General features: G+C 48.4%; 2 protein-coding genes across 11 annotated transcripts; one reads left to right on the forward strand and one right to left on the reverse strand.

Annotated features, from left to right (window-relative positions):
• The first annotated feature begins 8,024 nt into the window (after positions 1-8,024).
• LOC128833995 (interferon-induced very large GTPase 1-like) lies at positions 8,025-44,471 on the forward strand. Of its 10 annotated transcripts, none has more exons than XM_054022381.1 (4): positions 8,025-8,108; positions 9,601-10,545; positions 28,359-28,427; positions 34,940-44,471. In XM_054022381.1, exon 4 carries the CDS (start codon positions 34,942-34,944, stop codon positions 42,322-42,324), a length of 7,383 nt encoding a protein of 2,460 aa, XP_053878356.1. In that variant the 5' UTR covers positions 8,025-8,108; positions 9,601-10,545; positions 28,359-28,427; positions 34,940-34,941; the 3' UTR covers positions 42,325-44,471. The 10 variants fall into 10 exon arrangements, 9 of the variants coding, with proteins under 9 accessions (XP_053878356.1, XP_053878355.1, XP_053878352.1 ...); XM_054022380.1 differs by adding an exon at positions 18,950-19,035 and having other exon boundaries at positions 8,031-10,545; positions 28,359-28,477; XM_054022377.1 differs by adding an exon at positions 18,950-19,035 and having other exon boundaries at positions 8,031-10,545.
• A 15,839-nt stretch (positions 44,472-60,310) lies between these two features.
• On the reverse strand, positions 60,311-69,726 carry LOC128833998 (interferon-induced very large GTPase 1-like). Its single transcript, XM_054022387.1, has one exon. The coding sequence runs from the start codon at positions 69,680-69,682 to the stop codon at positions 62,423-62,425; it is 7,260 nt and encodes a 2,419-aa protein (XP_053878362.1). The 5' UTR covers positions 69,683-69,726; the 3' UTR covers positions 60,311-62,422.
• Positions 69,727-71,171: the final 1,445 nt, after the last annotated feature.

Raw genomic sequence — 71,171 nt, forward strand, 5'->3', positions numbered from 1 at the left:
TGTACCTTGTTGCGGGAGCCACGGACGTCCTCAAGGAAGTCCCGTAGCTCCTCTCTCAGCGTATGGGTGGGGTGGGGTTATTGATCTATGGCTATCCCCCAGCGGGGCCCCTGTCACAGCCCCGTGGCCCACCGAGACGGGCAAGCAGGGGGCAGACCCTCGACGTGGCGTCCGATGGGCTGGCGCCACGTGGCCCGCCTCAGACCCTGGCTCAATGCGGGGCGGCGGAGGGAAAATAGCAGCCCCTGGTGGGTCGGGACAGGGAAAAACAAAGGCCGCTCCTTGGGGGTCATCCTCTGGGATATGGAAGGAGACAACCCCAGGGGCGGCAATAGCATCATGGGAAGTGGAGGGGACAGGGTCGGTGACAGGGGCAGGGTCGGCGTCAGGAATAGGGACAGGGGAAGGAGTGATAGTGGGATCGGGGGCCTCAGCAGCCAGGCCACTGGGTGGGGGGGGTGGCACCCCACAAAGGGGCTCAGGGATTTGCAGGGAGGGAGGTGGGCCCTCGGCGATGCCGGACTCGTGCTCCAAGGCAGATGGTAAGGCCACGGCATCAGTTGGTGGAGAAGCAACGATGGGGTCCCCACCCGGAAAGGAGGTCGGCTGTCCCTCAGCCATGAGGGAGTCCCCTGGCGACTCGGGTGCCGGTCGCATGGCACTGGCCGTCGCCTCAAGAGGTTCGGCGGCCGCTAGCGGGGTGCCATCTGCAGCCAGGTTGGTGGAAGAGTCCAGGGGCTCCTCGGAGGCGGGAGCGGAAGCAGTGGGTAAGGGGACGGAAGATGGGGAAAGGGGGGCCAAGGGGAGGTCGCTCAGATCGAGGCCCGCTGGCAGAGGGTCGTCCTCCCGCTGGGTAACCGGGGTCAGACCCAGGGCCTCGATCTTCTCATAAATGGAAGGGAGATCACCTTCCACCACCCCAGGGCTCTCCCCTCCTGCACCCGAAGCGACGCTCGCCTTGGTGCGTGCAGGGGCTTCAGATTGTAAGGGGGTGAGAGGGGCTCAATCAGGGGTTTCCATAGGAAGGGACACCGGAGGAGGGGTAGTGATTTCCTCCGATGCTGCCACGTCTTCCCTAGCCGGTAATGGTGGACAAAACCCACCTGGGGGCAAAGCGGAAGGCTCAGCATCGGTTCCCCCCTTCCTGGTCTTCCGGGGGGGCTACCGCATCAGATGGAAGGAGCGGAGCTCGAGCCTTCCGCTTGCCCCGCTTCCCCTGCACTAAGGACCAGCCCTCCATGGCATCATCCGGGGGCTGGCTAACAGGGGTCGGGTCAGGGAGCAAGGACGAAGGCTCAGGGACTCGGGGAGGCAATGGTGGGGCAGCATGTAGGAGGGAGGATTCTCCCTGGGGCATGCCCTCTTCTATGCCCGGCGATATCCCTACCTCACCCTCCTCCACAGGCCCCGCCAGATCGCAGGCGGCAGAGGCAGGGCCCTCTCGCTCGTCTAGGTGCACTGGGGGAGATACCCCTTGGGCCCGAGCGGGAGCATTGGTGGGCCGGAAAGGAGGAGGGGCGGCTTCGGGCGCCAGGCAGCTAGGGGCGCCGGCGATGACGGGGCCGGCGCCCTGCCGGGGCTCGGGGGTCCCAGATGTCCCTCCGTGCCGGGCCAAAGGGCAGTCCCTCTGGACGTGTCCCATCACCCGGCAGAGGTAGCACCGGGCCTCCCCCGTTGAATAACGTACCCGGTAGCGGGCCCCCTGGTAGGGGACCAAGAAGGACCCCTCCAGCGCCTCACCGTCACGTGCCGCCGGCGGCAGTTGTAACTGTACCTGCCGGCGGAACGAGAGGACATGACGGAGGGCGGGGTCTTTGCAGCCCAATGGGAGAGGGCTGACCACAGAGATTGGCCTCCCCAGGGTAGAGAGGGCGGGTAACAGGGCGGCATTTGGAAAGAAGGGAGGGACAGAAGTCAGGACCAGTCGGGCGCCCAGGTCTTCTAGCGGCTCCAGGGGGACATACACGTCCCCCACCGCCAGGGGCTTCTCCACTGCCTCCTGGGCGGCGGCCTCCGATGCTAGGAAGAAGACGACCTTTCCGTACATCTTGGAGGCCGCCACAATGGCTGTGGGCCCCACCACCCTCGCCAACGCCCGCACATAGGTCTCCACGTGGGGCGAGGTGGGTACCAGGAGGCAACGGACACCATGCTTCCTGGTCAAGGTGGGGAAGGGGCCCTGGCCGCTATAGATGGTAGCAGAGGCGGTGGATGGGGGAGATGACGTAGCGGCAGGCGGGGGGGCCGCCGCCACCTGGGCGTATGCCCTGGGAGCTGGGGGTTGGACACCCATAGAGCTGGTGGAGGGAACAGCAGGGAGGGACGCCGCGGCCTGTTGCGGGGCTGTGGCAGTGGGGGCACCCCCTGCCATGGAGGGCCTGGCTTTTTTAGCGGGGCCTTTACCCTTCTTCGTGCCCTGGCCCTTCCTGCCGGCTGGGGGGACTCCCCCAGAGTCAGAGGGGGCGAGGGACGTGGCAGCAGCGGAGGTCACCTCGTTACCCACCGCTGCCGGCGCTCCAGCAGGGATGGTAGTAGGTGGCTCGGCAGCGGCGGTTGAGGTAGAGGCTAGGGGGGATGATGGTGGGGCGGGTGGAGGAGGGGCAGCAGGGTCTGCCCGAGGGGTCTCACTCTCCTCGTCCCCTGCCATAATGAGGACAGGGGGAGAGCAAACACTGGAGGGGGGGTAGGGAAAGGGGAAGCAGGTCGACCACTCCTCCCCGCTAGGCTGTAGGCAGGGGAGGAGGCGCCAAAAAAGGGGTGGTGGTGGATGGGGGGCTATCAAGGGCTAGGGGGTCAGTCACTGACTCAGGGAAGGTTTCCAGCTCCTCTTGTTGCACCAAGGAAGGGAGGAAATAACAGCATTGGGGGGGGGGGGGGGTGCAGTGAGATAGAATTAAACTAAAACGGGGAGTGGCACAAGCGCATAGGAGGGGACATGGGTGCACGAGGGGAGGGGCTAATCAGGGCAAGGGGACCGCAGGGGGAAGGGAGTAACCAGGCAGGAAATGGGGCAGAGGAACCACGGGGGTAGCTTCGGAGGCTGGGGCGGGTCAAACAAAGGCTGCAGAGGGAAAGGGCGGGGCAAGCAAACAAACTGGAGCTAGTGAGGGGCTGGGGCAAGGGGGAGGGGCAAAAGGCTGCAAGGGGCAAATGGGTAGGCAGCAGGGGCAAAGCTGGGGGCTTGCTGCAGGGGGGAGGGGGTCAGTCAAAAGGGGGGGGCACGTGCACCCACGTGCGCTTGCAACAAAAAGAAAGTCCTTGGAAGCTGGCTGCTGTATCAGGCCCAATGGTGGCAACAGGGCTTAGCAAGCCTAGGTGAGCAGCTGAAATCCCAGAGGCAGGAGCTTGAGGTAGATGGTAAGTAGCCAGTGCGGGTGGTGGAGGGGGCAACGATGATGGTGGTGGTGGTGGGGGTCGGGGGGGGGACACAGACGGACCAGGGGGCAGGCTCCACGCCACACCCCGTGTCTCACAAACACAGTCTAGACCCCCACCACTGGAGCACAGTTCAAAAGTTACTCAGTCCGGGAGAATCTCCTCCACGGTGGTCTGTTCTTACGCGCTCCCCTACTGGCAAATGGTCCTCTTCTCCTTCTCCTCCTCCTCGGGGCTCCAGCAGCTCCCAGCAGCAAACACAGCAGCTTTAGGCAGCAGTCTGGTGGCCAGCAGGAAGGATCCCTCTCAGGTGGTGGTCGATGGTGGTGGTGTCCTCAGCAGCAGGAGCAATGGCTGGCTCCCTCCCTCCCCTCCTCCGGGGAGTGGGCCAGCAGGCCCCCCCAAGGGGCTGTAACTGGAACAGCAGCAATCAAGGGGGGAAGGGAGGGTCTAGCCGCCAGCCAGCCAGCAGGTAGCAGAGATGCAGGGGAGGGGGAGTTAGTCCAGCCAGGGGAGTAGCTGGAGCAGCAGCAACAGACAGCAGTTGTAGGGAGAACCCAGGGCCTAGAAGTAGGAGGAGGAGCAGCTCTCAACCTCCCTCCCTCCAGGCCAGTGAGGTACAGGAGTCTGTTCAAAGGCAAACACACTGGTCACTGGCTGAACAGGTTTCTGTTCACCAATACCGACGAGAGCAGGGGCTGCACTAGAGTAATCAGGAACCTGCTAGAACCAGTTAAGGCAGGCAGGATAATTAAGACACCTGGAGCCAATTAAGAAACTGCTAGAATCAATTAGGACAGGCCAGCTAATCAGGGCACCTGAGTTTAAAAAGGAGCTCACTTCAGTTTGTGGCATGCATGTGAGGAGCTGGGAGCAAGAGGTGCAAGGAGCTGAGAGTGAGAGGGTGTGCTGCTGGAGGACTGAGGAGCACAAGCGTTATCAGACACCAGGAGGAAGGTCCTGTGGTGAGAATAAGGAAGGTGTTGGGAGGAGGCCATGGGGAAGTAGCCCAGGGAGTTGTCGCTGTCATGTAGCTGTTACAGGATTCACTCTAGACAGCTGCAGTCCACAGGGCCCTGGGCTGGAACCCGGAGTAGAGGGTGGGCCCGGGTTCCCCCCAAACCTCCCAATTGACCTGGACTGTGGGTTCTTCCAGAGGGGAAGGTCTCTGGGCTGTTTCCTGACCCACATGGTGAATCTGTGAGGTGAGCAAATCCACTAACAAGTGCAGGACCCACCAAGGTAGAGGAGGAACTTTGTCACATAAAATAAAACTGAAAAATAAGAATGAATGTGGCTGTGGGTATGCACACCTGCCCACACAACTTTGGAGTGTGTCGGTGTATGTACTGTGTGCATACAGGTCAGTGTACAAAGACTTTGCATGTATGTCTGGTGGGAGAGCAGGAGTGTTAGTTATTTCAGAGAGAGGATAAATAATACATATTAGAACACCACATACGTGTAGCAGTACCCATGGGTCCCTGAGGGTGATTTGTGCCCCACTGTATATATATGTTTCTACCTGTGTACACTCATGCTAGATAAATGTACTAGGTGTTCACATGTGCCCCGTGTCAGAGTTCACAGTTAACTGTGCCTCTGACCCTCTCCATGGTCTGCTCCAAGGCACCCTTTGAAGTCTCAGGACTCTAGCCTCACCTCTCCATGGCTAGGGACCTGCTTCCCTCTCCAAACAGTCCCCTTGCAATTCACTGCTTATCCCAGCAGGGCTGACATCAGTTCAGCACCTGCAGTTTCACTGTCCCTCTCAGGGGGCTGTAACAGCCTATGGCCCTTCATAGAACAAAGTACATTCTTTAAGCTACAGGAAAAACCTCATAAAACAATAAAAGGTCTAACCCTGGTGTCAGCCATTCACCACCTGGGGAATCTGGTAGTCCTTCAAACCCTTCCTGCAGGGTCTTTCTTAAAGTCTCATGACAGTCTGAAGGACCAAACCAGGGTTTCTGTCAGTTTAAACTCCGCTTTTATACCAAAAGCCCTTACTTTGTCTCCTGGGCCTCCTGAACCTCGTTTGAACCAGTCTGTGTGATCTCACCTAAAGGTGGGGTTCTTCTCTGGGGTTGTTTACAGGTCCTGGGATTTACGGTAATTGCTTCCCATGGATTTTAGTTCCTGGAGGAGACTTGGTAATCGTTCTGCAGGGAGCTAGAATACCTTCCCTGATTCACAAAGACAGATAATAGTTATAAAGTTGGTATAACTCTCTCAGAGACATTGCACATGTCTGTAATATCTGTCACAACCAGTGTGTATTGTTTTTCACAGTTCTGAAATATTATTTGGGAAGCCTTGGAAAAGTAGCAAGTCTTTGTTATGGAAAATGTGTCCATACAGTATCGGTGCAGTTCTCTCCACCACTATTCGGCACTAACCCGATCAGACTTCTGTATGTAGAACACCATCCAGAGCTAAGTAACTCAAATGTTATATTTTCTGTCTCTGTTACTAATACTTCATGGCTTTTGTACACTTAATTAGAATTGTACTAACTGTATAAAAATATCTTCCTCTGCTATATTGGGAAAATGTATGAAATATATATGTATATGAAACACTCCATATTGGTTCCTGTGTCATTGAACCTTTTTGCATTTCTTTAATGTATTTAGAATTGTACAATCAATTTTGTACTAATATTTAACAAAATTTATTTAAATTTGCGCTGTGTAAATTAGGAAAATACGTGTGTGTGTATGTATGTGTGTATATATATATATATATATAAAAACTCCCCAATTTATCTTTTATTTACAATTGTACTAGCAGTTTTGCACAATTGTTTAACTGAATTTACTGGCCAAGCGAAGGGCAGTCCTACACATAACTCAAAGGCATTTCTTTCTCTCTCTGTCAGTAACTTTTGAACAGCACATCTGCTCAATTCCAACCTTTCAAGGACTGTTCTGGCCATCAATGGAGAGACCCCTACTGGTTTTGATAAATATTGGAAAACAGCAGGTGTGAGAGGAAAATCAGGCCCCCAGAGTGCCCATTTGGTGCTGCAGGCAGAAGAATCTTTCTGGCGCCCCCTGCTGCTGCCTGCACAAATCACAGGCACTCGGGCTCAGAGTCAGGAGGAGAAAGGAGGCAGTGAGGAGTGAGGGCAAACAGGAACTGTTTATAGTGAAACCATGTTTTTTATCAGCTCAACCTCCACAAATACTGACCATAGAAGGAGAAGGGCCCGGGAGGGAGGGCACAAGAGGAGCGATTCCCAGCCAGGGATGTGGAGGCGGCAAGTGAAGGAAGGTTTGGGAATGAGAGGTGTGAACTCCTGGGGTCAGGTGGGAAGGGATGGGGAGGTTAAGAACTAATGGGAGGGTAAAGGACAAAGCAGCTCTGAGTGCTGGGGTTCAGGGGGTGTCTGTAACTCCCCTAGTGATCCCTGTTTCTGCACACACACCCCTTCTGGTCCCCACTCCCTACACATGCCCAACATGCCACCAAATTGCTGCAGACAGAAATCGCTCTGACTCTCCTGCTGCTGTGAACACAATACACGGGCAGCAGCTTAATACGCCGTTCTCTCACTAGGGGTACAGCTGGGCCTAAGAATCAACAAATTGTGCAACTCGCTAGATTAGATTTGTACTGAATGCACAACAGACCTTTCGCCTCTAAAATATGAAATTCTCCTCAGGAGAAATTAAATAGATTAAAACAAATCTCATAAAAATGGCTGACAGTGCCATAAAGGCACATGTGTCCAAAAATGATACCTAGGAACCCTGGAAAGGGTGGAAATTGGGGCAATATTGTACAGCGAGGACCCTGTGAAGGGTACAGAATTATTTGTACAGCACCTAGCACAATGAGTTCTGGTCCTGGGCTCCTAGGTGTAAAGACAGTACAAATAATAAATGATCACTGCTCATTATTAGGTCTACAGGTTTTTTTGTAGTTTGGTTTAAAACCTAATGCTAAATGCAATTCTTGATTTTTATTAGCAGCTTGTGGTGGAAACATCATTTGAGCTTTGCTAGAATAGTTTTTAAAAAGTCCATGTGACTACCTTTTTTTTTTTTTACTGTCTGATATTTCCGTTGGACTTCTTTGCCACAGAAGCTGCAGCGCTTTGAGGGGTGAATTGAGAGGTTTTAACCCTTCTCCTGTTAGATGGATTGTTATAGGAAATATAAATGTCTATTCTCTGACTAGGATCAGCGGGTTGCTCAGCGTTTAGGGAACTGCATGAAAAGAAGCAACAAGCAATAGAAGATTTCCCCTGCCAATCAATCAGCTCTCTCTGTTAGGACACATTATTAAAAATGTCTCCTTTAGCTGGCAAGGCCCAGATCCTCAATGGCGTTTAGGCTCCTAAATCAATGAAAATGAAGAGTCTAAATACCTTTGCAGATCTGGGCCTAAATTACTAACTTTTCCCCTTTGATTTTAACCAGGAAAATCCCACTAAGAGTCTATCCCATACTGTGCTGTGTCCCACCCAGCCTGAGTTTTGTCTTACTTCTGTAGGGTGTTACGGTACCTGACAGCTCGGTCAGAACTTTGCCCAGCCAGTGATGATATTGATTACCCTTTCTGCTCATATTGTGATTTACAGGAAATCAGGGACAAGTTATTGGTTAACTACCAAAGTTGAGCCTTTGCTGTGTAAATAGCCTTGGAGAGTCACTGCTCTGTGAGTGAGGAAAGAGCAGAGCAAGTACAGAGCAAAGCAGAGAGCTGGAAAACTTTGGAGATGTAAGGTATGGTTTTGGAGTTTGGGAACATCAGATCAGGCAGGGCAAAGGGGGGAAACTTAGGTCCAGCAGCAGGTTGTAGGTCAGGATGCTAATGGTGAGAAGACTCTGGTGTTAGAACAGGCTGGCGGATTCCAAGGGGAAGGGGAGACCATACTCAAGAGCCTGCTGATAGGACTAAGGAGATTAGAACACAATACACTCTAGTCTTACAGATAGCACAGGTAGGATGCCCTTAGCTAAGGTGCCTAAGATTTCCATTGAAAGAGCCCTGTTGTCGGTTGCTTTTCACTTTGCTAAACTTTAACAGTTTGGGCTGAAACTTTCCACACAGGGTGTCAGCGCTGGGCTCAGTTTTGGAAAGTTTCAGCTAAAGCACTTCACTCTTTGCCAAGAAAAGGTTTGGGGAAAATCCTTTGTATTGCCCTTCTTAAAACACTGTCCAGCCTTTTCTTTGAGAAGCTCTAGTGGCTCCAAGCTTGGGAACGGGGACTTGACATTTGGCCGGGGGGTTCAGACTGGCAGCAAGGTTCTGCCTCTTGTCATCGCTGTGAAATGTCTCCCAAAATTGGTCAAGTCAGAAGCCTCTGAAAAATCTTAGTTCTCAGTAGAGACTGGCTGGAGCTTTGCAGTGACATTATCCCAAGAAGCCATCTGTGCTAAGCATGATCCAGGCCGGAGCTGCAGGGGACAAGCAGGAGCTTTCCTGAAATTGCTGCTCCTGAATTCTCTGAGCTGGGCCAGGGCTGGGCCCAGAAACTGAGGGCACAGAGTCTCTTTCTCCTGGGCTCTCAAGGTTCCCCAGCTGGTGCAAAGGCAGGCTGGAGGAGGAAGTGGCCTGAATCAAGTGTAGACAAGATAAAAACTGGAACAGAGATGTGGGGGGAGTAGGTTGAGAAAATGAACTTCAGTGTTGGGGTCTGGGACTGGAGGCTGCAGAGAACCTGGGACTGGGAGTTGGGTGGGAGGGAGAGACTGGGACTGGCTCGCCAAGGAGAATGAAACTCGTGTTGTGGAGTAGTCTGGGACTGAATGGGCAGGGAGACTGGGACTGAGAGCTGGGGGAGCAGGAGGGCCTGGGACCGGCTGGACAAGAGGAGGGGGATTGGGAACCAGAGGAGGAATGGTGATAGATCCAAAGAGGAGCCAGGACATGGACAGGGAACTAGCAATAGCTGGGCAATGAGGTTGGGACATGAGCTGGGAAGGTAGGAGACTGGAACAAGGATCCACAGGGAAGGGGGCAGAATGAGACTTGGTGAGGAGACTGGGCCTGGCTAGGCGAGGAGAATGGCACAAGGAGACAGGACTGGGACACTTCCAGGCTGGAGGGGACAGGTCAAGCTTGTGGGGGATGGAAGAAGAATCTGTGCCCAGTAGAGCACACACCCCTCCAGAGCCTGGACTGGATGCCAAGATTCCTGAGACTCACCCTTCCTCTGCTGTCTGCAAATAACCTGGGGAACCCACTGGTGAAATGTGTTTTGTTTCCTTCTAGGGCTGGCCCACAGAGTGCGTGAGGACCTGCTGTTGCTCTCAGTTTTCAGTTAGCTCACTGGCAGGGGTCTGTTCGATGGATCTAAAGGTTCCAACCCTGCTGATGAACCATGTAGATGCCACAATGATTCCACATGATAGAATTGCTGTTGTTCAATTTGCTAGGAAATTACACACAGAAAGCCTCTGCTAAAAGAACAGTATTAAGGTTGCAAAGTCACCCACTCAAAAGTTAGGAAATTCCAAAATTAAGGTTGCAGCCTAAATTCAGCCCCTTTTGCTTTATGACAGTCTGTCTTTACGTGATCACATATTGTTTTCCAGCAGGACTCCTGCCTCATTCAGTGCTCACGACAGATCTGCTGCTCTCAGGATAATTCAGGGTTGTGCGCCGAAGGGGGCTGTTGTCTGTAGGACCCTGTCCCAGGATGACTGGCCCCTTTAAAAGGGAATGGGTTTAGGTCACCTGACTAGCTAGTTGTCTCCTGATGGGACATGACAGAAGACACCTGGCAGCAGTTGAGGGCGGATCAGGAAGCCGCAGCAGGGCACTGGTGGGAGCTCCCTGCGGAGAGCTGTCTGAGCCCCAAGAGAGCCATAGTTGGGAGCTGCTGGGTGGAGGAGCTGGTGCAGAGCAGGAGGTGAAGGGAGTTGGGGACAGAACTGCCAGAGCTGGGAACCCTGCTGAGTAGAAGGTTCCTCCTGGGGTCCCTAGATAAAGGGGAAGACCCAGTTCAGCCAGGGGCAGGCTGAAGCCCAGAACAAGAATGTGATTTGGGGGAGCTAAGGAAGGACATGACTCACAAATAAAATCAGAGACACTTCATCTGAACAGTGTCCCACTTCTTTTCAATCTTAACAGTAAGAGGTCATGTTCCGGTCCCATATGTCACAGTACTGACCACTGAAGTGTTATATATCCTGAGCTTTGTCTCTCCTTATCAAGGTAAGCTTTATAGTCCTTCCAAAATTTGTTATGAATTATGATAACTCTGGATATTTTTCTATGAACTTGTCCAGTTGATTTTTGAAGCTTGTTTAATTCTTGGCCTCAATGATTTCCCGGGGTAGCAAGTTCCACATTTGAATTAACATAGTGTGAAAAAATATTTCCTTTTCAGTTGTAAATTTTAAGTTCATTGATTGTCCCCTTGTTCCCGTGTTATAAGGCAGGGAGAACAGACGTTCCTGATTTCTTGATTCTCTCAAAAGGAGAATCCCTACTTTAAAAAAAATTTAAAGTAAGTTTCTAGAGCTTTACTCTGCAAACAGCCTTGAAAATCCAAAGCTTCATAAACCAATTAACTGCCCGACTCTTTGCTAACACAGAGCTCAGGTTGTCTAGTGCTGCCTTGTGCCCGATCAGTATGTGAAGAGTGGCTAAAATTAAACCTCTGAACCCCAGGAAATACAAAATGAAGGTGAATGCTACCCCTGTAATGCTGTCACCTTAACCCTAAGAGGTGTCTTAACATGCCAATAACACACACACACATTAGCATTCGGCCCTGACAGATGCTACAGAACACTGTGGAACCAGAGCACATGAGTCCTATAGGATAAAACACCTTGTGCCTACTACAGCCGAACTCAGATTTCGGTCAGGCATGGCAGAGGAGCTACCCAGAAGCATAGGGAAGAAGGGGAGTGCTGGGTTCCTTCCCCAGTTGGGATGCAGTGGAGGGAACACAAGATCTTTATCATGCATTCTTAAAACTACAGCACCCACCTGGGGAAGTGAGGAAACAGATTGACAGAGCCAGATGGGTACCCAGAAGTCACCTACTACAGGACAGGACCAACAAGGAAAATAACAGAACACCACTGGTCATCACATACAGCCCCCAGCTAAAACCTCTCCAGCGCATCATCAACGATCTACAACCTATGCTGGAAAACGATCCCTCACTCTCACAGACCTTGGGAGGCAGGCCAGTCCTCGCTTACAGACAACCCCCCAACCTGAAGCAAATACTCACCAGCAACTACACACCGCACCACAGAAACACTAACCCAGGAACCAATCCCTGTAACAAACCCCGTTGCCAGCTCTGTCCCCATATCTACTCTAGTGACACCATCATAGGATCCAACCACATCAGCCACACCATCAGGGGCTCATTCACCTGCACATCTACCAATGTGTTATATGCCATCATGTGCCAGCAATGCCCCTCTGCCATGTACATTGGCCAAACCGGACATTCTCTACATAAAAGAATAAATGGACACAAATCAGACATCGGGAACGGTAACATACAAAAACCAGTAGAACACTTCAAAATCTCCCTGGACACTCTGTAACAGAATTAAAAGTAGCCATCTATCAAGGCTGATTCCCCACTCTGGCACTTCAAGTGGAGGTGGGGGCCTGCAAAAGACATTAAAAATACCTTGCCACTCCAAGCTTGTATTAAATCCCCAAGGTTACAGATCCCTCTGGCCTTGGTAGTAGTGCTGCCACCACCCAAGTGAAAGAACCCACCTCTTGAGAATCCAGGAAAACTCACTTGGGAAATTTCCCTGAGGCCCCCTGGCTTTTCTGCCCCTCCCTTGGGGAAGCCAAGAAAGAAAACAAACAAAAGAAAACCCAGCTGTTGTACCAGCTGATCTTGGAACCCTTGTTCCACTTGCAGCTGAAGAAGTGAGGTTTTTACCCACGAAAGCTTATGCCCAAATAAATCTGTTAGTCTTTAAGGTGCTACCAGACTCCTTGTTGTTTTTGTTCCACTTAACTATTTAAGTAGCGTGTGCACACGTTTTAAAATACAAGAATCAAATCGTGTCCTTAAAAGGATGACATTATTAAAAAAGAAAGAAAACCCATCTGGAAAATCAGGCTGTTGCTAGATATTAAAAGAGTAACTGCAGGGATTAAACATCAAGAATGGCTTTCTTGGGGTCCAGCTTAAAGGTTACAAAGAAAACAAAAGCACCTGTGTTTAGAAAGAGGAATCTACAAGCCCAAAATAAAGAGATAAACCTGATTGTGTCTAACTAAACATTTCCTGTTTTACTTACATATCTGTAGTTCCAAATGAGTAATTTCTAGGTATAAATGCTGATGATTTTTCATACCTGGCACAAGCTTTACATCATACCTGCTGCTCTCTGTCTCTCCAGCTGAGAGAGAACCTACAACCCCCCCCCCTCCAAAAAGGGGAAGTTTTTTCTCAATTTTGAAAGTTTCCAGTCTTCCCATTGGCTCTTTTGGCCAGGTGCCAACTCACTTCCTCTTACCTAAGCATTTCAGTGAGGCTTTAATAAATTTAATGGAGATATCCTATTGCCTAGAACTGGAAGGGACCTTGAAAAGTCATTGAGTCTAGCCCCCTGCCTTCACTAGCAGGACCAAGTACTGATTTTGCCCCAGATCCCTAAGTGGCCCCCCTCAAGGGATTGAACTTACAACCCTTGCTTTAACAGGCCAATGGTCAAACCACTGAGCTATCCCCCCACCCCTTTACAGCTAAGGCAAGTAAAGAACAGCTACTAAGAAGGATTTTTATAGCGAAGTGACTGGATGGGTGTTCGTAAAAGGGTGCTACCCCCGCCCTCATTTACCACACCATCCTTCAACAAAAAAAACTTCAAAAACAGACTTCAAAGAGAAACTGCAGAGCTACAATTCATTTGCAAACTTAATACCATTAATTTGGGCTTGAATAGGGACTGGGCTCACTACAAAAGCAAATTTCCCTCTTGGTATTGACATCTCCTCATCAACTATTGGGAGTGGATCACATCCACCCTGACTGAATTGGCCTTGTTAACAGTGGTTCTCCACTTGTAAGGTAACTCCATTCTCTTCATGTGTCAGTATATTTATGCCTGTATCTGTAATTTTTACTCCATGCATCTGAAGAAGTGGGGTTTTTGCCCACAAAAGCTTATGCCCAAATAAATCTGTTAGTCTTTAAGGTGCCACCAGACTCCTCATTGTTTTCGTGAATACAGACTAACACGGCTACCCCGCTGATACTTAGCAACATGTGAGAAATTTTGCCGATGTGTTCAGAGAGTGGGAGAAAACCCTAATTGTCTGAGCATCAACATGGTCAGAACTTCATTTACTAAACGTCTCTTCCCAGCAAGCAAGTCCCATTCTCACAGGTGTCACATTGATGCTTACGGAGGACTGGATACCTTAGGGTATTGCTGTAGAGCCTTTTGACTGTAGGTGACCAGTTTGAATCCAGCGCAGCTCAGCAGGAATTAAAAAGGGCTTCCACTTACTGGATGTTTGATAGCCCCTCTACATAATGAGTTTGGCCAGTCCCAGGTCCAGCTGCCATGTCACAAACCCATCGCTATTCTTTGCACTGGACTGTAGCTCTTCAGGGTAGGGACACTCTCTTGCTATGTGTTTGTACAGTGCCTACCACAACGGGGCCCCGATCTCTGCTAGCAACACCTTCTTCAGCATGGGACAAAGTTGCTTTACATTTACAACAGTTGGCAGGATGAATTGTCGCACACTCTTTGGGAGTGGACAGAGGAAGTTCAAAAGTCAGAAGACAGACAAAAAAAAACAAACAAACAAACAAAAAGCAAACCCCACTAGCTGATCTTTTTAAAAAATCATGATTATTGGACCCATTACATGAGTTTTTGGGTGCTCACTTTTGCACTCTTGTGCCTGGCAGGACAGGACTGAGCACGTTCCCAAATCCCTTTACCCCATGAAAGCAGTTGGGCAGTGCAGGAGATCAGCATCTCTTGACACAGCAGCTCCCTTCACAAAGAACAAGAGCCTTGTGAAAGTGACTAGCTGGTCCCACACCTCTCAACGTATTATTTCTTTTGGTGACATGGCCATGCCTGAGGGCCGGCTGAGAACAGGGACCTGGTGTGCCAGCCACTGAACAAAAGGGAGTAGGAGACAGTCCCTGCCCCAAAGAGCTAACAACCTAAATAGACCAGCCCTGTGGGAATGGGGCAGAAACTACAAGCACAGTGAAGGTCTGCAAATGCCCTTAGTGCCATATATTTTTATTTTTATTTTTATTTTTTAATTCTTTGGGTGGGGTTTAGTAAAAGTTGGGATTCTCTCTGAGACCTTTTCCACTCAGCTTATCCAGAACACCTCGTCCAGTTCTGGGAGACACTTCATCCAGCTCTCTGAGATCCAAACACTGGGTTCGAATGTGGACTTGTCACTGAGCTTTCTTTATTGGCATTTCATCAAGCTACACCTGAGGTGGGGTCTTTGCCATTGGTTTCCATGGAACTAGGATTTTTCCCAGTACAATGTAGAGTCTTTTTACTACTATCCTCTCGGTGGCTGGAGCGAGGTTCACCCAGGGATACAGGAGGGTTCTTTGAATGGATCTCACATCTATTGTCAGCGTTTGTCTTGGATTCTGAGAGCCCAAGGCATCGCTAAGATCCTAGTAGCCCGTTGGTGTCAGTGGAGTGACACCAGGAGTGGATTTGGATGCCTTGTGCACATGCACTGGATGCAGATCAATGCAAGTTGCACTAATTCCATACCATTTACACCTGGTTTCTGACCAGCAGCCACCCAAGCTGTAACCTCCCCCACCATTTATATCCTTGCTGGGTCTGGCCCAGACACATCCATTTACCCCAAGCTGCATTTGGCCCAACAGCGACATAGGAAACAAAATTAGTGGACTTTAGCAAATGGCAAAGTGCCTGTGTCCCCAGCTGGTTTCATAGGATAACGTGTCCCTGATAATCCGCGGCTGCCAGTGAACTTGTAAAGCTCCCAGTCTGTTTGCAGGTAATTCCCTGCTAGGAAAAAGGCTGCGTCTGCGAGGGCGATGGGTCCTGCCCAGTGAGATTCTCCCCTGGCAGTGGGGCAGGCTCGGGCCCTCGGCACCACTTACCCCCCACCTCCGGTTTCCATCCTCCTGGGCTGCATCAGCATCTCCCGCAGCTCTAGAAATGCCGCCAGGTAACCCAGGGCTGAAGGAAAAGCCCCACGGTTCTGGGCTGGGGAGAGCCGTGCCTGAGGCAGGCATCTCTATAAACTATTTTCCAGCTGGCATCCAGGCCAGGCTCAGTCAGTGTCTCTCACAGGGCCCCTCTGCACAGGCTCCTTGCCCACCCGTTGCTGCTACCTAGGGTGACCAGGTGTCTGGTTTTGGACCGGCACATCCGGTCAAAATGGGATCCTGGAGGCTCCGGTCAGCACTGCTGACCGGACCATTGACTGTCCAGTTGGCGGTGCCACGCAGCAGGACTAGCAGACTCCCTGCTGGCCTCTCTGCCACGCGGCTCCCAAGAAGCAGCTGGCATGTGCCGGCAAGTATCTTCTAGATGTTTGCAAACAGAGAGTCCTGTGGCACCTTTAAGACTAACAGATGTATTGGAGCATAAGCTTTCATGGGCATGTGCATCCGACGAAGTGGGCATTCACCCACGAAAGCTTATGCTCCCAATACTTCTGTTAGTCTTAAAGGTGCCACAGGACCCTCTGTTGCTTTTTACAGATCCAGACTAATACGGCTACCCCTCTGATATCTAGAAAATAATAAGGTGATAAGTGATAGTCAGCATGGATTTGTCAAACCAACCTTATCGCTTTCTTTGGCAAGGTAACAACCTTGTGGATAGGGGGGATGCTGTAGATGTGAGATATCTAGACTTTAGTAAGGCTTTTGATACAGTCTCGCATGACCTTCTCATAAACAAACTAGTGAAATGCAACCTCCATGGTGCTACTATAAGGTGAACATAAGAACGGCTGTACTGGGTTAGACCAAAGGTCCATCTAGCCCAGTATCCTGTCTTCCAAGAGTGGCCAATGCCAGGTGCCCCAGAGGGAATGAACAGAACAGGGAATCATCAAGTGTGCCATCCCCTGTCGCTCATTCCCAGCCTCTGGCATACTAGGGACACCATCACTGCCCATCCTGGCTAATTGCCATTGATGGACTCCGCGTGCTGCCCCCACCCCATGCCCATAGGTGCAGCTCCCATTTGCCCGCTGGGTCAGGGCAAGGGACGAACTAGCACCACTTGTGAGCACTGAGCAGGTGGCTGTTGAGGGGTCGTGGCCCACGCTTCTCCCACTGCTGTCTGGCCCTCTTCTCCAGTGGCTGGGCTCGAGCTGCGGCACATGCCTGTAGCCTTTTATTTTATTTAAAGTAAATTTTGTAATGTGGTGTTACATCACTGTAGGTTCATCTCTGGTGGCTACAGTTTCAAGCAGAGTGAAAGTCACTTCCATTACTTGCTTCAAATGTAGAGTTTCTAGGAACACACAAAGACCAAAGGTAGTGACCACATCAACATTCACCAATACAAGGCCTAGTCTATTTTATAAGTTTTATTAAAGTTACAATTAAAGTTATGATTACCCAAGCATATAGAAACTCTATACAGACCTATGCACAAGTAACAAATATAGTTATACTCATGTCCTTGACGACAGTGTTAGGATCTGATAGGTCTCTCATGGCTTGATCATCAGTAGAGGGATGGTTCCTGCTGGAGTCTCCCAGAGGGAGCTCAGTTTTCCCATTCTGGGCATCCCCTTTTTATACTATGATTCTGTCTATATCTACATTCTGCACGTGTCCCTAAAAGTGTCCACCCTCTTTTCTCTTATTGGAATGTGTCCCCTAGAAACTTAAGGGACCCCAGTTTTCTTTCGGTCTCTATTCTCATTAGTATTGACGCACAACCTGTATCCCATGATTAAGACACATGCCTGAGACAGATGTGCCTTTATGGTATTTTTATGATCTAATATTAATCTTTGGGGTAATTCTGCACAGTATTATCACTTGGTACCTCTTCTCCCATAATCTTAGGGCATCGGGTTATTTTCCGGTCACTCATGTAATCATTTCTTGTCTCCAAAGCCTAAAACAGCTAAGCTAAACTCTTGCAGGCTTTAACCTGCAGGTTCTTGTGTTTCAGCTTGTCTTACTCATGTCTAGTACATAGTTCAGAATTTAAAGGAACTATCTTATACTTTTATAATTCTACAAATTAACTCTAATTACCATACAATGAATATATATGATATAACATAATCATAACATCACACAATAAGTGAATAATAACTAAAATCATTGGCTACATGCTCCTGCAGCAACCCCGCGGTCTGTTGCCCCATCGCCAGCACCCAGGACGTCGAGGTATGTATCTCGGCGCTGAATGCTGGGAATGGGGCTACTGGAGGGGAGGGGAGAAGAATGAGAGCAGGGCTGGCCCTGTGGATGGGAGAGGGACCCGAGCCAGGGGGCAGTTGGACAACCAGCCGAGCCCAGTGACTTCTCAGAAGCAGGGGTACCCCCCTGCTCCACTCACCACTGCTCCTGTCCCCCCCCCCTCGTTCAGACTGGGAGCATCTTCCTGTCTGCTGTGCGGGGGGTGGGGGGAGGCTGACGTCAGGGTGTCCCCCTCCCCCTGCCTGTGTACCCGAGTTCCACTGAGCTGGGATGATGGGACAGGAGGAAGCTGTGTGTGCTGCTGCCTCTCTGGGTAAGGAGTTGCTGGCACTGCAGCAGCTTGTGTCTGAACAAGCCATCAGGTGCATGACCTACCCTGAGTGCTTCCTTAAAGAGACAGTGCTGTGAGAACAGCGTCAGGAGCTGCTGCTCTCCTGCCCTCTCCTTACGCAGCCCAACCAGGGAAAGTGACCTGGATGCAGGGAGCCATGACCTCACTCCTTGCTCCCCCCTCACAGCCCCTAGGGGTGCGTGGGGAGGGGTCAGGGGAGCAGCAGTCTGGGGCGGGGGAGCAAGCAGCAATGCCAGCTGCTCCATCACTGCACCCAGGTCAGTTTTCCCATGTGGGTTCAGGAGGGGGATGCAGAGGTTAGGGCACAGGAGGGGGGTAGGGGTTGGGGTGAAGAGGGCACAGTGCAGGGTAAAGGGTGCAGGAGGGAGGTGCAGGGGTAGGAGTGAAGGGGGAGCAGGGATTAGGGACACAAGAGGAGAGTACAGGGATTTGGGATGAAGGGGGAACAATGTAGGGGTTAGTATGCAGGAGGGGCCAGGGGTTAGGGACAAAGCGGGCACAGTGCAGGGGTTAGGGGTGAAGGGAGGGTGGGGAGGCAATTGGGGGCGGGGGAATGCCATGCCCATGGGGGCCAGGGGCAGCAAAATGCAAATTCGCCCAGGGTGCCATTTTCCCTAAGGCCAGCCCTGACACAGGACTGCCCATCTCGGGGTCCTGTGGCAACTCCTGCGCCACCTCCCCCATAGGGCCCCGAGAAAGTGTATGTATAACACCAACAGACCCCGGTCGTCAGAATCAAACCTGGGACCTCTGAAACTTAGTGCATGAGTCTCTACTGCATGAGCTAAAAGCCAACGGCCTAGTATCTAAGGCTGTAGATCTCATTTGATCTTTCTCTCTCTCTCTCTAAGTAGTCTCAGTGCCGCTAGATGGGACAGGACACCACACCCAGGAGATATGTGGGTTACATATGGAAAAAGAGTCTCTGTGTAGGCAGGTGTGTTGCATCTCCCACATTCAAACTGTTGCAGCTCCTGGCCTTCTCCTGGCACCTGTTTGGGCCATGCAGTGAAAATGAGCGAGTGAGCGAGGGTGAGTGAAGGAGGGAGGGGGGATGGAGTGAGCAGGGTCAGGGCCTTAGGAAGGGACGGGACAGGGGGCAGAGTCTCAGGGAAGGGGCAGGGGAAAGGGTGGGTCAAGAGTGTTCAGTTTTCTGGAATTAGAAAATTGACAACTCTACTGTTGTCCCATAAATCCCACGGAGCCCTGCACCCAGCTGTGACATCCGGCACACACAGCCCGTCCCATAAGCGGCTCAGCATACGGGTCCTGGGGCTTCCCCTCTGAATTCAGCTTCTTTCCAGCCCCCTGCCTGCCATGTGGCTGCTGCTTCGGCTTCTCTGTAGTCCCTGGCTCACCCTGCAGCTGCCTTCCAAAGAGACCCATGTCAATTTCTGGTCCAAGACTTTCCCCTTCCTTGGCCAGCAATAAGGGGATGTGCCATGGGGAGGGCGCTGATGGGAGCTGTAGTCCCCTGCTTTGCTGATCCATCCCAGAACTCTCTGCTGGGTTCAGGGAGGCAAAGCAGGGAGCCCAGGGCCTTTCCGCTGCAGTTTAGGTAGGGTTACCATATTTCAACACTGAAAAAAGAGGACACTCCACGGGGGCCTGGCCCTGCCCCAACTCCGCCCCTTCCCCACCCCCACCCCCGCCCCAACTCCGCCCCAGCCCCGCCCCAACCCCACCCCTTCCCCAAAGCCTCTGCCCCAACTCTGCCCCCTCCTCTGAGCACCCCGCATTCCCCCTCCTCCCACCTGCTCTGATCTTGGTGGGGGGTTGCTAAGTGCTTCCCTGCTCCCCACTCGCCCTGCAGCCTCTGCGCCCCCTGCCTGCCTTGCCCATGCACCCCCCCGCCCCTGCAGCCTCTGTGACCCCCTGCTCCTCACTCGCCCTGCACCCCCCAGCCCCTGCAGCATCTGAGACCCCTGCAGCCTCTGTGACCCCTGCTCCTCACTCGCCCTGCACCCCCCAGCCCCTGCAGCCTCTGTGACCCCTGCTCCTCACTCGCCCTGCATTCCCTGCAGCCTCTGCGCCCCCCGCCTGCCCTGCCCCTGCACCCCCCTGCCTCTGCAGCCTCTATGCCCCCGCCTGCCTACCCCTGCTCCCCCGCTCCCCCGGCAGCCTCTGCCTGCTGGGGGCTTCAGACGCTTGGCAGTCCCCGCCCGCGAGGGAAGCCCGAGCCCCCCCCATTCCCCACCTGAGCATTGTATCTGGGGCAGCTGGGCTGTGCTGTGGACCCGGCGGATCGTGCTGGGTGGACCCTGACTTATGCCTCCCTATTTCCCCGGACATGTCCAGCTCTTTGGAAATTCCCCCCGGACGGGGATTTGAGCACCAAAAAGCCGGACATGTCCGGGGAAATCCGGACGTATGGTAACCCTAGTTTAGGGTGAGAAAATAGTTGTTCAAATTCAGTGTAGAAATCAGTGCTCACCTGAGCTCAGCAGAGCCAAGCCAGGCCTGGGCCCAGGAGCAGGACTGGTGGTGTTAAGGGGGCAGGGGCAGGTGGGCAGGGTGGGGGGCAGGCAGGATTGAGGAACAGACGGGGGTGGGTTCAGGAGCAGGACTGGTGGTGTTAGGGGGCAGGTGGGGGGCAGGCAGGATTGAGGAACAGACGGGGGTGGGTTCAGGAGCAGGACTGGTGGTGTTAAGGGGGCAGGGTGGGGGGCAGGGTGGGGGGCAGGCAGGATTGAGGAACAGACAGGGGTGGGTTCAGGAGCAGGACTGGTGGTGTTAAGGGGGCAGGGTGGGGGGCAGGGTGGGGGGCAGGCAGGATTCAGGAACAGACGGGGGTGGGTTCAGGAGCAGGACTGGTGGTGTTAAGGGGGCGGGGGCAGGTGGGGGGCAGGCAGGATTGAGGAACAGACGGGGGTGGGCCCAGGAGCAGGACTGGTGGTGTTAAGGGGGCAGGTGGGGGGCAGGCAGGATTGAGGAACAGACGGGGGTGGGTTCAGGAGCAGGACTGGTGGTGTTAAGGGGGCAGGTGGGGGGCAGGCAGGATTGAGGAACAGACGGGGGTGGGTTCAGGAGCAGGACTGGTGGTGTTAAGGGGGCAGGTGGGGGGCAGGCAGGATTCAGGAACAGACGGGGGTGGGTTCAGGAGCAGGACTGGTGGTGTTAAGGGGGCGGGGTGGGGGGCAGGGTGGGGGGCAGGCAGGATTGAGGAACAGACGGGGGTGGGTTCAGGAGCAGGACTGGTGGTGGTAAGGGGGCGGGGGCAGGTGGGGGGCAGGCAGGATTGAGGAACAGACAGGGCTGGGTTCAGGAGCAGGACTGGTGGTGTTAAGGGGGCGGGGGCAGGTGGGGGGCAGGCAGGATTGAGGAACAGACAGGGGTGGGTTCAGGAGCAGGACTGGTGGTGTTAAGGGGGCAGGTGGGGGGCAGGCAGGATTCAGGAACAGACGGGGGTGGGTTCAGGAGCAGGACTGGTGGTGTTAAGGGGGCGGGGGCAAGTGGGGGGCAGGCAGGATTGAGGAACAGACGGGGGTGGGTTCAGGAGCAGGACTGGTGGTGTTAGGGGGCAGGTGGGGGGCAGGGTGGGGGGCAGGCAGGATTCAGGAACAGACTGGGGTGGGTTCAGGAGCAGGACTGGTGGTGTTAAGGGGGCAGGGTGGGGGGCAGGCAGGATTGAGGAACAGACTGGGGTGGGTTCAGGAGCAGGACTGGTGGTGTTAAGGGGGCAGGGCAGGTGGGGGGCAGGCAGGATTGAGGAACAGACTGGGGTGGGTTCAGGAGCAGGACTGGTGGTGTTAAGGGGGCGGGGGCAGGTGGGGGGCAGGCAGGATTGAGGAACAGACGGGGGTGGGTTCAGGAGCAGGACTGGTGGTGTTAAGTGGGCAGGGTGGGGGGCAGGCAGGATTCAGGAACAGATGGGGGTGGGTTCAGGAGCAGGACTGGTGGTGTTAAGGGGGCAGGGGCAGGTGGGCAGGGTGGGGGGCAGGCAGGATTCAGGAACAGACAGGGGTGGGTTCAGGAGCAGGACTGGTGGTGTTAAGGGGGCAGGTGGGGGGCAGGCAGGATTGAGGAACAGACTGGGGTGGGTTCAGGAGCAGGACTGGTGGTGTTAAGGGGGCGGGGGCAGGTGGGGGGCAGGCAGGATTGAGGAACGGACGGGGGTGGGTTCAGGAGCAGGACTGGTGGTGTTAAGGGGGCAGGGTGGGGGGCAGGCAGGATTGAGGAACAGACTGGGGTGGGTTCAGGAGCAGGACTGGTGGTGTTAAGGGGGCAGGGGCAGGTGGGGGGCAGGCAGGATTGAGGAACAGACTGGGGTGGGTTCAGGAGCAGGACTGGTGGTGTTAAGGGGGCGGGGGCAGGTGGGGGGCAGGCAGGATTGAGGAACAGACGGGGTTGGGTTCAGGAGCAGGACTGGTGGTGTTAAGGGGGCAGGGGCAGGTGGGCAGGGTGGGGGGCAGGCAGGATTGAGGAACAGACAGGGGTGGGTTCAGGAGCAGGACTGGTGGTGTTAAGGGGGCAGGGGCAGGTGGGCAGGGTGGGGGGCAGGCAGGATTCAGGAACAGACAGGGGTGGGTTCAGGAGCAGGACTGGTGGTGTTAAGGGGGCAGGTGGGGGGCAGGCAGGATTCAGGAACAGACGGGGGTGGGTTCAGGAGCAGGACTGGTGGTGTTAAGGGGGTAGGGGCAGGTGGGCAGGGTGGGGGGCAGGCAGGATTCAGGAACAGACGGGGGTGGGTTCAGGAGCAGGACTGGTGGTGTTAAGGGGGCAGGGGCAGGTGGGCAGGGTGGGGGGCAGGCAGGATTGAGGAACAGACAGGGGTGGGTTCAGGAGCAGGACTGGTGGTGTTAAGGGGGCGGGGGCAGGTGGGCAGGGTGGGGGGCAGGCAGGATTGAGGAACAGACAGGGGTGGGTTCAGGAGCAGGACTGGTGGTGTTAAGGGGGCAGGGGCAGGTGGGCAGGGTGGGGGGCGGGCAGGATTGAGGAACAGACTGGGGTGGGTTCAGGAGCAGGACTGGTGGTGTTAAGGGGGCGGGGGCAGGTGGGGGGCAGGCAGGATTCAGGAACAGACGGGGGTGGGTTCAGGAGCAGGACTGGTGGTGTTAAGGGGGCAGGGGCAGGTGGGCAGGGTGGGGGGCAGGCAGGATTGAGGAACAGACAGGGGTGGGTTCAGGAGCAGGACTGGTGGTGTTAAGGGGGCAGGGGCAGGTGGGCAGGGTGGGGGGCAGGCAGGATTGAGGAACAGACAGGGGTGGGTTCAGGAGCAGGACTGGTGGTGTTAAGGGGGCAGGGGCAGGTGGGCAGGGTGGGGGGCAGGCAGGATTGAGGAACAGACAGGGGTGGGCCCAGGAGCAGGACTGGTGGTGTTAAGGGGGCGGGGGCAGGTGGGGGGCAGGCAGGATTGAGGAACAGACGGGGGTGGGTTCAGGAGCAGGACTGGTGGTGTTAAGGGGGCAGGGGCAGGTGGGCAGGGTGGGGGGCAGGCAGGATTGAGGAACAGACAGGGGTGGGTTCAGGAGCAGGACTGGTGGTGTTAAGGGGGCGGGGGCAGGTGGGGGGCAGGCAGGATTCAGGAACAGACAGGGGTGGGTTCAGGAGCAGGACTGGTGGTGTTAAGGGGGCAGGGACAGGTGGGCAGGGTGGGGGGCAGGCAGGATTGAGGAACAGACGGGGGTGGGTTCAGGAGCAGGACTGGTGGTGTTAAGGGGGCAGGGTGGGGGGCAGGCAGGATTGAGGAACAGACAGGGGTGGGTTCAGGAGCAGGACTGGTGGTGTTAAGGGGGCAGGTGGGGGGCAGGCAGGATTCAGGAACAGACGGGGGTGGGTTCAGGAGCAGGACTGGTGGTGTTAAGGGGGCAGGGTGGGGGGCAGGCAGGATTGAGGAACAGACAGGGGTGGGTTCAGGAGCAGGACTGGTGGTGTTAAGGGGGCAGGTGGGGGGCAGGCAGGATTCAGGAACAGACGGGGGTGGGTTCAGGAGCAGGACTGGTGGTGTTAAGGGGGCGGGGGCAGGTGGGGGGCAGGCAGGATTGAGGAACAGACGGGGGTGGGTTCAGGAGCAGGACTGGTGGTGTTAGGGGGCAGGTGGGGGGCAGGGTGGGGGGCAGGCAGGATTCAGGAACAGACTGGGGTGGGTTCAGGAGCAGGACTGGTGGTGTTAAGGGGGCAGGGTGGGGGGCAGGCAGGATTGAGGAACAGACTGGGGTGGGTTCAGGAGCAGGACTGGTGGTGTTAAGGGGGCAGGGCAGGTGGGGGGCAGGCAGGATTGAGGAACAGACTGGGGTGGGTTCAGGAGCAGGACTGGTGGTGTTAAGGGGGCGGGGGCAGGTGGGGGGCAGGCAGGATTGAGGAACAGACGGGGGTGGGTTCAGGAGCAGGACTGGTGGTGTTAAGTGGGCAGGGTGGGGGGCAGGCAGGATTCAGGAACAGATGGGGGTGGGTTCAGGAGCAGGATTGGTGGTGTTAAGGGGGCAGGGGCAGGTGGGCAGGGTGGGGGGCAGGCAGGATTCAGGAACAGACAGGGGTGGGTTCAGGAGCAGGACTGGTGGTGTTAAGGGGGCAGGTGGGGGGCAGGCAGGATTGAGGAACAGACTGGGGTGGGTTCAGGAGCAGGACTGGTGGTGTTAAGGGGGCGGGGGCAGGTGGGGGGCAGGCAGGATTGAGGAACGGACGGGGGTGGGTTCAGGAGCAGGACTGGTGGTGTTAAGGGGGCAGGGTGGGGGGCAGGCAGGATTGAGGAACAGACTGGGGTGGGTTCAGGAGCAGGACTGGTGGTGTTAAGGGGGCAGGGGCAGGTGGGGGGCAGGCAGGATTGAGGAACAGACTGGGGTGGGTTCAGGAGCAGGACTGGTGGTGTTAAGGGGGCGGGGGCAGGTGGGGGGCAGGCAGGATTGAGGAACAGACGGGGGTGGGTTCAGGAGCAGGACTGGTGGTGTTAAGGGGGCAGGGGCAGGTGGGCAGGGTGGGGGGCAGGCAGGATTGAGGAACAGACAGGGGTGGGTTCAGGAGCAGGACTGGTGGTGTTAAGGGGGCAGGGGCAGGTGGGCAGGGTGGGGGGCAGGCAGGATTCAGGAACAGACAGGGGTGGGTTCAGGAGCAGGACTGGTGGTGTTAAGGGGGCAGGTGGGGGGCAGGCAGGATTCAGGAACAGACGGGGGTGGGTTCAGGAGCAGGACTGGTGGTGTTAAGGGGGTAGGGGCAGGTGGGCAGGGTGGGGGGCAGGCAGGATTCAGGAACAGACGGGGGTGGGTTCAGGAGCAGGACTGGTGGTGTTAAGGGGGTAGGGGCAGGTGGGCAGGGTGGGGGGCAGGCAGGATTGAGGAACAGACAGGGGTGGGTTCAGGAGCAGGACTGGTGGTGTTAAGGGGGCGGGGGTAGGTGGGCAGGGTGGGGGGCAGGCAGGATTGAGGAACAGACAGGGGTGGGTTCAGGAGCAGGACTGGTGGTGTTAAGGGGGCAGGGGCAGGTGGGCAGGGTGGGGGGCGGGCAGGATTGAGGAACAGACTGGGGTGGGTTCAGGAGCAGGACTGGTGGTGTTAAGGGGGCGGGGGCAGGTGGGGGGCAGGCAGGATTCAGGAACAGACGGGGGTGGGTTCAGGAGCAGGACTGGTGGTGTTAAGGGGGCAGGGGCAGGTGGGCAGGGTGGGGGGCAGGCAGGATTGAGGAACAGACAGGGGTGGGTTCAGGAGCAGGACTGGTGGTGTTAAGGGGGCAGGGGCAGGTGGGCAGGGTGGGGGGCAGGCAGGATTGAGGAACAGACAGGGGTGGGTTCAGGAGCAGGACTGGTGGTGTTAAGGGGGCAGGGGCAGGTGGGCAGGGTGGGGGGCAGGCAGGATTGAGGAACAGACAGGGGTGGGCCCAGGAGCAGGACTGGTGGTGTTAAGGGGGCGGGGGCAGGTGGGGGGCAGGCAGGATTGAGGAACAGACGGGGGTGGGTTCAGGAGCAGGACTGGTGGTGTTAAGGGGGCAGGGGCAGGTGGGCAGGGTGGGGGGCAGGCAGGATTGAGGAACAGACAGGGGTGGGTTCAGGAGCAGGACTGGTGGTGTTAAGGGGGCGGGGGCAGGTGGGGGGCAGGCAGGATTCAGGAACAGACAGGGGTGGGTTCAGGAGCAGGACTGGTGGTGTTAAGGGGGCAGGGGCAGGTGGGCAGGGTGGGGGGCAGGCAGGATTCATTAACAGACGGGGGTGGGTTCAGGAGCAGGACTGGTGGTGTTAAGGGGGCAGGGGCAGGTGGGGGGCAGGTGGGGGGCAGGCAGGATTGAGGAACAGACAGGGGTGGGTTCAGGAGCAGGACTGGTGGTGTTAAGGGGGCAGGGTGGGGGGCAGGGTGGGGGGCAGGCAGGATTCAGGAACAGACAGGGGTGGGTTCAGGAGCAGGACTGGTGGTGTTAAGGGGGCAGGGGCAGGTGGGCAGGGTGGGGGGCAGGCAGGATTCAGGAACAGACAGGGGTGGGTTCAGGAGCAGGACTGGTGGTGTTAAGGGGGCGGGGGCAGGGTGGGGGGCAGGCAGGATTGAGGAACAGACGGGGGTGGGTTCAGGAGCAGTCTGGGGAGATTGAAGTGTCAGGAAGGGTGCCAGGGACAGGCTGCACGGGCTAAGGGGGAGGTGCTGGAGATCCGGGTGCGGACTGGCAGGGCTACATGGGGAAACAAGCAGCAGCTGAAAGAGCCGGGGTATGGGGAGTGGAGGGGGGAGGGGGCTGTCTTGTGTCCACAAGCCAGCTGTCAAGGCTTAGGGTGGAGGCCTGGGGTCGGGGCGGGTCAGCAGGGCTAAGGGGGATCCAGGTTAAGGAGCAGCTCAGGGGAGACAAATATGGGGGGCCTCTAGTTCAGGAGCAGACTGGGGGATAAATGTGGGTGGGGGGCAGGTACAGAGGAAGGTTGGCACGGCTATGGGGGCCCTAAGTTCAGGAGCAGGTTGGGGGATGAAATGGTTCTTTTGGGGGGGGGGCTGGGTTTAGGATCAGGTCAGGGGATAAATAGGGGGAGGCTCCAGGTTCAGGAGAACGTTGTGGGGGGGAGGTTTGTGGGGGGAGCTGGGTTCAGAAGCAGGTTGGGGGATAAATGTTGGGTGGGGGCTGGGTTCAGGAGGGAAAAGGGGGGGCAGCTGCAGGAGCAGAGTGGGACGGATCAATGTAAGGGGGGCGGTTCAGATGACAGGCCCAAGTTCAGGAATCTGGACGGGTGAGACTAGGACTTGGTGGGCAAGGAGACTGGGTAACAACCTGCTACTGCTATCAGTGACTCAGTTACCTCAAGTGGCAGAGCTCTGTGCGGCAGATCTAAAGTTGCCAAGCCTGCTGATCACCTTGTGGTTGTCAATATGATGCCACATGATGGAACTTCTGGTTTTTCAGTTTCCTTTTTTAAAAATTTAGGAAATTACATGCAGGCACTGTGACGTTATTGACATAATCTGGGACCATATAGAACATGGTTGCAACCAAGGTCCTGTAGTGGCACCAAATCTTGTATAAAGGGGGTCAAATGAGGTGTCTAAGACAAGGTTATGGTTTACTGGTTATGATTATGCTGTCTATATGTGTGTATCAGTTTTGTAGTTGAAGTTGTGAATATTGGCTCTATACTGACTGTATTTAAAACTTATGCTATGCTGCTGGGTGACATCCGAGACAAGTTGGTGTTAGCTCTGCCTAGCCTGCTTGATGGCCCATTAAGGGCCATCAGCTATACAATTGACCCATGGAGAGAAGACAAATACGCCTTGTAACTCAGCAAAGTATGCAGGAACTTGCCCATGTGACTCCAGACTCCATTTTGCTGTAATTTTCCACAGTAAGAACAAAGCGGTGTTATTACACCTGGAAAAGACTATAAAAGGCTGATGCCTCGTCTCCAATCCTGCTTCTTACCTCTGGAGGGACTTTGCTACAAGTAACAGAGGGTCCTGTGGCACCTTTGAGACTAACAGAAGTACTGGGAGCATAAGCTTTCGTGGGTAAGAACCTCACTTGCATCTGAAGAAGTGAGGTTCTTACCCACGAAAGCTTATGCTCCCAGTACTTCTGTTAGTCTCAAAGGTGCCACAGGACCCTCTGTTGCTTTTTACAGATTCAGACTAACACGGCTACCCCTCTGATATTTGCTACAAGTGAAGCTCTGAACAAAGGACTGATGACCCATCCCAGCTGGGGATGTATTCCAGAGACTTGATTTGAACCTGCAGTTTATTCTACCACTGCTACAAGCCTAAACCAAGAACTTTGCCATTACTCTATGTAATTGATTCCATTTAACCGATTCTAACTCTCATCTCTATCTTTTTCCTTTTATGAATAAACCTTTAGATTTTAGCAACAGAGGGTCCTGTGGCACCTTTAAGACTAACAGAAGTATTGGGAGCAAAGCTTTCGTGGGTAAGAACCTCACTTCATCAGACGCAAGTAATGGAAATCTCCAGAGGCAGGTATAAATCAGTCTGGAGATAACGAGGTTAGCTCAATCAGGGAGGGTGAGGTGCTCTGCTAGCAGTTGAGGTGTGAACACCAAGGGAGGAGAAACTGCTTCTGTAGTTGGATAGCCATTCACAGTCTTTGTTTAATCCTGAGCTGATGGTGTCAAATTTGCAAGTGAACTGGAGCTCAGCAGTTTCTCTTTGGAGTCTGGTCCTCAAGTTTTTTTGGGGTAAGATGGCTACCTTTACATCTGCTATTGTGTGGCCAGGGAGGTTGAAGTGTTCTCCTACAGGTTTTTGTATATTGTCATTCCTGATATCTGACTTGTGTCCATTTATCCTCTGGCGTAGTGACTGTCCAGTTTGGCCAATGTACATAGCAGAGGGGCATTGCTGGCACATGATGGCATATATAACATTGGTGGACGTGCAGGTGAATGAGCCGGTGATGTTGTAGCTGATCTGGTTAGGTCCTGTGATGGTGTTGCTGGTGTAGATATGTGGGCAGAGTTGGCATCGGGGTTTGTTGCATGGGTTGGTTCCTGAGTTAGAGTTGTTATGGTGCAGTGCGTGGTTGCTGGTGAATCTACACCAGCAACACCAGAACCGCATTGTTACAGGCACATACACAAATTATGTTAAAAGAACAGTATTGCCAACCCCAAATGTTCAAAAATCATGAGTCAGGCTCACCAAAAATGATGAGATTGGGTTTAAAATCATGATAGCGTATATAAAAATACTAGATTTGATGTTGTTTTTACTTGCTTTCTGCTTTTTGAGACTTTAGGGCATATGGGGTTCACATTTTGGAGCTTTCTCCACAGCCGCAAGGGCTAGAAACTTTATTTTTCTTTAAGAATGACGGCTGAAATCATCACATATCATTTGACTCCAGGAGCTGGGGCTTTAAGGAAAACAATAATTATCATGAGACTCATGACAAAATCATGAGAGTTGGCAACACTGTATGGTCCCTTCTGGCCTTGGAATCTATGAATGTAGGTAAAGGTAGCAGAATCTGGCCCTGGATGGCAGTAGATCAGCTCTGATGGGCAGCCCTATAACAGAGAACAATGCCTGTGCCCTGGAAATAAAACCTTGTTAACAAAGCAGATTTCAAACTTCCAAGGAGTGTCAGATTATTGCACTGGCCTGAGCTGGAGGGTGGAGCACAGCTAAGTCACCTCAGTAGGAACCTGGGAGGCATTGAGAAAAACCTCCCAGAACGTCTCCCTTTGCAGTGGGAACCCAGCTTCTCTGCTCTGTTAGAGAGCTCAGTGTGCACTCTCCTTCATGGCTGAGGAGTCTTGCTGGCAGGTGTGGGCCCACGGCCCTTATCCTCCCCACCCCCACCACAGTTGTTACTGCTGTGAGCATTGCTAGCTCCATGTGCAGTCATTATTCTCACGTGAATGCAAGGACTGCAGTTGTGACTGGCTCCTTGCTGCAGGTGCAGGCAGGGGGGGTGAGGTGGGGGGGAAGGCTCCTCGCCCCATCCACATCTGGGGCCAGGGCCGGCTTTAGGGTCCCCTGCGCGGCTCGGGTCCGTCCCCCCCCCCCCCCCTGCGCGGCGCGGCTCGGGTACCCGTCCCCCCCGCGGCGCGGCTTGATTCCTGGGGGCGGGGCTTGCAGCAAGCCCCGCCCCCAGGAATCGGGCCCCGCTCTTGCTAAAGCCGGCCCTGTCTGGAGCAGCTATATACCCCTGTCATTTTAAAGCAGCCATTTTCTCCTAGGAGCAGTTTGTAGTTGTGTACCTAGAGAATTTACTTGTGCCAGTCTGATTTAAGTAATCCTTAACAATTTTGGACCCAACCCTATAATAAGATATTCAGTGCCTGCTGAGAGGTCTTGAGGGCTGTGTCCTCCTGAAGTGAGGCAGCAGTGGGGTAGGAGACAAGGAGGCGAGGGGCAGGATTTGGTCCAGTTTTTGAGCCTTGATAGAAACGGAACAGTAAGTACTAGTTTGTTCTCATTATAATTTCTGTAGCCGGGGCCAGGAGACAATCAGGCAAAAATCTGAGCGCACACATTTTAAATATTGCTCCTGTAGGTTATAAAAGTTATATTGTAAAAGATTATTTGCTAGAAAGACCAAGAGAACATGGTTTTCCATTCATAGTAAAAAAAAAAAAATCCCGATGGAAATACACTGGTGCTATTCCAAATAGTAAACAATGATTCTTTAGTGGTACGTATTAGAAGTTTCCTCCCAGCTTGAGGGTACTATGGAGTAAATATCAGCCGGATTAATGCAGGGGCTTTAGAGGCTGCAGGCCAGGGCCCTGGGCTAAGCAGGGGGCTAGCAAAAAGATCTCCGGGATGCCAAAAGTTCAGATCTTTTTGCAGGGGCCCACTTAGCCCAGGGCTACAGCCACTAAAGCCCCTGCATTAATCCTGCTGGCAGGGTGCAGGAGGCGGATCCACGCACTGCTGTTCCCCTAGGGTGACCAAACAGCAAATGTGAAAAATCGGGACGGGGGTGAGGGGTAATAGGAGCCTGTGATGGGTTGGATCACAGAAACCCCCTTGGGAGCTGCCACCCGATGTGCAAAGACTACCTCTGCTCCTGTTTTCCCTGCCAGCTCAGGACTCCAGCACCCTGTCTTGCTGAGCCAGACACTCCCGTCTGGCTCCAGACACAGACCCAGGGTCTGAATCTCCTGTCCCAAAGCTGCAAGTTTACCTGAAAACAGCTCACAGACGTGTGCTTGTCTTTAGCACTCAGATGCCCAACTCCCAATGGGGTCTAAACCCAGATAAATCCGTTTTACCCTGCATAAGGCTTATGCAGGGCAAACTCATAAATTGTTCGCCCTCTATAACACTGACAGAGAGATGCACAGTTGTTTGCTCCCCCAGGTATTAATACATACTCTGAGTAAATTACTAAATAAAAAGTGATTTTATTAAATACAGACAGTAGGATTTAAGTGGTTCAAAGTAGTAACAGACAGAACAAAGTAAGTCACCAAGCAAAATAAAATAAAATGCGCAAATCTATGTCTAATCAAACTGAATACAGATAATCTCACCCTCAGAGATGCTTGAGTAAGTTTTTCTCAGACTGGACACCTTCCAGGCCTGGGCACAATTCTTTCCCCTGGTACAGCTCTTGTTGCAGCTCAGGTGGTAGCTAGGGGATTCTTCATGATGGCTCCTCTCTCCCCTTTGTTCTCTTCCACCCCTTTATATATCTTTTGCATAAGGCGGGAACCCTTTGTCCCTCTGGGTTTCCACCCCCCCTCACTGGAAAAGCACCAGGTTAAAGATGGATTTCAGTTCAGGTGACATGATCACATGTCACTGCAAGACTTCATTACTCACTTGCCAGCATACACATATACAGGAAGACTCACAGGTAAATACAGCCATCTGCAGACAATGGGAGTCATCAAGATTCCAAACCATCCATAATGGTCCACACTTTACACAATTACAATAGGCCCTCAGAGTTACATTTTATATTTCTAGTTTTAGATACAAGAGTGGTACATTTATACAAATCAGATGATCATACTCAGTAGATTATAAGCTTTGTAATGATACCTTACAAGAGACCTTTTACATGAAGCATATCCCAGTTACGTTACATTCACTTATTACCGTATTTTCTCTAAAACTATCTCAGTTACATTATATTGACTTATTATCAAGTTTTTATAAAACCATATAGACTGCACAACGTCACAGAGCCTATATAAGAAAAAGACCCAAAAATTGGGACTGTCCCTATAAAATCAGGACATCTGGTCACCCTAGTTCCCCCCCACTGGGCTGGAGCTGCACGGCAATCAGAGGAAGCTCCGATGCTCCGTCTGTGCTCTGCCCTCGCCTGCTGGCACTGCCCCCGCAGAGCCCGTCGGCTGGGAATTGCGACCAATGGGAGCTGTGGGGGCGGTGCCTGCAGGCAAGGGCAGCGCCTGGAGCCACATACACTGGCCACTTCCAGGAGTGGCGCGGGGCCAGGGCAGGCAAGGAGCCTGTCTCAGCCCTGCTGCGCCACCAAACGAGAGTTGCCTGAGGTAAGCACATAATATAACATAAGAACATAAGAAAGACCGTACTGGGTCAGACCAAAGGTCCATCTAGCCCAGTATCCTGTCTACCGACAGTGGCCAATGCCAGGTGCCCCAGAGGGAGTGAACCTAACAGGTAATGATCAAGTGATCTCTCTCCTGCCATCCGTCTCCACCCTCTGACAAACAGAGGCTAGGGACACCATTCTTTACCCATCCTGGCTAATAGCCATTAATGGACTTAACTTCCATGAATTTATCCAGTTCTCTTTTAAACCCTGTTATAGTCCTAGCTTCACAACCTCCTCAGGTAAGGAGTTCCACAAGTTGACTGTGCGCTGCGTGAAGAAGAACTTCCTTTTATTTGTTTTAAACCTGCTGTCCATTCATTTAATTTGGTGGCCCCTAGTTCTTGTATTATGGGAATAAGTAAATAACTTTTCCTTATCTACTCTCTCCAGATCACTCATGATTTTATATACCTCTATCATATCCCCCTTAGTCTCCTCTTTTCCAAGCTGAAGAGTCCTAGCCTCTCTAATCTCTCCTCATATGGGACCCGTTCCAAACCCCTAATCATTTTAGTTGGCCTTTTCTGAACCTTTTCTAATGCCAGTATATCTTTTTTGAGATGAGGAGACCATATCTGTACACAGTATTCAAGATGTGGGCGTACCATCGATTTATATAAGAGCAATAAGATATTCTCCGTCTTATTCTCTATCCCCTTTTTAATGATTCCTAACATCCTGTTTGCTTTTTTGACCGCCTCTGCACGCTGTGTGGACGTCTTCAGAGAACTATCCACGATGACTCCAAGATCTTTTTCCTGACTTGTAGCTAAATTAGCCCCATCATATTGTATGTATAGTGGGTGTTATTTTTTCCAATGTGCATTACTTTACATTTATCCACATTAAATTTCATTTGCCATTTTGTTGCCCAATCACTTAGTTTTATGAGATCTTTTTGAAGTTCTTCACAGTCTGCCTTGGTCCTAACTATCTTGAACAGTTTAGTATCATCTGCAAACTTTGCCACCTTACTTTTTCCCCCTTTCTCCAGATTGTTTATGAATAAGTTGAATAGGATTGGTCCTAGGACTGACCCTTGGGGAACACCACTAGTTACCCCTCTCCATTCTGAGAATTTACCGTTAATTCCTACCCTTTGTTCCCTGTCTTTAACCATGAAGGGACCTTCCCTTTTATCCTATGACAACTTAATTTACGTAAGAGCCTTTGGTGAGGGACCTTGTCAAAGGCTTTCTGGAAATCTAAGTACACTATGTCCACTGGATTCCCCTTGTCCACATGTTTGTTGATCCCTTCAAAGAACTCTAATAGATTAGTAAGACACGACTTCCCTTTACAGAAACCATGTTGACTTTTGCCCAACAATTTATGTTCTTCTAGGTGTCTGACAATTTTATTTTTTACTATTGTTTTGACTAATTTGCCCGGTACTGACGTTAGACTTACCGGTCTGTAATTGCCGGGATCAACTCTAGAGCCCTTTTAAAATATTGACATTACATTAACTATCTTCAGTCATTGGGTACAGAAGCCAATTTAAAGGACAGTTTACAAACCATAGTTAATAGTTCCGCAACTTCACATTTGAGTTCTTTCATAACTCTTGGGTGAATGCCATCTGGTCCCGGTTACTTGTTAATGTTAAGTTTATCAATTAATTCCAAAACCTCCTCTAGTGACACTTCAATCTGTGACAGTTCCTCAGATTTGTCACCTACAAAAGCCGGCTCAGGTTTGGGAATCTCCCTAACATCCTCAGCTGTGAAGACTGAAGCAGAGAATTCATTTAGTTTCTTCGCAATGACTTTATCGTCTTTAAGCGCTCCTTTTGTATCTCGATCATCCAGGGCCCCACTGGTTGTTTAGCATCCTGTATCCCAAGCCCCTGCTCCAGCCCTAAGCCTGTCCCGCACGCTAACTCTTGCCCAGACCCTGCACCCCAACTTCCTGCCCCAGCCCTGAGCCCCCCCGCACTCCAAACCCCTCATCCCAAAACCTAGCCCAGAGTCCGCACCCCCAGTTGGAGCCCTCACTCCCTCCCACACCCCAACCCTCTGCCCCAGCCTAGAGCCCCCTCCTGCATTCTGAACCCTTCATGCAATAAATAAGTTAGCTAAATTTAGTTTTCATTTTATTGAAAATTTATTTGAAGATTTTAATGCATTTAGTTATATTTATAGTTACATATTTAATATTATTGTGTGTGTGTGTTTGGTGAGGTGGTGCACAGGGCATATAGTGGTCATGTGGTTCTTTTGGTTAATGGTGATTGCAAATGTGGCTCCCGAATCACATAACTGTGATTACCACTGGTGTAGCCCATTGTATATTATATAAGGCCAGGAGTGAAGCTGGTGGAGGTAGGGAGGGAGGGACATCTTCATCTGAGTGTAATATTATTTTTCTATTCCATTTCACAGCCATGTCTACGGGAAAGGAAAAACCCCAAAATTCAGCTCAGGAAGACCCTGCAAAGGATGAACTAGCCAAGAGACTGGAAGCAGTGGGTCTGAGTGCAGAGCACTGGCTGCCTAAACTACACAAACAACTTGGAGTTACCTCTACCCAAGCCTTGAAACACCTGCGATATGAAGACTACCTAAAGCTAGAATGCGATGTGCAGCACACATGGGAAAAGCAGGCGCTCCAAGAGCTACTTAAGACAGACAGCAAGGCAACAATGAAGCAGCTGCAGGAGCAGCACTTGGAGATGCTAAAGAAGAGGCAGGAGCAGGCTAAGTCAGCAGTGAAGGAGCTAGAAGAAATGCAGGAGAAAGGCAGGAGCCGCCATGAGGAAGTTGTAAGAAAGAAAGAGGAGGAGCTGCAGGGAGCTATGGACATCGCCCCAGAGTATTGGGCACCACATGAGAAGCCTTTGAAGGAAGTGATAGAGAATGTGCACAAACAATTAGACCTCCTGGAGGAGTCGGTGTCCCAGAGTGAGAATCTCCCTGACAAGGAAGTTTTGAGATGGGCATCGGGAGGGCTGGCCCTGCAAGGCATTTACAAAACCAACAAGCTTGCAGAGATGGTGGAGAAGCGAGAGCAGCTCATAGACATCCCAGAGGGGTTCGAGCTCTTTGGTCCACAGCAAGGGCCGCTGTTTGAGAAGAAGGAGTTTTCATCGGCCGAAGCAGAGTCCTCATTCACCAGGACCATGGAAAAGTTGGGGATTAGCATCGCAGCCAAGGGTGAATTTAGTGCTGAAACCAGCACAGATTATGGCAAATCTGAAGAATCCAAAAAAACCCACAGATCCTGCTCTGAACACGCCTACATTTGCACCACCCAGTACAGCTACATCCCACTGGCCTCATGCTACTTCCCCAAGGATCAGCTTCGACTTTCCAGAGCGGCGCTGCAAGAGTTAAAAGAGAGCGAGCAGCTTTTGAGTCACACCCCAGAGCCGGACAAGCTCAACTTCCTGAAGAGCAGGGGCGGGCGATTCTTCAAGAGATTCGGGTCTCATGTAAACCAGGGCCCCCTTCACTTGGGTGGGATATTCTGGTGGAAAGTGTCTTCTGAGGGATTCCGGGCAGAGCAGCTGGACGAGGTGAAGAAACAAACATCTGATGCACTCAGCTCCTATGTTGGGGGCAGCTATGGTGGGTTTGGTTGGAGCATTTCAGCTGGTGTTACTGCATCAAAATCAGGTTCTGAAGCCTCATTTCAGGGCACAGATAGAAAACAAACCCAAACAGAGATTCAGTTGTTTGTGACCAAGACAGGCGGCCCACCTGGAGTGGATTCACTCACAGCATGGAAATCTGGGCTACTGGCCAGTAACAAAACCTGGTCTGTTATTGACAGAGGTGCTCAGCTGATTCCAGTGTGGGACATAATCCTGTCCAATCACAGACAAGATTTTAAAGATGTTTATCAAATGAGCAGCAGCCTCATACGTGCATATGAAGCCCTAACAAACCTAAGTGTCAGAACATTGCTTGGGGAGGAGTTAGCCAGTACAGTGGATGAGGCCAGATCATTCTTAGAGGACATGAAGTCCTGGGAAGTCTCTGGGGATGAAGAACACCTGGTGACACTGATGAACTTCAAACAAAAGCTGAATGAAAAAACAAGAAGCTCTAATGTATGGATTAACCTTTGCCTATCAGATAAGGTGCTTCAAGATTTCCTGGAAAAAACTGTTTCTCTGTGCAAAGATTTATCTGCCCCAAATGAGAAGTACATCAAATCTTTGCTGCGCTGCCTTCTGGATCCTTATATCTATTCAGTTAAGCATTTCCCCAAATCTTCTTTCATTATGCAATGGATTTTCCAGTCAGCAGAAGAACAAGCAGAACAGATCTGCACCTCGGATCTTACAGATTTCATTAAAGTTTTACAACAAATGGAAAGTGAAATCAAGGAAGCTACCGCTGCCTCTATGAATTCTCCAGCAGCACAGCAAGAAGCAAAAAGAAAAGCTACTCTGATTCTCAGTTTATCCTTCCATTCATTACTGCAGGCTCTGAGAGACAGAGCTCAGACAGACACAGAACTGTTATTACTCTCCGTTGCAGCCAGCGCAGGGTACCGTGTGGAAAGTCATACTTTTCAGAATCTCCTTGGGTGTACAGAAATTAACTTCATGTTAAAGGAAATTCAAAGGGCACATGAGGGATATTTGACCCTTAGGGATCAGGATATTTCCAGAGCTCAGGCTTTCCTGCTGTTGACAGGTTTGACAGTAGCAGCTAAAAATAAAGTTATGGCCCCTGAAGAGAAGAAGAAATGTTTGACTTTTATTAAAGATCATATGCAAAACTCGCTGTCACAGGAAGTTACTTTTGTCCTTACAAAGCACAGAGCTCTCACTGATTGGAAAGCACTGGAAAGAGACTTGAATTTCCTTGTAAATGGAAATTTTGAAGCCATAAATGATGATCAGCAGAAGGAATATATAAAGAAAGAACTAGAAAACGTTTTTCAAGAAATCAAGCCGGTAAATTCACCAGTATCAACATCCAAAGAAGTGCAATCTAGTGACACTAAGACATATGAATTTCCCCAAAACTCAGGGTTTCTAAAATTAATTCAGCGACTTAAACTTGAAAATTACTATCCAAATAAAATGGGGATGGCAGATTTTCAGATAATTCACAAAACATCTTTACTTGACAGCTACCCCAGCAATGAAAGTGAGCTGTCATTTTATTTTTTGGATAAGCTGTTGATGCTGGACTATAGGGTACGATATTTGATTTGCAAGGTTGACAGGAAAACAAAACAAGGCATAGCCAATATAATGAACACCAGAGATGATGTGGATGAACCCTTAGATAATTTAGATGACATTTTTAATGGTGATGAGAAGGAATCTAATGAATTTGCTGAAAGTAATGAGGGTCAGGTGCATCCTATGGACATCCAAATGGCAATTTTTCACTGTGCAGATGATTTCATGAGGCAATATATTTCAACAAAGCTTTCTTTATGTCAATTTGCACTTCCACTTCTGGTGCCAGATCCCTGCACTTCACAAATAGAATTCCCTCTTTGGTCCTTTTGCCAAGTTAACAAGAAGTGGCAGAGTCATGAGGAATTTCAAAACAAGGCTGGGATTAGGAAATGTAAAGATCAATTGATTTATCACGCAGATCTACCAGTGGTGTCCTTCATAAGATTTGGTGCATCTTCTTTTTCTAAATCTCAGCTCTTAAATACACTGTTGAGTAAGCAAAAGCATAGTATTTTTTTCCATCGTCACTGTAGAGGCAGCATTAAAAACTGCATCTTGATGGAAGGGGTTGTAGAAATTGCCTGGTATTGTCCAGGTAGAGATAATGATGATGACAGTTTTGACAATTGCATTGCATTCACTAATCTTCATGGAGATGCAAGAGAACATGAACAACAAATCAAATTTTTACAGGAAATCGCTTCTGTCACTGTGGTTCTCTTGTCGGACACTGATCGGAATGAAAAGGGCACGAAGGTTTTACAAGACCTCTTAAAATCCCCCAAACCCTTCATCTTTCTCTGTATTGACAAAGAGAGAATATCAGTTAACAAATCTGGAAAGCGAGTAAAAATAGCTGTTAAGAACCAGAGTGAGTCAAAATTAATGGAGGAACTGACCACTGCAATTAAATGTGCTGTAGAAACTTCAAATATTCCTTGTAGTCTAGGTAAATGTGCAAACATTGCTCAAGAGCATGGATTCCGTGTTGACAAAGACAAGGGAGAGTGCACAGAAGGCAAAAAACTGGCAGAAGAAGTAATGGTTTTTCTGAAACAGGAAAATATTTTGGATACTAAGGACAAATTATTACCTCTCCAAGGAGAGTTTTGGCACAAGTGGTGTAAAAAGGATAAAGAACGAACCCATTTGCAGGACGATGAGAACATGGGCATTGAACAACACCTAAGCCAAATAAAATCAGAAAAGCATTCAATACGACAGGCTCAGTTACAGAGAGCGTTCCCCCTGAATAAGCTAATGCAGTTAGTGCTTTCAGCTCTGACTTTACCTTCCCACAAAACCAAATTGTACTTTTTACAGTGGCTGAAAGTATTTATAGCTGATCTGTCTGCTGATCATCTTCCAGAGCTTCACCGAAAATACCATGATTTGTGGTCACAAAACCAAAGAGGAGGAAATAATGACTTGCAAAAACAATTGGAAAAATTATCACATGAAATAAATGAATCTACTTTTGGTCTCAAGCATCTTTTGAGAGAGGTGGGTCAGATTTATGAAGCTTTGGATGCACTACCTGAACCGGATAAATGTTTTCTTGAACTACCAAAAATTGTAGCTGATTTGATGGTTCAAGGGTATCCTATTGAGCTGCTGGATGGTGACACTTCCTATGTGCCATTGAAATGGGTCGGAGCCATCTTTGACAAGTTAATTGAGAAATTAGGAGACCAAAAGGTGTTTGTTCTTTCTGTACTTGGCATCCAGAGCACTGGGAAGTCAACACTGCTAAATGCCATGTTTGGACTTCAGTTTAGTGTCAGTGCCGGGAGATGCACCAGGGGAGCATTTATGCAACTAGTTAAGGTGGATGATGAGCTCAGAGAAGAGCTGAACTTTGACTTTATGGTGGTTATTGACACTGAAGGGCTTCGGGCCATAGAGCTAGAAAATAGATCAGCACTCAGCCATGATAACGAGCTAGCCACTTTTGTCATTGGTCTTGGCAACACAACTTTGATCAATATTTTTGGAGAGAATCCTTCTGAAATGCAAGATATCCTGCAGATCGCTGTCCAGGCATTTCTGAGGATGAAGAAAGTAAATCTCTCCCCAAGCTGTTTGTTTGTGCATCAAAATGTTGGAGACATAACTGCAAATGAAAAGAATATGGAAGGACGAAGACGCCTTCAGGAAAAATTAGATGAAATGGCAGTTATTGCAGCCCAGCAAGAGTTCTGTGATGTTACCTGCTTTAGTGATGTTATCCAATTTGATGTGAACACCCACATTCATTACTTTCCTCACCTCTGGGAAGGAGACCCACCAATGGCACCTCCAAACCCCAGTTACAGCCAAAGAGTGCAAGAACTAAAGAGGGAAATTCTCATGGCTGCCAAAGAAAAATCTAAACAAAGTTTTCTAAGACTGTCAGAATTAAAAACACGCACTCAGGACCTGTGGGAGGCTTTGTTAAATGAGAATTTTGTATTCAGCTTTAAAAATACACAGGAGATTGTTGTATACAGCAGACTGGAAAACAACTATAACAAATGGACCTGGGAACTGAGAAGTTTCATGCTTAATCTGCAGAACAAGCTGAACGTCCAAATTCAGAATGGAAAAATCTCCAAAATAGATAGAGTAGATCTTGAAAAAAGAGTTCAAGAAAAATATGATGCCACTGAAAAGGATCTAGAAAGGTATTTTAGGGAAGACAAGGACTGTAACATACTGATTCAATGGGAAAATAATATTAAAACAAAAATGAACCTTTTCAGACTAGAACTGATTGACAAAATTTGTCAAAAGTGTCAAGAACTTATCAGTCTAAAGAATTGTCAAAGTAGTTTTGAACAAAGGAAATCAACTTATAAAGATGAGTTGCTTAGAAAAAGCAAAGAGTTGGCCCGACATTTCAGAGATAAGGAATTGAGTGAAAGTGAGCTTAGAGATCGCTTTATCAGGATGTGGAAGGAATGGGTGATTGAGGTGTCCTCCGCTGCCCCTCGTGTTGAGGAGCCCAATTTTAAAGCTGATATGGAGATTTTCCTTTACAATCATTTTAAATCAGAACACAATATAAGAAACAGGATTACAACATCCTCTGAATGGACTCATTTTCCTCTGAACCCTTCTGAGCACATCTCAATGAAGAGGAAATGGTATGGACTAAAGCAGAAGACTACTAAAGAATGTGATGTTGAGAATTTAAAGACAATGACAACACACCTAGAGCATCATATCTATGAATACATTGAGAACAAAGCGAGCAAGATAATGAATTACACTTCCAGTTACTTTCATGAAATAGTGGAGTTAATAAGCAGAAAGTTGGAATCGGATTCAGAGGATGACAATTTTACATTAACACGCTCATACAAAGTGGATGTCTCTCTATATTTATGCCAAATGGCAACAAGAAAGTTTAGCGAGACATTCAAAGCATTCCAGAAATCAGATGATCCAGTCCAGTATCTTGAAAGTAAGAGAGAGGAATTCTTTACCTCTTTTAAAATCGCCTGCCAAGGGGCAACATCCATCACAACTTTTGCTGATATTTTATGCAGCAATCTTAAATCTGCTATCTGCCATGCAGTCTATGACAAGACTGCCATTGACATAGCAAATGAGATGAGGTCGAAGCATCCAGCCTTCAATGGCAATAGAAGCACACTGGAACTGTTCATGCTGGGTTGTCTTTTAAAGCAGGAAGATTTTGAAAAATATCAACAGTATATTTATAACCCAAGTTATTATATGGAAGATTTTATCAGACGAGAAGTTGATAGGTATTGTTTAGACAAAAAAAATCCAAAATTGAAAAATTTCTTAAATTTAAATCTTGATTCTTTCCAGACTCTTGTTCTTTCATCAATTCATGAATCAACTAAAGTTGTTAAAGATAAACAGGGCAATGTAGCCTCATGGTTGGATGAATTTTGTACCAGGCTTGGAGGGGATATGTACCTTCCCAGAAGCAATCTGACAAGCATTGAACATCAAGAGACAAAAGACATACAATTTCTTATAGAAGTGGTGAGTGAGTCACTGATCCCTGCCTTAGAACAGCTGAAACAAACATTCTCCGAGATTGATCTGGATCCGTTTGTCACAAAACCCCATCAAATCCTGTTTGAGCAGTTCAGTGGGTGTTGGAAGCAATGTCCTTTTTGCAAGGCCGTCTGCACAAACACAATTCCTGGTCATGATGGAGATCACAGCACTCCTTGTCATCGTCCTCAGGCTCTGGCTGGCATCCAGTGGGAAGAAACAAATCATCTAGTCATTGATATTTGTACCAGCCTTGTAGCAAGTGACTGCAAAATAGTGCTTGATGGAAAAATAATTTCGTGCAGAAATTATCGAGAAGTAGGACGTGACTATGCAAATTGGGACATCAAACCAGTTATCTCACAACTGTCTTATTGGAAATGGTTTGTCAGTCATTTCAGATCTGACTTAGAAAAAATCCATGATGGAAAATTTGAAGGCAAGGGGGCAATCCCAACTGATTGGAATAACTTAAACAAGGACGAAGTTCTTGTTGAGATGTTATTAATGCGGACCATCTTTGATGTTACGAATCAGTTGGATGGGAGAAATTTATGTTTGGAAAATATTGAAAAAAAATTGCAATTAATATTTAATAACTACTTATAACTACTTTAGGAAGGAACTTTTTCTATCAAAAATAAAGTGAAGTGTGTTGGAGGGTTTCTCATATTTTACTTAAAAAAAAGAATTAGTATTTTTTGTAGGGCTCAAGGGAAAAGTTGCTGTGAAACTTTCCAAAAGAAACTTCCTTCTTCATAATAGAATTCACCAGTTCCATCATGCTTTGTTCCACTGGAGAAGCCATTCCTGAAAATTAATTCGAATGCAGTGGGTCTTCTTTGGTAGCAAGAATTGCAAGAAAACAGAGTTCAACATTGGGAGAGGACTCTTGGGTTACGTGGCAAGGACACTTAAACTGAGGACAATACCAGATTGATAAGATCTTTATTAAAATGAATGAAAGAACAACAAATGCTATGAAACACAGAGTTACAACGCAACAATACAACTCTGTGACTCCTGTTGGTAACATCTCTATTATAGAGAACTACTTGGCCTAACATACTCACACCCTTCCCTGAAGGCCTGGTAGTAGGAGACGGAGGACCAGCCTTGCCCTGGCATGCCTGACGAATTTGATGGTCCAGGCTTCCCCAGTTGGTAGGGATTTCATTCGAGTGTTGAGTAGCTAAGCTGTATTGCAAAGCTGAGCTAATAGCTTGATAAAAATAGGAAAAACAGGGTGAATGAACGACCCTCTTGCATGGCTGTTGACCCCTTTTATAGGGTCCTGGTACTGCTTAATCCAGGCCCAACCTACCATGCCCAGATCTTATTTCCTCACCCTAATAAATCTTCAGGTACACTTAGGCTTGGTCTACACTAAACCCCCAAATCGAACTAAGGTACGCAACTTCAGCTACGTGAATAACGTAGCTGAAGTTCGAAGTACCTTAGTTCGAACTTACCTCGGTCCACACGCGGCAGGCAGGCTCCCCCGTCGACTCCGCGGTACTCCTCTCGCCGAGCTGGAGTACCGCAGTCGACGGCGAGCACTTCCGGGTTCGACTTATCGCGTCCAGACAAGACGCGATAAGTCGAACCCAGAAGTTCGATTGCCAGCCGCCGAACTAGCGGCTGGGTATAGACGTACCCTTACCCTATAGGTTAACATATTCATATGTATTAATATTGATTATCTCTCTCCTGAAACCGTTACCTGTGGCCTCAGTTGTGACTTCCATGTTCTACGGTTACTGGTCTGTTCCAGACATATGATGAACTGATTCAGTTCTTTGTTCAGTTCCCCAAAGTCAAGAGAGGCAACTGATAGACCATTTATCTATGCCAAAAGTTACAAATACCCATACTGATTTGCTCTAGCTAATCATACAGGATACAGGCCTGCAGGTTCCTTGCGTTACAGCCAGCTATGAATTATGAATAACCATGGATAACTATTATGAGTAACATATATTGGAATTTATAAACAACCCCTGAAAGTATGATTCAGCAATAGTAAGATATGATAACAAAATAGTATGAATCAACCCAAGGAAGAAAATAACATTATGTAATATATCAGGGTAGCAAACTGATCTTATGGGCTAAAGTGTGAACAGACAGGAGAAGTTGTTCTCACAGTGAAGCAGTGTAAAAAGCACCCCAGGTTGGAGAACTAAGGGGCCACAGTTGTTCAACAGTCCAGATTGTACCCTCGGTAATGTCACATGCACATTGAGACCAGGTCTGAAAATTTAGACCTAATTGTCTCATCCAAATTAAAATGGTTGTGTCAGAGAGAGAGAGAGAGAAAACAGTACCCCAGGAGACAGACTTTTGCACAGTGATTTCAGAGAGTTCATGCCCTACTGTGCTATACCTGAAAAGCAAATTGAGAAGCAACTTTAACCTTGGAGCTGGACCAACTCAGCCTGGCCAATAATCAAAGAAAACAAGCCCTAATCAGCCTCAAAGGAGAAGAGGAGGAAATGCAAGAGCCCACATGTCACCCCTCATTCAGAGGCCACTCATTGTAGTGCAGACTGTAATGCTCTAAAAACTATCTCAAATAGCTTTTCTTTTTTCTAACTGTTAATTCTGTATTAAGATTTTACTGCAATACATTATGTTATTTATAAGGAATAAACATTTCTTTCTGCAAACACAGTGCTGCCTACCATTACCTCATGAATGCAAGGATGCATGCCTATAAAAGATCAGCAAATAAATGCATGTTCAAAATATTTTAAGAGATGTTGCCTGCTTTTCTTTAAACAGGTGAATCCACTGTGTGCTCCAGGGGTGCCATTTGGGGAGGTAGGGAGGGGGTCCTCCCCACCCTGGGTTTCATACCAGAGATCTGCTCACAGTGCACACCCTAGACCCAGACAGCGCTCTTAACTGCAACACAGCTTGAGTGTGATATGTGATGACTTCTGTACTGCTCCCAGCTTCCACCCTTTGGGCAGGGAGTTTGTTTGCAAACAGAGGCAAGGTGATTAAGATAATCAAAGGCTTATAATTAAATTAAGGATCATTAGATGATCCTGAAAGCATTGTCAGGCACTCCACTTAAAAGATAAGGAAACAAAGGGTAGGAATAAATGGTCAGTTTTCACACTGAAGAGAGGTAAATAGTGGTGTCCCCCAGGGGTCTGTACTGGGACCAATACAGTTCAACATATTCACAAAGGAACTGGAAAAGGGGGTAAACAGTGAGGTGGCAAAATTTGCAAATGATTCATTGCTCAAGATAGTTAAGTCCAGAGCAGACTGCGAAGAGTTACAAAGGGAGCTCACAAAATTGGGTGAGTGGGCATCAAAATGGCAGATGAAATTCAATGTTGATAACTGCAAAATAATGCCCATTGGAAAACAATCCCTAGTATAAATATAAAAATGATGGGTTCTAAATTAGCTGTTACCACTCAAGAAAGAGATCTTGGAGTTACTGTGGATAGTTCTCTGAAAACATCCACTCAATGTGCAGCGGCAGTCACAAAAGCAAACAGAATATTGAGAATCATTAGGAATGGGATGTCCACATCTTCAATATGGTGTCCATATGTGGTCACCCCATCTCAAAAATGACATTGGAATTGGAAAAGGTACAAAAAATGGCAACAAAAATGATTAGGGGTATGGAACAATTTCCTTATGAGGAGAGATTAAAAAGACTGGGACTTTTCAGCTTGGAAAAGAGACGACTAAGGTGGTGTGACGGGTTGGGTCACTGAGACCCCCTTGGGACTGTCACCTGATGTGCTGAAATTACCTCTGAGCCCATTTTCCCTGGCAGCTTGGGCCTCCAGAACCCTGCCTTGTTGAGCCAGACACACCAGCCTGCTGTAACAAAGAGCAAGGGTCTGGGTCACACCCCCAAAACTTCAGGCTTTAACTGAAAAAAGCTTAGCAGGTTACCTGTCTCCAGCACTGAGACACCCAGCTCCCAATGGGATCCAAACCCCAAATAAATCTGTTTACAGGGTAAATTCATAAATTGTCCACCCTCTACATCACTGATAGAGGGATATGAACAGCTGTTTGCTCTCTCCCCCCCTTCCCGGTAACAACTCCTTACTCTGGGTTTATTAATAAACAAAAGTGATTTTATTAAGTATAGAAAGTAGGATTTAAGTGGTTTCAAGTAATAACAGACAGAACAAAGTAAGTCACCAAGCAAAATAAAGCAAAAACATGCAAGTCTAAGCCTAATACATTAAGAAGCTGATTACAGGTAATATCTCACCCTCAAAGATGTTCCAATTAGATTCTTTCACAGACTAGACTCCTTTCTAGTATGGGCCCAACAGATATCCCAGGTGGTAAGCAGGGGTTTTCTCATGACTGGAAGCCCTTTTTGTCCTGCTCCACCCCCTTTTATAGCTTTGGCACAAGGCGGGAATCTTTTGTCTGTCCATGGTCCCCACCCCTCCTTCTAAATGAAAAAGTTCCAGATTTAAGATGGATTCCAGTATCATGTGACATGGTCACATGTCTCTGAGACCTCATTCCCCATGGGCTGGCTCACACGTACACAGGAAGGCTTTCAGGTAAATAAGGTCATTTAGAATCAATTATCTGGGTCAATGGGAGCTATCAAGCTTCTAAACAACCATTAATGGCCCACACTTTGCATAATTACAATAGGACCTCAGAGTTATACTTCGTATTTCTAGCTTCAGATACAAGGATGATACATGCATACAAATAGGAGGAATATATTCAGCAGGTTATAACCTTGTTATTATACCTTACAAGAGACCTTTTGCATAAAGCATATTCCAGTTACTTCATGTTCACATTCATAACCATATTTCCATAAAACATATGGAGTGCAACATCACAGGGGGGATATGATAGAGGTCTATAAAATCATGAATGGTATGGAAAAATTGAATAAGGAAATATTATTTACTCCTTCACATAACACAAGAACTAGGGGTCATCCAATGAAATTAATAGGCAGCAGATTTAAAACAAACAAAAGGAAGTATTTCTTCACAGTCAGCCTGTGGAACTCTTTGTCAGGTAATGTTGTGAAGGCCAAAACTATAAGAGGGTTCAAAAAAAGAACTAAATAAATTCATGGAGGATAGGTTCATCAATGGCTATTAGTCAGGCTGGGCAGGGATGCAGAACCATGTTCTGCATGTCCCTAGCATCCGGCAACAGGGGATGGATCACTTGGTTACTTATTCTGTTCATTCCCTCTGAAGGACCTGGTATTGGCCACTGTTGGAAGACAGGATACTGGGCTAAATGGACCATTGGTCTTACCCAATATGGCCATTCTGATGTTCTTATATATAACCCAGATGTATCTGCCCCCACTGTAACCCACTAGACCTGACTCCCCTCCCAGAGCAGAGATAGAACCCAGGAGTCCTGATGGGGTCTCTCTCTCCACAGAGTTAATAACAAAGTAAGAATATACATTAAAGTTTTAAACCTAACCAGGGTCCCTTAAATGACTTGCCACAATGGCAGAACATGTTAATATTAGAGCTGAGTGGGTCTAATATTTTATTTAATTTTCTCTCTTCTATATAGGAATTAGACACAGTGCTCCTGTCAGATAATTGCTAAGTTTTCTGCCAAAAACCCGGAGTTTTCAGGTGCCTAAGTAGCCCCTGGTATCACGGTTAAAGTTGCCTCCCCTGCCAAAATCTGAAATGGTGCCCCTTGTTCCCTAAATTGAGTCACAGTTTTCTATAAGGTCCATCACAGCCTGTCCACTCTGGCAATAGGCATTTCTTCAGTAACATAACTAGGAGTAGGGCAATGCAGTATGGTATAGCGTCTGGTTTTCACTTTTAGCATGTTTCATTTTGCTTGTATCACTCAGAGTGTTGTCACAGTGACTTTGCAATCTCCGATTCAAACATGATGCCCTGCTTGTTTGTTTTTCTTTTTGGAATTATTAAATATTGCTCAGTGATTCCATTAAAGTGCATTAACAGTCTCCACAGCACAAAACCAGGGCCAAATGAGTTATCCTGGTGAGTCCTCCTCCAGCTGTCTGAAACCCACCCGGGTATCTCACAACAGAAATATGTCACAATGCAATATTGAGCTTGTCTAGCAGTACCACAGCGTCACTATACTCTACCTCAGCACAAACCCAATTCACCTTCTGGCTCCCTGCTGTTCTGTTATGTATGAGCACACAGCATCATGAATTTCCCTAGTCACCAGGAACCAGGAGCAGTGTGCACATGGGTGAGGTCAGGGTCTCTATAGAGGCTTTGCAAAGCAATTCTGTTCTGTGCCCACTTGCTGTGGAAGTATTCCCCTTCATACATACATCATGCAAAGCTCCACATACATCATGCAAAGCACAGCAAGCCATGATAATCCAAACCATATTGGCCACACCGGCATTCAGACAGGTCTGGATGCATTCCCTTCCCCACGCCTCCCTCCCACCCCCCGTCAGTGATGTTGGAGCGAGGCTTCATGAGTCATGGTAGGAGCATGGGGGGATCCCCCAAAATAAATATCAGCACAGAAACACCAGACGCAGGGTAACGGGGTTGGACTCACCACTGTGGCACCTCCTGCTGGTCACTCTGGGAATTAGATCAATCCAGTCCCTGTGCACCCTCTTCAGGTGGTGTCTCGCCCACTGTCACACTGCTCTCTCCACCTTCCCTGGATACACGTTGCTCCCGGACCATGGTATCCTCTTCAGGGCATGGCCCTCCAGCTGCTCCCGAACTCTGTTCTGCCCCCTTCCGGGGGAACTGGCAGTCCTTCGCCCGGCCCTGCAATGGCGGACTGCAGCCTATAGTCTAGCTCCTCCCTCAGGGGAAAACTGCATTTGCTGGCCACTTCCTTCAGCAGCCCGTGGGGCAAAGGTGGGGGGATGGGACCCAGGCCTGCTCACTACTCTGGGCCCCAACCCAGGACCCTCAAGCGGCTGCCACTTACTGCCCTCCTCCACTCCCCTCTCCCACCTGCCTTCACTGGGCCACTTCCCCATAGCCCTCGCACCCTCTCGGCCCTTTGTATCAGGGGCCCCCTGGCTGTTATCAGGCTGGATTTCCCTCTGGCTCCCCTGACTTTGCCCAGCACTGTTCTGTCCGTGGTGCTCCCTAAGGCAGCCAGTCCTTCTCTCTTGCCCTTCAGGAAGAGGTTGCCTTCTGTTCTGCTGAGCAGCCCCTTATATCAGGGCTACCCCAGTAAGCTGCCTCCTGATTGACTCCTAATAAGCCTGTCCCTGATCAGCGGGGTTCTGGACAGGCTTCCTCCGGCCTTCTCTAACCCCCTTATGCCAAAGTGGGGCAGATGCCCTACTGCACACCCTCCCCCTTAAGACCACTCTCGGGGTGGGGGGGCTCTATCGCCCCAGCTTTTCCCTCAGCTGGGCCCGGAGGCGGTGTTGCTCCTGCAGCAGGATCTCCAATCTTTGAAGCAGCCTGCTTCTCTCTTCAAGGGTTTGGGTCCCCAGTGTAGCCTGCTCTGCTCTTGTGGGGTGTAACAAAGTGGCCTTTGGTGGGACATTACTGAGAGTATCAATTCAGGACAAATTGCTTAGAGCAGGGCAGTCACAGCCCATGGCTGGGAGTCTTCACTCCTTAGGCACACCAAACCAGCCAGACAGAGAGGACTTTGGTCTCACTCCACTGGCTAATCAGAAGTCAAACAAGCAATTCCCTCAGATCCTCCAGTTTCCCAGTATCACCACCAGCACCTCTCCTTATGGGGATGAATGGTTATGAAAACCAATACCCCGGTAAAAGAAAAATGGTTCTCCCGATCCCAAAGGACCAAGCCCCAGACCCAGGGCAATATACAAGTCAGATCTTACCCACAAATCACGCTGTTGCCAATCCTTTAGAATCTAAAATCTAAAGGTTTATTCATAAAAAGAAAGAAATATAGATGAGAGTTAAAATTGGTTAAATGGAATCAAATACATACAACAATTGCAAAGTTCTTAGTTCAGGCTTGTTTCAGGCTTGATGGGATTACTGCTCATTTAAACCAATCAAGTCTCTGGAGTACAAACATCCCAGCTTGGATGGGTCATTCAGTCCTTTGTTCAGAGCTTCAGTTTATAGCAAGGTCCCTCCAGAGTTCAGAAGCAGGATTTAAGATAAAATGGAGGGGTTTCCAGGGCCTTTTATATCCTCTGCCTTGTGGAAGGACCCCTTTGTTCTTACTGTGGAAAATCACAGCAGCAAGATGGAGTTTGGAGTCACATGGGCAAGTCACATGTCCAGGCATGACTCAGTTTGCAGGTAGAGCAGCCATTGCTCACATGCTCCCTTGAACGTTCCCAGGAAGGCTCCTCAGATGTGGATTGGAGTCTCCCAAGGTCCATAGTCAGTTAACTGTTTCTTGACTGGGCACTTACTGAGAATAGTCTCTTCTCAAGAGGCTGACCAAATGCTTCACTGAGGCTACTTAGAATTAAAGACATTGAGATACAAGTACATAGCCAATATTCATAACTTCAAATACAAAAATGATACACACATTCAGACAGCATAATCATAACCAGCAAATGACAACATTTTCATAGACACCTTACTTGACCTCCTTTGTACAAGATCTTCCGTGTCTGTCACCAGTTAGATTAGCTGATAATAGGTGTGTCCCTCCCTCCCTGTGTGGTGCAGTGAAAATGAAGAGAAGACGAGGTAATATAGTACAAACAAAAGTAGGTGTATTAAGGGTAAAGGTACAGAAACTGGGTAAAATAGGGGGAGAAACACGGGCCTAAACAAACAGTGAATCAGTGACTGGTTTAGGTGCTTGAAACTCAGACCCACAAAATCTCCCTTGGTATTCGCGAAAACAACAAACGATATCCCAATACAGAAACCTCTCCCTGCTATTTCTAGGCATCGTGGGCACAATATACGGATGCGAGGCTGAGGACCGTCTACTCTCCGGCTGATTGGGAGCCTTCGAGGAGGACCACTGGGGAGTCCCGATGACGAATGGGCTTGGTTGCAGGTGGGGAGACCCCCTGGGATGCCGACCACCAGGAAAGCAGCAGGACCCTTCACAGGGAAGGTGGATTTAGGGTGACCAGATATCCCGATTTTATAGAGACAGTCCCGATTTTGTGGTCTTTTTCTTATATAAGCTCCTATTAGCCCCCAACCCCTGTCCCGATTTTTCACATTTGCTGTTTGGTCACCCTAGGTGGATTTGCTGTGGTGGGGATGGTGATGATAGGCCTCTCCTTCCTCAGTCTCGCTTTGTCTTGTTTTGGGGCCTAAACAAAGGCTTCTCTTTGCAAAGTCTTCAGGGAGATCAGCAGCATACAGGACAGAACCCCTGCCATTCAGGGTGTACTTGCCCCAGAAAAAAACAAACAAAACCCCACACCCTTTTTTCTTCCTTTCTAGGTTTATTTTAGTTCCATACCCTGCTACACATGCACACCAGTGTGGGTTTTGGTTAGGGTGACCCCTCACTCCAGGCATATTTGGTGCAGGTCTCTTTCCCTTTTGTTACCTGACAGGGGTAATGATGTTCGATCACTCCTGAACTCTAAACTTAACTGCATATTGACCAATATGTGCTAGACCAGGGGTTCTCAACCAGGGGTACACATACCCCTAGGGGTACACAGAGGTCTTCCGACATAAAAAGTAGCCAAGTCAATACAAACTGAAATTTCAAACAGACAAAAGGAGAAAGTCAGCAATTTTCCAGAACTAATGAGCTGTGACACTTTGGGGTTTTTATGTTGGATTTTGTAAGCAAGTCATTTTAAGTGAGGTGAAACTTGGGGATCCGCAAGACAAATCAGCCTCCTGCAAGGGGTACAGTAGCCTGGAAAGGTTGAGAACCCCTGTCCCAGACGGTCCCACCGCTGCAATGTAAATAAGGCCTGGCCCAGTCAGTCATTTCCCCTGCTCAGCAGCAGATGGCAGCAGAGAGCTCCCTCCCTCAGGGAGCTTCTGTACACATGGTGCCCTGGGTGCACTTCTCCCTGTTCACCAACAGGTGCCCTAGTGAGCAACCGGCTCTCTAGGGCGTCAGGCCCCAGTGTTATGCTTAAAAGAAGAAGACGAGATCTTTTTCAGGGGGATAAGGCAACATGCCGCATTTATTAATAATGTAACAGAGTAGCATATGCATTAATACACACACACAGGCACATACACACACACACACACACACACACACACACACACACACACCAGTCCTGTTATAGTTACCAGTCTGTTGCTCGAATCAACCTAATGGGCAGCTAGGCTGAGAGCGAGGGAAGGAGCTGGGCTCTGTAGGTCCAGACCGATGCTCCATGTTGTAGCAGGACGGAACCAGAAGAATCATGCAGGACACCCCATCTTTATAGGACCTTCCTTCCATGCCAGTCTATGCATTTGGTCTTGTCAGGCCTCTAATCAGTCTGACAGTTGTTTACGCGGTTATCTGATAACAGTATGCTAACGATCCCCTCTGGGTGGTGTTGTTCTGGGGGGAGTCGTTAGCTATTCCTGGTCAAGGGGCACCTGCCTCTTGCTTCTGGGGTTGTCAATCTGCTCTGGTCCGCTTTCTTTCGGTGCCTCGTAGTCTCGGCCCCTTCTTCAGCCATCTGGATGTGCAGTGGCCTTCACACTTATCTTTCTTAAAACAGTCTCCCTCTCATCCTGGACTCGGGTGTTATATAGTTGCAGCATGGCATAAAAATCACTTTTAGTACCAGGCTACTTCTAACACTAAAACTTCTTTTCTCTATTACAAGGTCTTCTATAACATTCCATTCCTTTTAATTTACCTTTATCCGAACATTGGAAACTACAGCTAACATTTGCCCACACATTAAGCATTGCAAACTTTAATCAAAAGGACCTAGACTTAAACTAAATTAATCTTAAAACTTCATTCTATTACAATATTCATAATTCTTATACTAATCATTAGTATTTGTGTTACACCAGGGCTTAGACTTCAATATTTTCAGGCAAAAATCTCCCATACAGCTGGAGTTAAGTTGTAAATCTGCTACATAAAGCTTGACAAGAGCTGCACCAGGACAGAAAGGCTGGAGTGTGTTGGAGGGAGTCATTTCTGTGGTATCTGAGTGCCCCCTCTCTAACAGACCCCGAGGTGGGGAAGTATTATCCCCTTCATAGGGAAACTGAGGCAAGGTAAATCTGTGGCAGACGCAGGACTAGAACCCAGTTCTCCTGACCCTATTCCCCCAAGCTTTTGCCACAAATCACTGTTCTTACCCCTCTGGAGAGGGTGGGGACTGTGGGCAGCGGTCAAAGAGGTGCAGCCACTTTCCTGCTTTCTCAGTGTGTATGGGCTGTGGGGAGAGAACTGGGATTCAGACCCTGTCCTTCAGAGCAGGTGGGCCTCACTCCCATGAGCAAGGGATGTGAAGGGCTGGAGGAGGAGACACATGCATGGGAATATTGGGGGGGAGGCACATTGATAGATTTCCCAACCAAGCAAAGGAGATCGACATTAGTCCAGCCAGCACAGGCCTGCAGTTTTAGAATGGCAGGAGCCGGTTTGTAGCTGCCCTGAATTAATTCCTGTTGGAACTAGAGCAGATCTTTTAGCGAAACATCCAGTCTTAGTTTTAAAATGGTCGGTGATGGAGACTCCACCCTGGCCCTTGGTCAGTCACTGCAAGGGTTAATTCCCCTCCCGGTTCACAATTTACACCTTGTTTCCTGTCTGAATTTGTTTAGCTTCAAACTTGTACCCACTGGATCTCGTTACCCAGCAGCGACTGGGTGAAAGGCTCCACCCGGTCATACAGGAGTCAAACTAGGTCATTAATAGTCCCTTCTGACTTCAAACTCTGTGTCTGTCCAGCTGACAAGTGCTATGGCAGAGTCTGTAGCTCAGCTGAAGCAAGCAGAGGGGGAGGGATAGCTCAGTGGTTTGAGCCTTGGCCTGCTAAACCCAGGGTTGTGAGTTCAATCCTTGAGGGGGCCACTTAGGGATCCAGAGCAAAATCAGTACTTGGTCCTGCTAGTGAAGGCAGGGGGCTGGACTTGATGACTCCTTCCAGTTCTAGGAGATAGATATATCTCCATATTTAAAAAGGATTCCTCTACCAAGGTCACTGTCAAACCAGCTCCTAACAGTAACTGCTTTTATCGTGTATCCTGCACCCTGTGATGCTGCTGCACGTAGTCAGCACCTGCCCTTAATTTTCTAGTTACTAGGGGAAATCCTTTTTTCTTCCTTTCTGGCTGTGTTTTACAGCACATTAACTGAAGTTCTGTTCTGTTACAGCGTCGCTGTATCTCCCTTGTTTCACAATTCAGAGCTGCAGATCCCTCAAGGCAATAGCGACTCTGGGTAACTGAGGTATAAGGAACACTAGAACTTGCCCGTAACCACCCTCACTAACCCTGCATTTCTAAATGCAGACTTACCACTCTGCATGTCAGGTAGCACCAATGCCCAGCCAAACCAGGACACTGCCTGGGACACTTCGGGCTCGTGCGCGCTGGCAGAGTGAGCTCGAAAAGCTCCTGCACGGCACTGCCCTTGCACCAGATGAGTAACTGGCCGCGTGAGGCCGCTCATGTTCAGCCGTCAGCCTGTCCGTGCACTCCCCAACCTTGGCAGGAGATAGTTAAATCTTGCCTTGCTGCTGCCCAGGACTCTGGTGCCGGGCTTCATGAGCCAGGGGAAAGGGGTCGGCTGGTCGCCCGAGACTCACAGCTGACATTGGAACCTTATTCATGCCAATAGGCCAGTCTGGGAGAATCGTCCCTGTTTTCAGCCTGTCAAGAAGTGCTGTGTTCCTAAAGATAAAGCATCCAGGACTTACCCGCACCAGCCAACGTGTCAGTAAATGATCCCTGGTGAGCCACCAACACTCGCACAACCATGGAGAAGCCCCCTCAGAGGCCGGGATCAGGATGTGCCGCCCGTCTATCACACTCAGCGCAGCCAGCGAAGCCCATTTCATTGACTCCATCTGTTATTTCCTGCGCACTGTCCGGTCACACTGCTGTGCAGCTGGACACGTTTACTGGCCTTGTGCACCTGGATGACGATCACCCTCCTCGTCGCTTTTCCCAGCAGCAAACTGCTTGCCTGTCACCCGATAGCAATGTGGGGCTGCAAGCTCCCACCGGGCTCTCAGCACCCATTTCCTCACCGTCAGGGCAGCTGCTGTCTCAGTGTCTGGGTGCTGCAGGGCTGGGGCGAGTCTGGTGCTCAGCTCCAGGGATGTGGCCTCCCATGTCCAAGAGTTCTGGCACCGCAGCTGGTCGGCCCAGTTCTGCATCACAAGCCAATGGCACCGCTCGGCACCTGTTGGTCAGCAAATGCTTGTCATGGCTGGACAATGTCATGTGCTGATCCTCAGTACCCTGTCTCTGAGCATGGTGTGCCTGGAAATACCAGAGAATACCTTGCCCTGGCCTTAAAATGGACATGAGATTGTTGGCGCTCTGTGTGGCGTCCATGGTTTCAGCAGTGCGGCTGAAAACAGAGTGAATAAGAGTAGATTATGGAACAGTACCACGGGACTTATGGAAATTCGATCCCCTGCAGTCACAAATTCCCTGCAAGGAGTGAGGATATCCCATAATACACAGCAAAAATTCCCCACAAGGCAGTGCATCAGAAGGTTGTGCAAGGGACACTGGGATAGCAGCCCACAGAGTCACATGTCTTTTGCTGATGCAATCTGATGCCATGTGGGCCATTGCATTACCATAGGCAGCCAACTGTGAACACATCCTTGCACCAGAGAGGCTGGTAGAGGACACCCAGAGTTCTCAAGTAACCATGTAAACACATTCCTAAGAGATGGTACAGGAACACACCGACCCCTCGTAAGATGAGGATGGGATGACAGGATAATGGATATGGATGTTTTGTTCGAACAAGCAGGTACAAGGATAACAGCGGTAACTGAGCGTATCTGGAGTGTAACATGTAACTTGTCTGTATCAGTTTATAAAAAGAAAAGTCATAGGAGGGTCCCCTTTGTGCAGCCTGCGGGGCATCATCCTGGTGTCCTGATTGAACTGGTAGTGCACATACATGTGTTAGTGTACCTGTAACGACAAAGCCGGGGCACTGGTACCGATCTTCATTGACAATAAACCCGGCCGAGCATCTTCACCACCAAACCAAGCCGGTTGTCTTTAGGAGTAACATCAAGCTCTGCTGGATTAGCAGTGTGCACTCTCTGCAGTCTGCAGCCTGCGGGGCCTCGTTCTGGTGCCCTTCCATTGTCTGCACTCAATTAGTTGAATACATACAGAACACTATAGGCCACTAAGGAGTCATAGAGTCTCAGGGTTGGAAGGGACCTCAGAAGGTCATCTAGTCCACCCCCTGCATGACCACAGAGTAGATGGCTACTCTCAAGGATGCAAAGGAGTGTGTTTCAGCCGGTGCTGTATTTGCTGACAGATGTCTGAGCCTAGAGAGAGGGCTATAGAGACAATGAAGTCAGTTATGAACTGAAACAACTAACTGAGCTGGGGCAAGGAGGCTGGGACGCTTGTTTTGAGTGTTATATTTATGGTATTAAATGAGATCCAGAAGAGGAACACTAGTGGGATTTGATTGATGTGAGCCAGAAGGTCAACTCAGGCAGCAGCAGAGATCCCAGCAGGCGAACCACTCCCCATGCCACAGAGCAAGCGGAAAAACACAAAATTACCTGCCCATCTGAGCTGGGGGGAAAACTCCGTCCTGACCCCAGATCTGGTGATCAGTATCACCTGGACAAGAACCAGCCAGATAGTCAGAAAGAGGATTCTCTGTACCATCTCAGAGCTCTGAGTATATCTAATATTGCTTCAGACTCCACCACCTCCCCTGGGATGCTGTCCCCATGTTTACTCACCTTCACCCCCTGAGCTGATCATGGGGGGGCTGTAAGTTTGGAGAAAAGATAATTTATCTGCTAAGCATGCTTATAGAAATAACAATGGAAGTTACTGAAGTTGTAACAGTAAGTAGGAGAACAAATCATTGGGTTATTAGGCTTTGCTATGGTTAAAGGCCTGTTTTATTAGTGCAAAGCTTTGTGGAAGTAGTTATGCTAGAAGCTGTGTTTCAACTGAGAAATGTGCAGGGCTAAGACAATACCCAGGTCATACATTCTGCACTCTCATTTGGTAAAAGAAACAAATAACCACAAAAAAGTACAGTACACTGCAGAATTCTGCAGGAAAGGAGCTTTTGAAATCTGGTTACTAGGCAGCTAGACTACAATAACTGATAGCATTATTAGGAAATGAGTGACATGGGTCATTAATATTAATGATTCGAGGCAGGGTTAGAAACACCTGGAATGCCATATATGGACAATGGGCAGGTATTCATCTGGTTGTGGTTGCAGAAATTGATGAAATATGGCTGGGTAGTCTATCAGTTACACAAAAACGGGGTATAAAAGATCCAGTCTAGTTCCCCATTTTTCAGGTTCACTGGATTCCAAAGACAGTGTAAACTTCCTTCTGATGGATTCCACTCACTTTTCCTTCTATCTTTCTTCCCAGAGGTCTCAATAAAGTTGTAAATATGCACAAGGCAAGACGGTGAGTATGAGCAATGCAGGAAACCACTTTGCTATGCTGATCTTATCTTTATATTTATGCATATTGACTTTTCTATGACTTCAGTTATATTTATCTGTATAAACTGAAGCTCATAAAGTTTCTCTGTGTGTTTCACCGAATTTCATCTTCTCAATTAACTCTAAGTAGCCGCCTGAAAAAGAACCTGTCACGTGCGACAAGTACATGTTGCATCCCACTAAATAATCCTGTGTAATAACTGATCAGGCTACAACTGCTACGAAAGTGCTTCTTATTTCCAGATTGAATTTCTCTACCTTCAACTTCCAGCCTCTGGATCTGCTTATACCTTTGTCAGAAAGTTTGAAAAGTCCCCGCACCATCAGATCTCTTGTCCGTACCAATAGACCATGATCAAATTACCTCCTCTTAACCTTCTCTTCAATAAGCTGAATCCATTGTACTCCTTCAGCCTCACACCCTAAGGCTTGTTTTCCAACCCCTGGAGCATTTCTGTGACCCTCAGTCTCTCCGTCGGCAACTCTAGGCAGAGATGAGGGTGCCCCTACTCCAGAATACTCCAAACTCACTTGTTATTAATTAGCTCAGCACCACTGATATACTTCCTTGGCTGCTCTTCGGACAGTGTAACAATGTTCTGCCCTATATGCACAGCTCGGGGCAACTGGACACACTGCCATCCACCCCCAGCCCTCTGGCCAAGACAGGGCCCCACTGCCTGCAACTTCCACCCAGCCCTCAGCCACCTACTTGGCTACTGCCCCCCAGACACCACCCAATTCCCACAAAGCCCCCCCTCCCTACCCCCATCTTCCTCCTAGACATTCCCCTTCCCCCCAACATCATTTTCTAATCATGCAGGTTACAAGTTTACAGTGTACAAATTTAAACAAACAAAGCACACAGACTTTTATGATTAAAAATCAGAGTTTAATCCCAAAATGTAATGTCTGTTGCACACAGCCATCCGTTATCCATTACCCGCTTATAATTTAGATATGCTACTGGATAGTAACATTACAAAATTGCAGATCATAATCAGAATGCAAATCCTAACCAGGATAATTCATTAAAATGAGACCAATCTGTGTAATTAGATACCTCCTGTGCAATTAAGTACCTCTACATTTTTTCATCCATAACTGAGGGAAATATCTGTCTGTTTTGAGTAATGGAAATGAAGCCATACAGTTCCTCTCAAAATACTGGGCTTCATGCTGTAGCTTCCTCAAATTAGAAACCCCACTGAAGGCAATGGGATCTCTGGAGAAAGACGGTGACAGCCTGGCCCCATTGAAACCATCCACTTGGAATGACAAATACTCAATACTGCTCAGGAGTGGAATTTTGCATTGACTTCAGTGGGGCCAGCATTTCACCCGGAATGCCTGCAGGACTGGTCCTATAAACTGGATGTTTTGTGCACTTTTGTTGAAAAAAATGGAACAATAACTGACAAAGAGAAAAAAAGTAATTTTACAAGAGTGAAATTCCATGTTACAGCAACATGACAAATATGATCATCATAATATCACTAAGAAATCTATTATTTGACTGGTTTGTTTTAAATTGTTGCTGTATTCATTCATATGTCTGAAATTTATCCTCATTAAACAGGGATTTAATTACATTTAAGAGACTGATTTTAGTACACATAAAAGCCCAGTTTTCCAGAGTTTTTCATCACATGTAGATCTGGTAATCAATCTAAATGTATTAAACAAGGTAAATAAAAGTAAAATAATTAATGACAGCCAACGTTTGACTGAGGGGAAGTGACTCATTACTTGGTGCGTGCAAATCACTTTTGAATCAACTATGTCATTTGTAAAAACGGTACATCCGTATTTCAATGGAAATTACAAGGTAGTATATATAATAAAAAATAATAGTTCATTTTTGTACATCACTTTTCATGCAGAGTTCAAAGCCCTTTATGGAGTTTCATAACCATCATCACCCCCATTTTACAGATAGGAAAACTGAGGCAGAGAAGGGTAAAGTGACTGCGCCCGCACCACTCATTCTGAGGCCTCCCTTTGGAAGTATTTATTGATGTTTGAAACATAAGAACAGCCATACTAGATCAGACCAATGGTTCACCTAGCCCAGTATCCTGTCTTCCAGCAGTGGCCTATGCCATGTGCCCCAAAGGGAATGAAGAGAATGGGTAGCCATCAAGTGATCCATTCGCTGTTGCCCATTACCAGCTTCTAGCAAACAGAGGCTAGGGACACCATCCCTGCCCATCCTGGCTAATAACCATTGATGGACCTATCCCTCATGAATTTATTTAGTTATTTTTTGAACCCTGTTATAGTTTTGGCCTTCACAACATCTCCTGGCAACGAGTTTTACAGCTGACTGTGTGTTTGTGAAGAAATACTTCCTTTTGTTTGTTTTACATTTGTTGCCTATTAATTTCATTTGGTAACCCCTAGTTCTTGTGTTTTGAGAAGGAGTAAATAACACTTCCTTATTTATTTTTCCACACCAGTCAAGATTTTATAGACCTCTATCATATCCCCCCTTAGTTGTCTCTTTTCCAAACTGAAAGGCCCCAGTCTTCTTAATCTCTCCTCATACGGAAGCCGTTCCATACCCCTAATCATTTTTGTTGCCCTTTTCTGAACCTTTTCCAAGTCCATTATATCTTTTTTGAGATGGGGCAACCACATCTGCACGCAGTATTCAAAATGTAGGGGTACCATGGATTTCTATAGAGGCAAGATGATATTTTCTGTCTTATTATTTATCCCTTTCTTAATGATGCCCAACATTCTGTTTGCTTTTTTGATTGCCGCTGCACATTGAGTGGATGTTTCCAGAGAACTATCCACAATGACTCCAAGATCTCTCTCTTGAGTGGTAACAGCTAATTTAAACCCCATCATTTTATATGTCTAGTTGAGATTATGTTTTCCAATGTGTTTGTTGTATAGTGGCATCTTTCAGCCAGGGCCATCCCTAAAGGGGTGCAGGGCCCGGGACAACCCTGCCCCTCTGCCCCAGGCCCTGCCCCCACTCCACCCCTTCCCCAACCCCCCACCCCACCCTGCCTCTTCCCGCCCCTGCTCCTCACTATGGACAAACGGCAGCCTCCTTCACCCTTCAAGAGCTTGAGTGAAAAGAATTTTCATGTATTTTTATTAAATAGTGTGATCAGCTAATTGTGAACACGCCCGAGAGATGATGGGAGCTCAAGTACCTTAGAACCAGTGATTCCCCTTGTAGGATCAGACCTTACTTAAAAATAAATTAACTTCTTGTTGGAATGAAAAAACTAGACCTGAGGAAGCTAAACCTGAAATTATTTACAGAGGTACAATTGCAGCAAAAAGAACATGAATTGTTACATTTAAATCATAACCTTTCATAAAGACGGTCTAACTAATATATTTTCTGGCTGTGCCTCTGAGATGTTTGTGTTGTAACATGCTCAGTAGGGCTTTTGTTGTTGTTGTTGCGCTATTAGAAACAGCGATTGGCTGCAGCACACAAATTATACTGATGTCAGTTCGACAGATTACTGTATAGCAGCAAAAATATTCTTTTCCTATCACTCAAGATCTCCCTCTCCTGCTCAGGATTAGAATACAGGGCCTGATTCTCAGTTAAATCTCTTAATTGATTGAAATGGGAGTTTTGCTCTCAATAAAGAGGGAATAATTAGTCCCTCAGGGTCTGTAATGCTGAAGTTCTCTTAGTGCAGAACTAGCAAGGTGCTTAAGCAGGTGCCTAATTTGAAGCATGTGAATAATCCCATTGAAGCCAATGAGATTATTTATGTGCTTAAAAATTGGGCATGTTCTTAAGTGTCCTGCTAAATCATGGTCAAAGGGCCTCAAAAGCTGCTCTCACTGATGTCAATGGGAGTTTTGCCATTCATTATTGTCATTGCGATTAAGACCAGGTTTCTGTTTAAAGCTTGACTCTTGTAAGTGCTCTAAAACCTACATAGTTCCTGCAATTGCCTTGACATTTGGTGGGCCTCATGGGGACCTGGCAATCTGTTAGGGAGCCACATTTGGGGCCATTTGACCAAGGGGTTCCCAAGATACAACCCCTGACAAAACCCAGCTTTTTTTAACATTGACATTCTGACACTTTTTTTGCTCACAGATAAAGAACAAACCAGGGCTTAGCTCATCACTCCAGAGTCTCCAGTGTTCAAGGGTGACCCCAACAGAGAGCATGGCACCCACAATCTTTTGGGGGGGAAATAAACTTAAAATTTACTTGAGAAAGATGTTGCTTCTCCAGTTAGGCTGATTACAAGCCTCATGTGCTTATTCTCACTCCTAATAGATCACGGTGAGCACGTGTGGACAGAGCTGTTAATAGTATTGTTCCGTTGAAAGTTTCCTACCGGCTGGACAGCTCAAGCGACTGAAAAGTGTCCGTTGAAGCTGACCCGACCAGTAGCAGTGTGAGTCCGACCTTGGGCAGGAACCTGGAAAAGGTTTGGAGGCGTATTGACAAATCCTGTCTCTCAGGGTTGTTTGTTTCTATTAATCTGGGGGTATGTAATCCAAACGTTTTTGTTTAAAGTAAAAATTAGACATGTGACTGCTTCTGGGAGGGGAGGGGTATGTTAGGGGGTGGAGGAATGGGGGGAATAAGTGTGAGAGGAGTTTGGGGCTGCACTGAGGGGAGGGGGATAAATGAGGATGAGTGGCAGGGGAATTAGCAGGATTGGGGGAATCAAGGCAGGGGGGGAGAAACGAGAGACACTTGTGAGGGAGTGGCAGGGAGTCAGGGGGAGAACAGGGTGTGTGGGAGTCAGGAGGGGCCCTGTGTGGAGGAGGGGGTAGGACTGAGGGGCCCTGGGCTCTGGCTGGGGCAGGAGTCTCAGCTGGCGATGGGTAGTGGGGGGGAGGGACCCAGCTCAGACTGCAGCAGGTTATACAAGCAAGGTAGCACCCTGTAAACTGCAGCCTGTGACACACATACACAGCAGCACAGGGCAGGAGACAGCAAAGAGCAATTTCTTACATGTTAATGGTTTCTACAGGGCCAACTCATGGAGGCAGGGACAGGCCGTAGTTTTGCTTCAACAACTTGTTTTCTAAAGCAAAACCAACAACAATAATAATATTTGAAAATATGGCATGCAGTAGGTTTCGTATCTTTTCCAAAGTGAAAGATAAAAGGAAAACCATAAACCTTTGATTAGCCCGTCTGTGAATAAAAGACTACAGCTTTTCCAGGTCAGAGAGCACAGCCTCCTTCGTAAAATCTGCCCACTCAGGGGGGATGCTTCCTTTGCCCTCAAATTTTCCAGAATATTCTTTTTCTATTTGAGAATGGAAATGGCACACATACCATTTCCAGTAAGACTGTGCTGAGTTGTCTGGTGTGATGCTCCATTTGGCATGAACAGGACCAACTTGTCGATAATTCTTGTATGGAATTTGATTGTCCTCACTCAGGACCAATCTGCAGTCACTTGCTACAAGGCTGGAACAGATGTCAGTAACTAGATGATTTGTTTTGTACCATTGGATGCCAGTCACAGCTTGAGGACGATGGAAAGGGACACTGTGGTCTCCATCATGGCCAGAAAGTGTGTTTGTGCAGACAGCCTTGCAAAAGGGACACATCTCCCAACAGCCACAGAGCTGCTCAGACAGTATTTCGTGAGGTTTTGATTTAAATGGTTCTACATCAGGTGCAGCAAAGTCCCGTTTCAGATTCTCTTCTACAGAATTCAATGCCTCAACCATACTTTTTTTAAGAAACTCTACGTCTTTTATCTCCTGGTGTTCAATGCTTTTTAGCTCATTTCGGGGAAAGTGTAAGTCACCTCGAAGTCTGTTGCAAAATTCATCCAACCATAAGGATGCATTGCCATTCTTGTCTTTGACCGCTTTAGTTGATTCATCAATAGCTGTATGAACTGAAGTGCAGAAAACACGAAGACGACTATTTAAGAAATATAAAAGTTTTTCTTTTTCTTTGTGTAAATAATTATCAACACACGTTTTGATAAAATTTTCAAAAAAGTCCCGTGCAGAGTGAATGTATTGCTTGTACTGCTCGAAGTTCTCCTCTTCTGCAAGAGACTTTAGAATATGGGTTTCCAGTTTGGCTCTATTGCCATTAAAGGCTGGATAGTTAGACCTCATTTCGTCAGCTATGTCAATGGTGGTTTTGTCATAAGTTGCACAGCGGAGCGCTTGAGTCAGCTTGTTGCATAAGAAATCAGCAAATGTTGTGATAGATGTTGCTCCCTGGCAGACAATCTTAAAACAATTGAAGAAATCCTCTCTCTCGTGTTCAAGATACATATGTGGGTCATTTGATAACCGGAATTCTTTGTACATCTCTCTAAACCTCTTTGCTGCCATTTGGCAGAGATATAATGATAAATCTATTTTGTATGCAGGTGTTACAGTAAAATTTGCATTGGCAAGTTCAGAGTCTATAGCTTGGTCTATTTTATTCACAATTTCATGAAAGTAACTAGAACTGTAATTCATTATCTCTGGTTGTTTTGTCTCTATGTGTTGACTTATAAGCTTTGTTATGGTATGAGTTACCTCCTGTAATGTCTTTAATGTCTGCTTATCACTTTCTTCATGAGATGTCATCCATTGCCAAACACTTTTTTTCTTTCTGATATGCTGAGTAGGCTCAATACAAAAAGCAGTACATTTCGAGAACTTTTCAATTCTCTTAAACAAATGATTTGTGGATGAAAAATAACCAGTTAGGAACTTCTCCACATCAGTACCAATAGCAGGTTCCTCAGCTGGTGGGACAGTAGAGCAAACCTCATCCACCCACTTCTGCCATGTACACGTAAAGTTCTTTCGAAGTTCATTTTCATTTAGCTTCTTGTCTCTATATTTTAGAGCTAACTCTTTGCTTCTTCTAAGCATGTCATCTTTATAAGTTGATCTCTTTCTTTCTAAACTGCTTTGATGATTTTTTAGACAGATAAGTTCCTTACCTTTTCGATTAGCTTTGTCAACCAGCTCTTGTTTAAACATTTGCAGTCGGATTTCAATATTTGTTTTCCATTGAATCAATATCTTACTGTCTTTATCTTCACCAAAATATTTTTCCAGGTCCTTTGTGACTGCAGTGTATTTTTCATCAATTGGCTTCTCAAGAAATCCGCTATCTATCTTGGATATTTCGTCATTTTTAATTCGATTGCTGAGCTTGTTCTGCAGATCAAGCATGTGACTTCTTAACGCCCAGGTCCATTTACTATACTCTGCTTCCAGCCGGTTGTACGCTGCAATCTCCAGCGTGTTCTTAAAACTGAACACAAAATTTTCATTTACCAAACCCTTCCACAAGTCCTGAATGCGCACTTTCAGTTCTGACATACTCAAAACATTGCACCGGGAATTTTTATTTGCAGCCATGAGAATCTTGCTCTTTAGTTCTTGCACATTCTGGCTGTAACTGGGGTTCGGAGGTGCCATCGGTGGGTTTCCTTCCCAGAGGTGAGCAAAGTAATGAATGTGGGTGTTCACGTCAAATCGGATAACGTCACTAAAGCAGGTAACATCACAGAACTCTTGCTGGGCGGCAGTAACTGCCATTTCATCTAACTTTTGTTTTAGGCGTCTTCGTCCTTCCATATTTTTTTCATTTGCAGTTATGTCTCCAACATTTTGGTGCACAAACAAACAGCTTGGGGAGAGATTTATTTGCTTCATCCTCAGAAAGGCCTGGACAGCGATCTGCAGGATATCTTGCATTTCTGAAGGATTCTCTCCAAAAATATTGATCAGAGTCATGTTGCCAACACCAATGACAAAAGTGGCTAGCATATTATCACGATCAAGAGTTGCTCTGTTTGCTAGCTGTATAGCCCGAAGCCCTTCAGTATCAATAATCAACATAAAGTCAAAGTTCAGCTTTTGTCTGAACTCTTCATCCACCTTCAGTAGGTGCATAAATGCTCCCCTAGTGCACCTCCCGGCACTGACATTGAACTGCAGACCGAACATGGTATTCAGTAATGTTGACTTCCCAGTGCTTTGGATGCCAAGCACTGAAAGGACAAACACCTTTTTGTCTCCTAGCTTTTCAGTTAACTTGTCAAAGATGGCTCCGATCCATTTCAGTGGCACGTATGAAGCATCACCATCCATCAGCTCAATGGGATACCCTGAAACCATCAGATCGGCTGCAATTTGTGGGAGAGTAGCAAAATCTTTGTCTTTTTGGTTCATTGCATCCAGAGTTTCATAAATCTGACCTACTTCTCTCAAAATGTGTTCAAGGCCCAGGGAAGATCCATCTATCTCATTTGATAGTTCTTCTAATTTTTTTTCCGATTGATTGTCTCCTGTATTTCTTTTTTCTAGCATTTGGGACCACAACTTATGGTATTTTTGGTGAAGATCTGCATGGTGATCAGAAGACAAGTCATCCATAAATACTTTCAACCATTGCAGGAAGTACATTTTAGTTGTCTCTGAATTTGACTGGAGAATGTCCAGCATTGACCTCATTAAATCATTGAGGGGGAATGCTGTCCTGAATTGTCTACATCGTATCTTACGTTTTTCTGATTCGGTTTTGCTTTTGTGCTGTTCAATACCCACATTTTCACTCTCATGCAAACGGGTGAGTTCTTTGTCCTTTTTACACCACATGTGCCATAATTCTCCTTGAAGAGGCAAGAATTTGGCCTTGGCCTCTACTAATTTGTTTTCATTCAAAATACTTATCACTGTCTGTGCCAATAATTTTCCTTCCCTACATTCTGGATTATCTTCATCAATGAGGAACCCATGTTGTCGAGCAATACCAGCACATGCATCTAGACTGTAAGGGGTATTTGAAGCTTCTAGAGCACATTTAATTCTTGCTGTCAGTTCATCCATTAATTCAGCCTCATTACGGTCCTTGACAGCAATTTGTACTCGTTTTTCTTGTCTGTTAACTGAAATTCTCTCTTTGTCAACACACAGAAAGATGAAAGGTTTTGGAGATTTCAGCAGGTCTTGCAAAAGTTTCCTGCCTCTTTCATTCTGATCAGCGTCCGACAAGAGAACTACATTGACAGAAGCAATTTCCTGTAAAAATTGGACTTGTTGCTCATGTTCCCTTGCATCTCCATGCAGGTTTGTGAATGCGATGCAGTTGTCAAAACGGTCATCATCTCTCCCACCTGGACAGTACCAGGTGATTTCTATGACACCTTTCATCAAGAGACCTTCTTTGCTGCTGCCTCTACAATGACGGTGGAAAAAAATGCTGTGCTTTTGCTTGCTCAATAAAGTATTTAAGATCTGAGATTTAGAAGATGAAGATGTTCCCAATCTTATGAAAGATACCACTGGTGTACCTGTTTGATACACCCATTTGTCTTTGCATTTCTTAATCCCAGTCTCCTCCTCATATTTCTCATGACTGTTCCATTTCTTCTTAACCTGGCAAAAGGACCAAAGAGGGAATTCTATTTGAGAGGTACGGGGATTTGGCACCAGAAGTGGGAGGGCAAATTGACATAAAGATAATTTTGTTGAAAGATATTGTCTTGCCAAGTCATCTGCACAGTGAAAAATTGCCATCTGGATGTCCATGGGGTGTACATGTTTCTGACTTGTAGCAGATTCACTAATTTCTTCATTGATATTATTAAAAAGATCATCTAAAATATCTAAAGATTGGTTCACATTGACTGTGGTATTAAGTGTATTTGTACCTTCTTTTGTTTTGCTTTCATCCTTGCAAACCAGACACCGTACCCGATAGTCCAGCATCAAAAGCTTTTGCAAAAAATAAATTGGCAGCTCACTCTCAGTTCTGGGCTGGTTATCCTGAAAAGAGGTCAGATCAACCACATGGAAATCAGCTTTTCTCATTTTCCTTGGATAGTAGTTTTCAAGTCCAAGACGCTTGATCAAATTTAGAAACTCTTGGGTTTCACTAGAACTATGTGTCTTAGCATCAGTGTACTGTACTTCTTTTGGTTCTGATTTTGGTAACTCTACTGGTTCAGCTCTTTGACAAACATTTTCTACTTCTTTTCTCATATCCTGTGTCTGCAGATTGTCATTTGTGTCTTCACAGACCCCCTTTATAAGGGAATTCAAGTTTATTTCTAAAACTTCCCAGTCATTGCATTCATTCTGCTTTTTAAGGATGTTAATAACTTCACTCGACAGCGAGTTTCCCATGTGATGTTTCATAAAAGTCAAACGTTTGTTCTTCTCTTCGGGAGTCATAACTTTATTTTTAGCTGCTATTGTCAGACCTGTCAACAGCAGGAAAGCCTGAGCTCTGGAAATATCCTGATCCTTAAGAGTCAAATATCCCTCATGTGCCCTTTGCATTTCCTTTAACATGAAATTAATTTCTGGGCATCCGAAGAGATTCTGAAAAATGTTATTTTCCACACAATATCCTGCCCTGGCTGCAATGGAGAGCAATAACAGCTCTATGTCTATCTGCTCTCGGCCCTGTAGAGCCTCCCGCAAGGAACAGAAAGCTAAGCTCACATCCAAACTGGCCTTTACTTTTGCTTCCACTGCTGCTGCTGGGGAGGAGTTAGGTCCATAGGTAACAGCCTGTATGTAATTCTTCATGTCCTGTAGGACTTGAATAAAGTCAGCAAATTCAGAAACATGGATAGATTTTTGTGGCTTTTCTTCAGCATGAAAGATCCACTGCAGGATGGAGGAAGACTTGGGAAAATTCTTAACTGAATAGACATGAGGGTCCAGAAGGCAGCGCAGCAGAGATTTGGTGGGCATGGTGTTTTGTGCAGGTAAATCTTTGCACAGTAAAACTGTGTTTTCCAGAAAATCCTGAAGCACCTTATCCGACAGGCAGATGTCGATCCAGGTCCTGTTGTGTTTTGTTTTTTCATTTAGCTTCTCTTTGAAATTGAGCAGAGTCACCAGCTGTTCTTCATCCCCAGTGACTTCCCAGGTCTTCATTTCCTCTAAGAACGATCTGGCCTCATCCACTGCACTGATTAATTCCTCCCCAACCAATGTACTTGCATTGAGCTTTGTTAGGGCTTCATAGGCCCTTGTGAGGCTGCTGCTCATTTGATAAACATCTTTAAAATCTTGTCTGTGATTGGACAGGATTATGTCCCACACTGGAATCAGCCGAGAGTCTCTGTCGATAACAGACCAGGTTTTGTTACTGGCCAGTAGCCCAGATTTCCATGCTGTGAGTGAATCCACAGCAGGTGGGCCCCCTGTCTTGGTTATACACAGCTGAATCTCTGGTTGGAAGGTTTTTGTATCAGTGCCTTGAAGGGATGTTTTGGAATCTGATTTTGATACATTAACGCTTCCTGCATCACGACAACCAAAACCACCATAGCTGCCCCCAACATAAGAGCTGAGTGCATCAGATGTTCGTTTCTTCACCTCGTCCAGTTGCTCTGCCCGGAATCCCGCAGAAGACGCTTTCCACCAGAATATCCCACCCAAGTGAAGGGGGCCCTGGTTTACATGAGACCCGAATCTCTTGAAGAAACTCCCGCCCCTGCTCTTCAGCAAGTTGAGCTTGTCCGGCTCTGGGGTGTGACTCAAAAGCTGCTCGATCTCTTTTAACTCTTGCAGCGCTGCACTGGAAAGTCGAAGCTGATCCTTGGGGAAGTAGCATGAGGCCAGTGGGATGTAGCTGTACTTGGTGGTGCAAATGTAAGTGTGCTCAGAGCGGGACCTGTGGGTTTCTTCAGATTCTGAAGAGCTGCTGTGATCTGAGCTGGTTTCAGCACTAAACCCCCCAAACCCGCCTTTGGCTGCGACACTAATGCTGAAGCCCAGCTTCTCCATGGTCCTGGTGAATGTGGATTCTGCTTCAGCCGATGAAAACTCCTTCTTCTCAAACAGCGGCCCTTGCTCTGGACCAAAGAGCTCGAACCCTTCTGGGATGTCTATGAGCTGCTCTCGCTTCTCCACCATCTCTGTGAGCTTGTTGGTTTTATAAATGCCCTGCAGGGCCAGCCCTCCCGACGCCCATCTCAAAACTTCCTTGTCAGGGAGATTCTCACTCTTGGACACTGACTCCTCCAGGAGGTCTAATTGTTTGTGCACATTCTCTATCACTTCCTTCAAAGGCTTCTCGTGTGGTGCCCAATACTCTGGGGCGATGTCCATAGCTCCCTGCAGCTCCTCCTCTTTCTTTCTTACAGCTTCCTCATGACGGCTTCTGCCTTTCTCCTGCATTTCTTTTAATCCCTCAAGTGCTGTCTTAGCCTGCTCCTGCCTCTTCTTTAGCATCTCCAAGCGTTGCTCCTGCAGGTGCTTCATTGTTGTCTTGCTCTCTGCTATGTTAAGTAGGGTTCGGAGAGCCTGCTTTTCCCATGGGTGCTCTACTTCACACTCCAGCTTTAAATAGTCTTCATAGCTTAGGTATTTCAAAGCTTGTGTAGAGGTAATCCCCAATTTGTCTCGTAGTTTGGGCAGCCAGTGCTGTGTACTCAGTCCCACTCCATCGAGTTTCTGCCCCAGTTCTTCCATCTTGGGGTGTGTTTCCTTCACAGGGGTGCCCTGAACTGGATCATCGTGGTTTATCTCCTCTGCAGAGAAGGATTTAAACATAGAGAACATATTTTTGTCACTTCTTCATGAACACGTTTACCCTCCATCAGATCATTTCCTGAAGCTTGATGTACTGAAGTATTCTGACATTTTACCAGTGCTCACCCTGGAAAAATTAAAATATTGCTATCCCCACCCTGTCCCCCAAACCCCATACACACTGCACTAATCCAAACCACGTCTATGCACTCGCCCCATAGGACTAGGGTGGACTGGCCGTTCCTCTTCTGCAAAGTCTCTGGTCCTTAATTGTCTAATTTTTTCGCTGTATCCACCCATGCCTGTTTTATTCATTTCTCCTACATGCAATTTTTTTTTTTTTTTTTAAATCTCCCTTTTTTAATGGCGGTCCTTTTATTTTTTTAAAGGATTCATTCTTCTGTTTTGTAACCTTCCCTTTTTAAGTACTCTCTCCATCCCTCACTTGATTTTCTCTTAAGTTGTATTACACAGTACCTAGAAGCCCTAAGCAAGTTCAGGTTCCAATTGTGATAAGAACTTGTGTGTGGAACCCAGGCACAGAGAAATTAAGTGATGTGCCCAAGGTCACACAGGGAATTGAATCCGGAATACTCAAGTCCCTGGCCAGAATCTTTACCAGAAGCCCATCCTTCAGAAAAACCAAACCAATAAACTCTGGTTTTAGACATGATTCATTTTAGTCCCCAAACGACCTTTGTTCCACACAGCATTGGCTTCCCCTCACTTTTGGTGCAAATTACTCACATCAGAAATAAAGGATCAGATGGAGGTAATAGAAAGAATTATCTACAGTACAGGACAAATCCTGCATTTAAAGCTTCCTGTGAAATACTTTATGACCTTTGTTTAGGATCATTGTCAACTTTTTGTGCCATGGTGGTTTCAGGGGTTGGTGCCAACTCCGTGGGTGCTACAAAAACATTAGTGGGTGGTTAGCACCCATCAAGCGGCCCCACTAATCAGCTCCTCCCCCTCACTACCCTCCCTCCCAGTGCCTCCTACCCGCTGCGACCAGCTGTTCTGCTGGGGGGAGGGGAAGGAGCAGGGATGGGCGCCCTGGGGGGAAGAGGCGGAACTGGGCAGGAAGAAGCGGGGCAGAAAGAAGCGAGAGGTCAGGGGAAGGGGTGGATTGGGGGCTGGGCCTCGGGCGGAGTGGGGATTGAGCACCTCCTGGGCAAGGAGGAAGCCGGCGCCTGTGGTTTCAGGAACTCTCAAATTAGGAGTAGACCCAGAAGCCGCCTCAGCAGATCCGACTCCTGCAGCATTGCAGGGGTAGGAGGAAAGATGGACCCAGTTGGGTCATCCCTTCTCACAGTGCCCGCTGGAGACAGAACTGTGCAAGGATGTCCTTTGCAGTGCCTCCCCCTTACTGTTCCCCCCAAAGCGATTAGGGCTGGAGAATTAAAATTTCAGGGAGGAGCCAACC

The sequence above is a fragment of the Malaclemys terrapin genome, chromosome 3, assembly GCF_027887155.1.
Source record: "Malaclemys terrapin pileata isolate rMalTer1 chromosome 3, rMalTer1.hap1, whole genome shotgun sequence".
Lineage (NCBI taxonomy): Eukaryota > Metazoa > Chordata > Testudines > Emydidae > Malaclemys > Malaclemys terrapin.

Bases quoted from the DNA above. Each gene is read 5' to 3' on its own strand.
- LOC128833995 (XM_054022381.1), top strand. From the start codon at position 34,942: ATGTCTACGGGAAAGGAAAAACCCCAAAATTCAGCTCAGGAAGACCCT.
- LOC128833998 (XM_054022387.1), bottom strand. From the start codon at position 69,682: ATGGAAGAACTGGGGCAGAAACTCGATGGAGTGGGACTGAGTACACAG.